The sequence below is a fragment of the Jaculus jaculus genome, chromosome 5 (assembly GCF_020740685.1).
Source record: "Jaculus jaculus isolate mJacJac1 chromosome 5, mJacJac1.mat.Y.cur, whole genome shotgun sequence".
Taxonomy (NCBI): domain Eukaryota; kingdom Metazoa; phylum Chordata; class Mammalia; order Rodentia; family Dipodidae; genus Jaculus; species Jaculus jaculus.
The window spans coordinates 78,916,886-78,987,802 of NC_059106.1; the positions used below are offsets into that span (position 1 = coordinate 78,916,886).

Sequence of the window (70,917 nt, forward strand, 5' to 3'; positions counted from 1 at the left end):
GCTGCAACCACAATGTAGAGAGACGCGTAACACCTCTATAACTGCTAGTGTGTGGCCAGACTTCACGTGTCCATACCCAAAATGTAGATAAAATGACATTTTAAGATAAAATCCAATTTCAGAAATAAAAATCAAAGTATGGTGGATTCCTAAGGTATTTTCTATTTCTTTCTTTGTGAGGGTACTTTATTTTCATTAAATCAGATAGCCCAGACTGGCTTCAAATTTGTAGCCAAGGTTAGCCTTGAACAACTCATCCCTTGCTTCCATCTCCCAAATGCTGGGGTTATAGTTCATGTGCCATTTTTGCCATTTTTGGATACCTATAGTATTATTTTTTTTTTGAAAAATTTTTTAAAATTTTTATTTATTTGAGAGTGACCGACAGAGAGAGAGAGAGAATGGGCACACCAGGGCCTCCAGCCACTGCAAACGAACTCCAGACGTGTGCACCCCCTCGTGCATCTGGTTAATGTGGGTCCTGGGAAATCAAGCCTCGAACCAGGGTCCTTAGGCTTCACAGGCCAGCACTTAACTGCTAAGCCATCTCTCCAGCCCCCTATACTATTCTTAACCTTAATAAGATTTCACTGGTGTCCAGCTGGAGAAATGGCTCAGTAGTTAAAGTGCTTGCTTGTAAAACCTGATGGCCCAGATTTGATTCCCCAGTATCCACAGAAAGCCAGATGCACAAAGTGGCCTGTGCATCTGGAGTTCATTTGCAGTGGCTGGAGGCCTTGGCACACCCATACTCACTCTATTTCTTTGTCTCTCTCAAATAAATTTAAAAGGATTTTTTAAATATTTTACAGGGGGCTGGAGAGATGGCTAAGCAGTTAAGGCACTTGCCAGTGAAGCCTAAAGATCTAGGTTCAATTCCCCAGGACCCACGTAAGCCAGATGCACAAGGGGCACAAGCATCTGGAGTTTCTTTGCAGTGGTTAGAGGACCTGGCTCTCCCATTCTGTATGTGTGTGTGTGTGTCTCTCTCTCTGTCAAATAAAATATTGAAAAAAATTTTCACAGGCTAGAGAAATGGCTTAGCAGTTAAGGCACTTGCCTGAGAAGCTTAAAGACCCATGTTTGACTTTCCAGATCCCACATAAGACAGACTCACAAAGGAGAGGCAAGTGCAAGGTCCCACATTCCCACTAGGTGGCGTCTCTGGTGTTTGATTTCAGTGGCTAAGGCCCTGGCATGCCAATTCTCTCTGTCTCTGTCTGTCTGTCTATCTTAAAGGGAAAAAAAAATATTTTACTAAAAGCAAAAAATTTCACTGGTCTCGAGTCATTTTACAGGGGCACATACACAATATGGTTTTTGGGGTTTTCAAGGTAGTGTCTCACTCTAATCCAGGCTGACCTGGAATTCACTCTGTAGTCTTAGGGTGGCCTCGAACTATTGGCAGTCCTCCTACCTCTGCCTCCCGAGTGCTGGGATTAAAGACATGTGCCACCACATCCGGCTCTCAAAAATTCTTTATAGGGCTGGGTGTGGTGGCACATGCCTTTAATCCCAGCTCTTGGGAGGCAGAGGTAGGAGGATCGCTGTTTGAGTTCAAGGCCACTCTGAGACTACAGAGTGAATTCCAGGTCAGCCTGGGCGAGAGTGAGAACCTACATCAAAAAAAAAAAAAATTCTTTATAGGGCTGGAGAGATGGCTCAGCAGTTAAGGTACTTGCCTCCAAAGCCCAAGGACCCAGGTTCTGTTCCCCAGTATCCACATAAAGCCAGATGTACAAAGTGCCACATGTATCTGGAGTTTGTTTGCAGTGGCTAGAGGCCCTGTCATACCCAATTCTCTCTCGCTCTATCTCTCAAACAAATATTTTAAAAAATTATTTATAAATAAATTTTTCTGATGAAAAAAGACTGAAGAAATAGCCTAGCAGCCAAAGGTGTGCTTGCTTAAAGCCTGGTGGCTCGGGTTCAGTTCCACAGGACCCTTGTAAAGCCAGATACACAAAGTGTGGTGCATGGGTCTAGAGTTCATTTGCAGTGACAAGAGGCCTTGACACACCCATTCTTTCTCCTTATTAATATAATTTTACTTTTTCATTTTTATTGACAATTCTATACAGGTATATAATTTATTTTTAATTGAGACATATTTAGTATGAGGACATCATGTGTTGGTACCATCTTTTCCTCCTCCCTGCCCCCATTCCACTGGGGGCTCTCCTTAGTGGAGTTGCTGGTATCCCCCATGGGGCTGTGGGTTATATGTTTTTTGGAACAGCAGTCAGTTATTGGGCAATGCCTCTGGGTATGACATCCCAGCCTGTGGCTCTTAAAATCTTTCCACACCCTCTTCCACAAAATTCCCTGACCTACAGTGGGTGTGTTTTAAGTCTACTTCAGTAATGAGCTCTTAGGAGCCCCTGGATTTCTGCTTTGATAAGTATTGAGTACCCTTCATATCTGTCTCATTCACCCTGGTACTGATGGTCAGGTTCACCAAGGAAGCAGCAATCTTGCTTGTCTCACCAGTTCCTCTATGGTTTCACTTGGGCTTTGGCTGAAATGCAAGGGATGGTTTACCTCTTCAGGCCTCGCTACCTTCTGAAAAAGGCAAATTTCCTTGTACACATCCTCCTACCTGCCTCTTGCTGTCTCTCAAATAAAACCAAAATAAATAAATAAATAAAATATTATAGGGCTGGAGAAGATGGCTCACCCGTTAAGGCATTTGCCTGCAAAGCCAAAGGTACCCAGTTTGATTCCCCAGGATCCACGTTAGCCAGATGCACAAAGGGATGCATCTGGAGTTCGTTTGCAGTGACTGGAGGCCCTGGTGCACCCATTCTCTCCCTTTCTCTCTCTCTCTCTCAAATAAATAAATAATATGTTTAAAAAAATAATAAAACATTTTAACTTTTTAAAAAACAGAAGAGCTGAGGCCTCACATAGGGCTGGTTAGGCAAGGCATGACCTTCTTCTAGACTCTGTTGTCTTCCCATCTTTAACTCCTTCTCCCTACCAATGAAATAGTGCAAGTCCTCCACTCAGTTGCATTGTCTAGACCCTTGTCCTAAGCAATAATGCCAGTGAGGTACTCGTGGGCATCCAAGACAAAGATGTGGATACTAGGATGTAGGCCTCTGCGCCAATGAGATGCCTTGTGTGTGGCTGGGGCTGGACCCTGTCAAAAATCGGATGGGGGGCTGGAGAGATGGCTTAGCGGTTAAGCGCTAGCTTGTGAAGCCTAAGGACCCCAGTTCAAGGCTCGGTTCCCCAGGTCCCACGTTAGCCAGATGCACAAGGGGGCGCATGCGTCTGGAGTTCACTTGCAGTGGCTGGAGGCCCTGGCGCGCCCATTCTCTCTCTGTCTGTCTGTCTGCCTCTTTCTCTCTCTGTCTGTTGCTCTCAAATAAATAAAAATGAACAAAAATATTTTAAAAAAATCAGATGGGAATCGACAGGCCATTTTGTTTAAATATTAGGGTTCAAGACTAAAGTTGGCGTGGAGTAGCTTTCCTGACCATGAAGATTGTGTCTGTAACATCCCCCCACCGCAAGAGTTTTCAATACCTGTAAGTAAATATTTTATTTGAGCAAGAGTAGGAAAGACAATGGGTGCACTAGGGCTCCAGCCACCGCAAACAACCTCCATATTCATGGGCCACCTTGTGCATCTGGCTTATATGCATACTGGGGAACTGAACCTGAGTCCTTAGGGGTCACAGGCAAGCATCTTAACTGCTGAGCCATCTCTCCAGCCCTTTTGCTATTTTGTTTCTTTGTCTTTGTTTAAGATAAAGTATCCTAAGTTAGCCTCAAACTCATAGTGTAGCCAAGGATGATCTTGAACTCCTGATTATCCCTTCTCTACTTCCCATGAGCTGGAATTACAGGGGTATGCCTGTACCACCCTTGTCCTCTCCCGGAGATGGCTGAGCTCCTTTCTCAACCCTGTCCCTCCCTCTCAGTGGCCTCCCTGGACAATGAGCACAGACTGACTAGGGAGGAAAGGGGAAGGCAGACCCTAGTACCTGCTGCGGATCCAGCGTTCATAGCCACTCCACACTGCAGGAAGAGGTGCCCCACAGCATGTCTGCGCTCCTCAGCTTGACTCACAATTCATATATAAAGAGCTTTAAAGTCCAGGGCCGTTTCCCCTGTTGACAAGTTGAACTCTGCAGAGAACTCTGCCAGTCTAAACCCACAGGGATCCTGAGGCTAGAAACTGCCCAATCCAGCTGCAGCACTTCCATGTTCATACATGGGTTTGTAAATGTATTTATCTCGTGCTTGCAAGGAAAGGCTTTTTTTGTAGTTAAGTATAAGAATTTTATTTCTTCTGAAAGCAATACACTATCGAACGTTCTTATATGTGGCCAACTAGAAAGGACTCTGATGCCTTCTCCAAGGGTTTTTTTTTTTTTTTTTTTAGTGCTGTATACACATGAGTCTAACTCTAGAGTTACAGACAAGCACTGTGTGAGGGCGCTCTTCAGTGAACATCCTAACTGCCATTCTCAGAGGACACCATTTATAGATTTCTAAGTATTTCTTTTTTATTAAGAACATACTTTGTATGGATACATCATGTGTTGGTATTATCTTTTCCCTCTTCCCTGCCCCCGTTCCACAGGAGGCCCTTCTCAGTGGGGTTGCTGGTATTCCCCGTGGGGCTGGGGGAGCAGCAGTCAGTTATTGGGTGGAGGTAGTTCCTCTGGGCATAATGTTCCAACTTGTGTCTCTTACAATCTTTCCACGCCCTCTTCCACAAAATTCCCTGAGCCTTGGTGATCGTGGAGTTTTTTTGGGTTTTTTTGTTTGTTTGTTTGTTTTTTTGGTGATCGTGTTTTAAGGGAAAGACTTTTTTAAGAAGTGGAACTGATGTCCTACTTACATAAGCTAGTAAGTTCTGAGAGGCTGCAGGAAGCTGGGTGACTGCATGGGCTAAAGAGATTGTAGCGGAGTGGGGGATGTGGCTCAATGGTATAGATCTTTCCTAGGATGCATGAAATTCTGGCTTTGATTCCTAGCAGCCCCCTCTCCAAAAAGAAGGTTGCCAATGAGCTGGAGAGATGGCTTAGCGGTTAAGGCGCTCACCTGCAAAGGACCCAGGCTCAACTCCCCAGGACCCATGTAAGCCACATGCACAAGGAGGCACACGCATTTGGAGTTCATTTGCAGTGGCTGGAGGCCTTGGTGCACCCATTCTCTCTCTGTCTAGCTCACTCTACCTGTTTCTGTATCTCTCAAATAAATATATTTTTTTTAATTTTTAAAAAAATTTTATTTGGGGGCTGGAGAGAATGGCTTAGCGGTTAAATGCTTGCCTGTGACGCCTAAGGACCCCGGTTTGAGGCTTGATTCCCCAGGACCCACGTTAGCCAGATACACAAGGGGCGCACACGTCTGGAGTTCGTTTGCAGTGGCTGGAAGCACTGGCGTGCCCATTCCCTCTCTATCTGTCTCTTTCTCTCCCTCTCTCTCTGTCACTTTCAAATAAATAAATAAAAATAAAAAAATATATATTTTAAAAAATTATTTATATGAGAGCGACAGAGAAAGGCAGATAAAGAAAGAGAGAGAGAATGGGTATGCCAGGGCCTCCACCCACTGCAAACAAACTCAAGATGCGTGCACCCCCTTGTGCATCTGGCTAACATGGGTCAGGGGAACGAGCCTCGAACCGGGGACCTTAGGCTTCACAGGCAAGTGCTTAACTGCTAAGCCATTCTCTCCAACCCTTTTTTTTTTAAAGGGGTTGCCAGTACAAGCAGGAAAGCCCAAATAACTCAGCTGAGAATCCTCATGTAGAATGGCTACCTAACAGCCTAGAGTCATGAGAGTGTTCCCAGAATCTTAAGGTTCTTACTGCTTGCTCTCAAAGACCCAGATAACAGAAACTGGTAGAAAGAAACAGATTTATTTCAAGCTGGCCTTGAAAAAGATGGAAGCTCTCCTTCTCACATCTCTATTTCAGGAGATCTCAGAACTCAAAGCTTTTTGTAATTTTATTTTTATTTATTTGCAAGCAGAGAGAGACAGAGAATGGACACACAAGGGTCCTCTAGGTGGTGCAAACAGACCCCAGATGCATGTACCACTTTGTGCACCTGGCTTTACATATGTACTGGGGAAATGAACTCAGGTTGTTAGGCTTTGCAGGCAAGTGCCTTAACCACTGAGTCATCTGTCCAGCCCAGAGCTCAGGCTTTTTAAGGAGAAAAAGTGGGTACAATGAGAGTAGACGTTCATCGGCTAAGCAGAGTCTTCGTCCTCCAAGTGTCTTCTTTCCTCTCCCCTGGAGGACTTGGAAGCAGTGGACTTGGACACCATCCCCCCCCTCCCCATTTCGCTTCAGCAAAAAAAGGAAAGAGGAGCAGGGGACAATTCCACATGAAATCAATAGAAACATGCCTCTGGCCCTGTCAGGATGCCTCTTGTGGCCAGCTGTCCCTGTGCATGTCCAGTGCAATAGTTACAAAAGCGGCAGCTCAGCTGTCCAAGTGCCACCAGAGCAACTCATGGCCAGTGGAGTCCGTGGCAGGAGGGGCATGCCAAGATTTGCTGTTGCTGCACGACTTGGAGCTGGCTGTAGAGATGCGCAGAACAGTGCCTGCCCGTGCTTCCTAGACCGTGTGCAGCTGCCCTCTGGGCTAGGACCTCGTCCCTGACCCTACACCATTGTCTCCTTTCTCAGGTTCCCTAGCCAACTTCTGCCTCCAACCCTAAGGCCAACAGAACTTCTCAAGTGTAGGCGGCCTTCACAATGCTGGAGTGTACATCTAAACCAGACTTGGCTTACAGGAGGAAGGGATTTCTTTTCTTTTCTTTTCTTTTCTTTTCTTTTTTTTTTTTTTTGATTTATGTTAAATTTATTTTTTAAAACTGGTCATACTTTTACATGTTTTAAAATTCCAAAAATATAAAAGATATAGTGAAAATTATTCCTTGTCTTTGTACATCCCTCCTTCTCCCCAAGGGCAACCAGTAAAACTGCTTGCTTTTTTACTCTTTCAGATATTATGTACACGTCTGTAAATAGGAAAATGTTTCCTTTTTACAAACATGAAAACACACGATAGTTTTACACTTTGCTGGTTTTCACTTAGGGTATCCTGGAGCTTTCAAATTAAATATGTAAGGAAGGACAGGAAGGGATTTATTTCAAACTTGCAGATCCAGGAGAAGTTCCATCCATGGAGGAAGAAGTTGGCTCCCTTTCATCAGAGAAACCAGCAAGCACAAAAACCTGCAGCAAGCAGGAGCCCAGGCAGAGCTCAAGGCTCTCTGCATACCTTAGGGCTGGACCCCAGGACCTGCCCCCAGTGACACCTCCTCCATCAGGCAGCTGGAGACTTAAGTGAGTAGCTTAACCTCAATCAAAAATACTGGAGGGCCAGGCATGGTGGCACATGCCTTTAATCCCACCACTCGGAAGGCAGAAGCAGGAAGATCGCCATGAGAGACCTCCCTGAGACTACATAGTGAATTCCAGGTTAACCTGGACCAGAGATAGACCCTACCTTGATCCCCCCCACCCCCCAAAAAAAATAAAGTACCGGAGGCTATGAGGGACATTCACCACAGTGGGCAACTGTATATGCTTACAGTTTTTGGCAGGTTCAAGGTTGTTAGGGAGTGTCCTTGTTTGGTAGCCCCTGCCCTGACTGGCCCAGAAGCCATTGTTGACCCTTATGAGATCACACAGGCAGTTGCAGAGGCCCCACCCACTTTCTAGGACTCACTCTCTCTACTGCATGTCCCATGTGCCCTGGAAGCTGCTGGCCAGGGATTGGGGCTGGGGGAGCTCTGGGCTGGCACCTCCCATGCCCCCCCCCAGCCCAGAAGCCAGCAGGACATGAAGGTCAAAGGCCTTTTCTTTACACCTCTTCCTGTTGACCCTGAATTCCCACACTGTGGCTCTCAGGTCCTGACCACCTCCAGGACCTAACTTGGAAAAATGCAAGCTGGTGGTGCCTGCCGCCCAAGCTGGAGAATGGGAGTGTGGGGGTGAGTGGAGGGTGAGTAGTGCGGGCACCCATGGCACAGTTGGGGGTAAGCTCCTGGACCCGGGGTGGAATGCAAGGGTCTGTCTAGCTCTACCCTTCCTTCTGAGCCACCTCCAGCTATGTGTGTGCACACGCATGTACAAAGGCTGTTTACTGAGGACTATAGCCATGGTCACTGTACCCCAAAGCCTAAGAAATTCTGACTCAGTCCTGACTAGTTTCAAAGGTCCCACGAGCCTCACAGTGGGCTTAAAGCAGGCAGCAAGAGAAGCAGCCTTTGGGCCACAGGCCATCTCATAGGGTCCTGGGCGAAGACCTCATCTCCAAGGTCCTAAAAGTCAGTAACAAACCCTACTGGCCAAAAACCCCAAGGGCTGCTGGGAGGTTCCTAACCATGAATCGGGGAGTGAGACAAGGCCATCAAGAAGATACAAAGGAACCCAGGTGTGGTGGCACATGCCTTTAATCCCAGCACTCAGGAGGCAGATGTAGGAGGATCATCATAATGAATTTGAGGCCAGCCTGAAACGACCACATAGTGAATTCCAGGTCAGAGCAAGACCCTACCTCAAAAAAAAAAAAAAAAAAAGAAGCTGGGCATGGTGGTGCACACCTTTAATCCCCAGCACTTGGGAGGCAGAGGTAGGAGGATCACTGTGAGTTCAAAGCCACCCTGAGACTAAATAGTAAATTCCAGGTCAGCCTGGGCTAGAGTGAGACCCTACCTAAAAAAAAGAAAGAAAGAGAAGAAAGGAAAAAAGAGGTGAGTACTGCAGAGATGGCTTAGCAGTTAAGGCACTTAACTTTGCCTTTAAAGTCTAAGGACCCACGTTAGATTCTCCAGGTCCCACATAAGCAAAGCCAGATGCACACGGTGGCACAAACGTCTGTAGTGTCTAGAGGCCCTGGGGTGCCCCATTCTCTCTCTGCCTTTCTCTCCCTCTCGCTAAACTTAAAAAAAAAAAAAAAAAGATATAGAGGGGACCTCAGAGATGGTAAATTCTGGTCCCTCTTGGGCAAATCTCTTGTCTGCCCACAGGTCCTGTGGACTGTCTCAGACCCATTCAGTTCTTTGGTGTCCTAGCCCCCAGGTGAGTGGCCACCCCCTTCCTGCTGCCCCTCTGCCCTCCTCTTTCTGTGGCCTTGCCCAGCCTCTGCCAGTTTTCGAGCCTTCAAGAGCCTTGGCATCCGTGAACCCCATTGAGAGGCCCTGGAGGAGGAACGAGAAGTGAGGAATTCCAGAAGACTTTACCAAGGAAGACCGCCATGACCCACAGAAAAACATCAGAGCCGACACAGATACGGGAGTCCCCTGTAGAGTCCCAGGTCAAGCAGCCCCTACCAGAACAGCCTCCAAAAGAGTCCCTGCCTGAGGACTCTGGCCTCAAGGCAGTTTCTGGCATGCACACACTCTATGTGGGCCACCTGAACCCCCAGTTCTCAGTGCCCGTACTTGCCTGCCTGCTGCGTGATACCCTGGAGCAGCTGGAGCTGCCAGTGGCACGGGAACACATTGAGGTGGTGAGGCGGCCCCGGAACACATATGCATTGGTGCAGGTGGCCACCTCCAAGGCCAGCCTGGCCTCCCTCCCCTGGCGCCTACAGATGGCCCTGGAGGAGCAGCTGATCCTCAAAGAGCTCACCGCTCGTGGCAAGGAGTTGGTGATGAGCGAGGGCTGGGACCCCTTAAACCACAGGGAGGTAAGTGGGACTTGCCCAAGCACCAACCCCATACTAGGACCACAAGTGTGAATGTCATGGGGAATTGGGGACAAACCCATACACTCAGGAGGTGTGACTCAGGTGACTATCCTGTTTCACCCAGGGAGATACTGCCCTAAGGCCTCTTTTCTCAATCCACCCCTGGGTCTGCGAGGGTATGCCCAGTCCTGATTCTCCTTGGTCCATCCCATTTGTCCACTTGACAAACACCAGCACCTATGCTGGGCCAGGAACAAGGCTGAGAAGGGCAGTTTAGATGCTACCGGTCACAAAGTCAAAGTGGCTACAGGCCCTCACTGCAACTGGAGGCAAATACGTTAGGAGACCTAAAATCCAGGCTGGGACTTAGGGAGCTTGAGGAAGGAGGTGCAGGAGGGACAACCAGCAAAGGCGAAGGGACTGGGGTGAGGGGTGCTACGCTTGAAGGACAAGCCTGTTCTCTAGCCCTTTATTTTTTTATTATTATTTATTTATTATATTTATTTTTTTATTATTTTATTTTATTATTTTATCTATTTTTATTTATTAATTTAAGACAGATTGAGAATGTGTGTGCCAGGGCCTCCAGCCACTGCAAATGAACTCCAGACACATGTGCCACCATGAGCATCTGGCTTACACGGGACCTGGAGAATCAAATCAGGTCCTTAGGCATCTTAGGCAAGCACTTCAACCTTAAGCCATCTCTCCAGCCCTTTATACTTTTTATCTTGAATGTTTTTATTTATTTGAGAGGGAGAGGAAGAGGCAGGGAGAATGGGTGTGACACCTTTTGACACAGGTATGCCTGCTTTCACGTTTCTATGGAAGTTCAGTAGTGTTTTCTGAAACTAGATTCATCTACTCTGGGGAGTGATGGGCTGGCAAGGTCACACCCTTCACCTCCAGGCACCAGCTCAGCTAGTGCCCAGCCCTGAAGGGACAAAGCCACAGGAAACAGGAAGTGACCACTGAGCTGGCATTTAGGACTGCTGAGAACTGTTAGAAGAGTTTCGACCCCAGTCCCAAAGGAGCCATCGCTTCCTTCCTTGCCCCAACACCCCACATCAGGTGCCTACAAAAAGCCTAGCTCAGCAGTTGCCCACACTGGCTGCAGGACATGGACAAGACTAGTCCCTTAGCTTGGGCGGGCAAGGGCGTGCATCAGGGATGCCTGTAAGAGCTACATCACAAGAGAGGGGATGATGGGGTCTAGCATTCGGTTTTAAGATAGAGGTTCCTGCTTTCAACCTGGGCTTACACACCCTGCTCATGACTCCCAGCAGGCCAGTGGCCCAAGCCCAAGCCACAGCCCTGGTCCCAGCCCTGGTCGTAACCCAGGCTTCAGCCTCCCACTACCAGCCCAGCCTGCAATCTCCTCGCCTAGTTGGTACCATGCTGGGCAGCGGCAAATCACCCAGAACCGGCCGAGTGGTGCACGCTCTGACAGCGCCATTGCACACCAGGAGATCCTGGGCCAGGAGCAGCTCTTCCAGGGTGCCTTCCTGGGCAGTGAGACACGAAACATGGAGTTCAAGCGGGGCAGTGGTGAGTACCTGAACCTGGCCTTCAAGCACCATGTGCGGCGCTACGTGTGCGCCTTCCTCAACAGTGAGGGTGGCAGCCTGCTCGTGGGTGTGGAGGACAGCGGCCTGGTGCAGGGCATTCGCTGTGGTCATCGTGAAGAGGACCGCGCCCGCCTGCTGGTGGACTCTATTCTGCAGGGCTTCAAGCCCCAGGTCTTTCCTGACGCCTACACCCTCACCTTCATCCCTGTCATCAGCACCTCCACCACCAGTGTGCCCCTCAAGGTGAGTTGCCAGCCAGGTAGCCACCCAGCAGGATAGTGGCTGTGTGACTGCTGAGTGAGCAGAGAGCTGGGGTGGGAGCAAGTGGAACAGGATTTGGGGAAGGGAGCCCACTAGGCTGCCTAAAGGAGCCAGGGTGAAGTATAGGGTGATGTGGGCAAGCCTACAACAGCCACCGTCAGATGTGGCATCCCCTGACTTGCCACTGCTCCTGCCAAGGTACTCCGCCTGACTGTGCATTCCAAAGTCCAGGGCGAGCCACAGCTCTATGAGACAGACCAGGGAGAAGTGTTCCTGAGACGTGATGGGAGCATCCAAGGCCCACTGTCTGTCGGCGCCATCCAGGACTGGTGCAGGCAGGTGAGGAGGCTAAGGTCTGAGGGATGTTGGGCCAGTCCTTCCTGGGCTCCTTTGGTCCCTCACCAAGCAGTCCCAGGCAAGCCAGGATCCTGCACAGGAGGGCTAGACGGAAGGACCCTCACCTCCACCCACAGGACACTGCTTGGTGGCTGGGGTCTCCCTAGAGAAATCTCTGTATATCTTTCCATTGACCTGATAGCCCCAGCCCACCCTGCTTGGGTAGTTTAGACATTCTGTTGTTGAATAACCGGGAGACAAGGAGATTGGAATACAGATATGCTACAAATGGGGGAGACCATGGTATCAAGGGACAGGTGGGTGCTAAACTGAGTCCCAGGAGGAGCCTTTCTACGAGGAATTACCAAGTGCTGAAAGAGTAGTGGAAAACGGGAGCTGACAGAAGGATGTGCCCAAGTAGCAATCCTGCCCTGCCCCTGGGAGGCTGCGCCATCCTCATGTGTGGTGTGCCAGTAGCTTCAAGACCCCGGGGCTCTTGGCCAGAGGCAGCAGCATAGCCAACCACCCTCAATCTGTGGTTCACCTGAGGGTAGATAGCCAGGGACAATGTCAGCTCGGCCATCTACTGCCATGCTGTCCCCTCAGAAGTGGACAACAGAGCTGGGCAAGCTGGAGGAGAAGGTGAAGGTGCTGACGGGCGAGAAGGAGCAGCTCCAGCTGCAGCTGCGGCAGCACCGGTCCAGGCTGTGCGGCTGCTGCGTCCTGTGACGATGTGTCCTGTGACGATGTGCTCCATGCGCCGCGGAGGCCCTCTGGACGCCTCTGCACACACACAGGCCGCATGCACATGGATGTAGCTCTGGCCTCCTCTCCTTCAGCACTGCAGATGCTGGGCCCATGTGGTAGCGTAGCTCATCAACTGTTCTCAGCCCAGCCCCAAGGAACCTTACTTCAGAAGGAATTTTAGCTGAGCTAGTATAAAGGACTCTCCCTCCTTAAATGTTCCTTTTGCCTGAGCTGGGTACTGTAGTCAACTTGACAGGCCAGAAAGGAATCTGTCATCTTGGGAAGGCCACTTGCAGCCAGCAAAGCCTACATGTTAACCGGGTATGGGACAAACAAACTGCCCTGCAGCCCTACCACTAACTTGCTAGAACTTGCCATTGTCAGTGTTCCTTAATAGAGTACACTCATTACAACCAGGAGTGCCTGATTATCTCTAGGACCCTTGGTCAGCCAGCCAGATACTGCAGATCACAAGTCCCATACCCAACCCACCTCGGCCTGAGAGGCAGAGCTTGTCCTGGGCTACCACACAGACTGTGGCTCCTCAGTACCAAGTCCAGCTCTGTCTGAAAGACCAGGTGCATGAGGCAAAAGTACTCACCTCAGCCTCAGTCCCTTTACCCATGTGACCGTGGGCTATCCCTGCCAGCCGTAGCCAAGCAGCTCTGAGAGTCCCTGGAGGAGTTTCTAACCATTCTCACGCTTCTCTACTGACTGACCTTACAGCCCAAGCAGATCCTGTTCTCCTGCCTTCCATGCCGGGCTGTTTCACCATGAAATCCCCTGTGCTCACCTCCTGCTGCCCCTTGAACCAGCCATGCCAACTGTACTGGCTGCTCCCCTGTCCTGTTACCCTTTTCCCTCAGAAAGCGAAGAGAACTTTGCTTCTCTCCACCTTCAAGTGGAACCCAGACTGTCCTTGAACTTGAGGCAATCTTCCTGCCTCAGTCTCCCAAGTACTGGGATTACAGGTAGTAGTTCCTCCATCCCCCACCCTGACCACCACAGTACTGTCACCAGTTGTTTCCTCACCAAAACACAGGGTTCAGTCTAATGAGTGTTTGCTGGACCTTAAACAAGATGCTTCATTGCTTAAAAAGATGTCAGTCATCAGCGTTCACTTCTGCAGTAGAGGCCCTTGACCACATCCATAGAGTGGGTATTAAAGGAAAAACTTTGAAAACCAGCACCTACTTCCAGCCCATTCGCTAGCCAAGGGACACTTCCTAGACCACCTACAACTGCTCCAAGACTCGATCTTCCTGTGCATTAAGGAGGATCCAACCCCTGCCACCACTCACCAAGCTTACAGCAGACAAACGTGACTGCGCATGCTCAAATCTTGACAAGTCATCCACCCACTGTGCTGTCCCCAACAACACAGAATGTACTACTAAGGTGTGGTTTAGGGGACGAGCATGTCACTAGCTAGCACATGTAAAATCATGGGATGTATCCCCAGCACAATAAAAAATAAAATGAAGCCAAGTGTGGTGGCACAAGCCTTTATTCCCCAGCACTCGGGAGGCAGAGGGAGGATAGCCATGACTTGAAGGCCACCTTGAGACTACATAGTGAATTCCAGGTCAGACTGGACCAGAGTGAGACCCTACCTTAGAAAACAAAACAAAAAAGCCAGCCGTGGTGGCTCACGCCTTTAATCCCAGCACTCAGGAGGTAGAGGTAGGAGGATTGCCAAGAGTTCGAGGCCATCCTAAGACTCCATAGTGAATTCCAGGTCAGCCTGGGCTAGAGTGAGACCCTACCTCAAAAAGCCAAAAAAAAAAAAAAAAAAAAAGAAAGAAAGCAAAACAAAAAATAAAATAAAGTGAAGCCAGAAGGTAGTGTTTGAGTACCATCCATTGGCAAGCACGCCGGATGCTGGTCCAGACATCTAGATCCTCAGAAGTGTTTTACTGGAAGGAGCAGGGGAGCACAGCTAGCTGCTCTTGCTCAGTTGACACTGCTGCCTTCTGGTGCCGTCTATAGCCAGCATGGCAAGCTTTGGGGAGCAAGTGAGGGCCTCTCTGTCAAAAGGTTATGCAGGTGACCAGCATAGCGCAACTGTCCAATGTTGAGGCCATCTTCCCCAAGGGCAGAAACACGAGAAGACTTCCATACAACCCCCACGCCTAGCCATATCCTTACTGTTGTGGGGCTCTGTTGTCCCCAAGTATGCATATCCCTTTAGGAGCACTCCTTCAGAATGGGGCATGAAAGAAAAGCCTAGAAGCACACTCAATCAGCCACAAGTAAGGTGTGAAAACTGGAAGTGAAGATGTTCTGCTTTGAGAAACAGGCCGTCAAAAGGAGGCTTGAGCCGGGCATGGTCGTGCACACATTTAATCCCAGCAACTTGGAGGCAGAGGTAGGGTGATCACCATGAGGCTTCCCTAAAGTGAATTCCAGGTCAGCCTGGGCTTAGAGTGAAACTCTGTTGCGGGGGGTGGGGGGGAGAGCTTGCTCATGGTCAGGAGGCAGAGGACATGCTTCTGAGTCTCAAGGGAGATGGTGGACCAGGGAGTCAAAAAGAGTCTCTAAGATTTATCATGGTTTACTGTCTAGAATTATGGAAGCTGTTGTCAATACCAATAAGAACAATAAAGGGTCTCTTTGGTAGGAGCTGCTAAAACAACTTGTAACACATTTTCCTCCCAAACTTCCATATCTGGCTAACAAATGAAGGCTGTGACCAGCAGAACTTGTGGCCAAAGCCCAGGTAGTTGCCAATGTCAACAATGCCCCACAATTTTCTTTAGAGGGAACCCTGCTTCCAGTGACCTTGCACTGTCAGATCTGAGCTGCAGAGGCTGGGGAGGGCAGACAGCAGTCATGCCTGCCAGCTGAAAACTCCTGTGACCAGCTGTCCAGCTCCATCTGTGAGGTGTGGCCGCACAGCAGGCAGAGAAAAGCAGCCTGTGTAAGTGGTCTATAGCGCCGCCTGTTGCCCATGTTAAGAAGCACACACAGCACTGAGTAACTTTCAATCTCCTGGCATGTGACAACTGAGATGTGAACCCTAGTTGGAAAATCCTGGTTTCTACTAACAAGAAAAGCTCAAGGCTGGGATCATAGTAAAACGCTTTGCAAACATAATGACCAGACTTCCATTCCCAGAACCCATATAAAAAGCCCAGGTATAGCTGGGTGTGGTGGCACACACCTTTAATCCTAGCACAGGGAGTCAGAGATAGGAGGATCAGCATGAGTTCAAAGCTACCCTGAGAATACATAGTGAATTCCAGGTCAGCCTGGGCTGGCGTGAGACTCTATCTCAATTAAAAAAACAAAACAAACAAACAAAAAAAAACAAAAAACCAGGTGTGATGTGTGATGGCACAAGCTTGGAATCCTAGTACTGGGAAGACAGAGACAAGCAGATCCTGGGTCTCGATGGCAGGCCAGTCTAGCAGAAATGCTGAGTTCCAGGACAGTGAGAGACACCATCTCAGAAACGCTGATGACACCAGAGAAATGACCCAGGGTTACCCTATGGCCTCACACCCAGACATATAATCTTGTTTCTTATTTCTAAACAAAGCATCAGGTGGCTCACTGGTCACTGTGCTCCTGGAAAAGCCCTGGCACCACAGGTCAGTGACCACACATAGGTGCCCCCAGCCAGTAACATAAAGAGAAGCAGGAATTAAGCACACCTCTGGTTCTCCATTATTTATTTAAGAGTAATACTACATCCAGCCAGAATAGGGCAAGCACACAGCCATGCCTATTACTGTGCCATATTAAGAAAATAACTTTTCATATTGCATTTCAACTGTAGTAACACCATTCTGGAACAAAGAGCACCCTCAAGGCAGAGCCAAGTGCACACCAGAGGGTTTTAGAGACAACTTCCCCAAAGATCCCTTGTTTTTAAGTGACCCCTTGATGCAAGGAGTGTCCCCAGGCCCAGGAACAGGAAGCATAGCCAGAGGCACAGGGTCTTTGAGCCAGACTTCAGAGACAGCCTGTCATTTCATGTGGCATCAAACTGGACATCCCCTTGGATGAGGACCTGCCCCAGCTGGCACCGAGAATCCCCTACATTGAGCAGCACTGAAATTTTGGGTGGAATCACACTGCTCTATATGGCAATGCCCCCAGGCACCAGCACTAGCTGCGTAAGTCCACATGGCACTGGGCACTGTAAGGCCCCAGAAAACCCAAGGAAAATCACCAGGCAACGCACTCAAATCCACTGGCGATGCGATGCGAGGTAGTTTGAGAAACAAGGTGTTGATGGCCCGCTTACCTCTGGCTATCAGCAGTTCCCAGTCAGTCCGGCTTCCTATCTCAGAAACTCAAACCACAGAGTAGAGTGTCAAGTGTCATGGCAACAGTCAACGTGTCAAAGAAGCCAGTATAAATGATGGGACATGCAAGTGACAAAGTTTTCCAAATACCTTTCCCCATAATAAAATAATCTCAATAAAAACATAATTTAAAGGAAGTGTCAAAAGCTGAGTGTAAAATCAAAGCTGTAAACTCTTATCAAAGTTGAAAGCTTTCTTGAAGAATCATCCCTGTTTAAGAGAAAGAAAGAGAGGAAGAGAATATTAATGGAGAAAGTCAACTGCCACAGGGAATGATGCCATTTCCATAGAAGAACAGGAGGACGATGTAACTGGAAGTTACACTTGCAATTCCCAAGGAGCCATCCATTTAAGGCCTCAGAGACCACTGTGTCTCAACCAGATGCAAGCACTCTGTCCACAGAACCAGCAGCTCATGCTCTGGCTGCTGACAGGTAGGTCTCATCATGGCTGGCACAATCCTCCATGTTTTGTTTTGTTTTGTTTTGTTTTTTTCCCTCTACATCAATTCCTTACACTGGCCAACATCTTACAGCAAACTCCCTGGGTAGGTTACCAAGTGTACCTGTGTCATACCCTCCTCCCTGGCAAAGCAAACCCCCCTTTCTGGTGCCGACTTCTCCTGCACACCCACATCTAAGGTCCTCACACAGCAGGGGATCAGTCACCAAGGCAGAAAGGTGACCAGTCAGATGATCGCAGAATCAAACCAGCACAGGTCAACACGGACGTCCCTAGAGATGCGTGCTGGGTATATGGGATCTAGGGAAAGCTGTCCATCTGAGTCTTGGGACACCATCTCATCTGACTCATAGTCCCAGCTCTCCTTATAGATCCTCATTTTCTGACACCCTCTCCAGCACAATCTGCATTTTTGCCAGCACAGTCTACTCAGTAAATGACTTTCACAGCTCTCGGACTGCCTGTGGTTTGCGTAATTAGAAATTTGCATACCCTGCCACAAAAAAGACACATTCAAATCTGCTCTAGGATGATTTGAATTTGGCAGGACTTCTGGAAGCAGCAGCCATCGACAGCAAGCTACACTCAAGCATGTGAGTCTGAAGCACTTCCTGATGAGAGCTAGAGCTGTGAAATGGCATGCCGTACTGCCATGCCTGCCCACCTCCCTCAGGGGCTCCAAGCTCGTATCTCTAAACAGGGCCTAAAAATCAGCTCCCCAACTGCTCAGATCGGCACCTGCACATAGTCCACCACAGTGCTCAGAGCAGGGCAGGTGACTAGGAAGAGGGTGGCCCACTGACCTGACTAGTTCAATTCTCCAGTAGAAAAAATCTTTAGCACTAATGTTTCATGATATTCCTACAATTCCAATGTAATCACCAACTTCCTTTCTTTCCTTCCTCCTTTCCTTTACTCCCCCTACCCCCCCAAGGTAGGGTCTCACTCTAGCCCAGGCTGACCTGGAATTCACTAAGGAGTCTCTCAGGGTAGCCTTTAATTCATGGCGATCCTCCTACCTCTGCTTCCCCAGTGCAGAGATTAAAGGCATGCACCACGCCCAGCAGCTCTTCCTTTTTCTTTTTTTTTAAATCTTTTATTTATCTTTAAGGAGAAAGAGTGAGTGGGCATGCCAGGGCCTTTAGCCACTGCAAACAAACTCTAGATGTGTGCACCATTTTGTGCATCTAGCTTTTTATGAGTACTGGGAATTGAACCTAGGTCATTAGGATTTGCAGGCAAGTGCCTTAATTACTGACCATCTCTCCAGCCCACCAATTTCTTTTTCTTTTTCTTTTTTTTTTTTTGTTTTGTTTTCTGAGGTAGAGTCTCACTCTAGCTCAGGCTGACCTGGAATTCATTGTGTAGTCTCAGGGTGGCCTTGAACTCATGGTGGTCCTCCTACCTCTGCTGGGATTAAAGGTGTGCGCCACCACACCCGGCAATTTTCTTTTAATTAAAGATTGCAAATACTACTTACTAGGGATCAGTCATGATTTATTGATGGAAACTTCAGCTCTGTGATTTCAGAGTCGGGGGAGCTGCTCCCACTTCTGTCACTGTAAGTGTCCCTGTAGAATTCAGAAGGTTAATATTTATCTCCTGCCTACCAAAAACCCACTTTACTTCCTATTTTTATAGCCACCATTACAGGGACATGTGCCCACACAAACAAGAAATCTATACTATAGAAATCTAATAGTATAAGAAATCTATACTATATATATACATACTATATTTAGCAGAGGCCATAGAGAATTTCTCTCCTCTGGGTACAAGAGTTACCACCCCACATACTTCATCTTCGCATGCTAAGTAGATAAAGGGTGCAATAGAGAGTAAGTCCACTCGACTGTGGAAACTCAACCCCCTTAACATGGACCAGGGCATCATCTGCCCTCTGAGCATCATCACCAGACCCAGACACTACAAGGAGGAAACCTGAACAATATACGAGAGCAGTCCAAGAAAACCTTAGTTAAGAGTGGAACCTCCCCAGCAATGTGAGGAGAGCACGGACACCCAGTCCTGGCTCTGTGGACGTGCCTCACTGACCCCTGCTTCCAGGACAGAAGCCCAGAAATTGGTATCAGAAGCAGTGTTCACCTGGGAGAAAGCCGGCAGCCTTTCTGGAGGTAATGCGGGAGCCGCCCCACAGAGGCCAGGAGTAGGCCAAAGTAGGGTGGAGAGGGCTTGATAGGCCTGGACAGGAACTCGGGGTGGTACTGGACCCCAACAAAGAAAGGGTGATCTGAAACAGAAATTCAAAGGCCAGTAATGTGCACTGTGCGCCAAGTGTATTAGAGGAAAAGAAAGTCTTACATATACCCTGCAAGTATTGGAGAGTAATGCCATTATTTGCAACCAGGTAAAGAAAACCCAGGGGCTGGAGAGATGGCTTAGCGGTTAAGCGCTTGCCTGTGAAGCCTAAGGACCCTGGTTCGAGGCTCGGTTCCCCAGGTCCCACGTTAGCCAGATGCACAAGGGGGCGCACACATCTGGAGTTCGTTTGCAGAGGCTGGAAGCCCTGGCGCGCCCATTCTCTCTCTCTCCCTCTACCTGTCTTTCTCTCTGTGTCTGTCTCTCTCAAATAAATAAATTAAAAAAAAAAAAAAAACCCAGGCATGAGCCGGGCGTGGTGGCACACGCCTTTAATCCCAGCACTTGGGAGGCAGAGGTAGGAGGATCGCCATGAGTTCAAGGCCACCCTGAGACTCCATAGTGAATTCCAGGTCAGCCTAGACCAGAGTGATACTCTACTTCAAAAAAAAAAAAAAGAAAAGAAAAGAAAACCCAGGCATGAGCTAGCTGAGCCCCTTTCCCCAGTACTGTGGTCCCTTCCCACAGAGGGATCTGCTCCAGCCTCGTCCTGTCTCCTATGGTCTACATAGGTTGAGGCCAAAGTTCATGCAAGAGATGAAAAGAGGTGCAGCCCCCCCCTACATAGTGCTGCTTCCCACTTCCACCAACACCTTCTTCCTTCCCTCCCTTTCTTTTTATAATTATTTTTTATTTACTTGAGAGAGAGAGAGAAAACAAAAAGAGGGAGGAAAAGAGAAACAGACAGTGTATATGAGGAAGCCAGGGCTTCCTGCCACTGCAAATAAACTCCAAACACATGTGTCACTTTGTGCATCTGGCTTTATGTAGATACTGGGGAACTGAACCTGGGTTGTCAGGCTTTGCAAGCAAGTTCCTTTAACCACTTGAACCATCTCTCCAGCCCCTCTTTCTAAGTCAGGCTCTAGATATGGTCTAGAACTCATGATCACCCTGCCTCAACCTCCTGAGTACTGAAATTAAAGGTATGCGTCACCACACCTAGGTAACATGTATTCCTTACATTTTACTGACGTTTTACCATTTTTTAAAAAGTGGGGGTGCTGGAGAGATAGCTTAGCAGTTAAGGCACTTGCTGGTGAAGTCTAGACTCTCTGGGTACTGCAGAGCACAAGGTTGCACATGTGCACAAGGTGGTGCATGCATCCAGAGTTCAACTGCAGTGGCTGGAGGCACTGGTGCACTAATTCATTCTCTCTCTCTCTCTCTCTCACACACACACACACACACACACACGTTAAAAGAGAGAGAGTATGCCACTGCCCAGTACTCACCTTCCAACTCCACAATTTCCATCCTTTGACCTTCAACGTCTTGGCCAACAAACTTCAAACCTTGCTCCTCCAAGCACTTTTTCAAGACTGGATTCACCTGGTGAAGCAGGAAGACTCACTGTGCTGGCCTCTCTATCACTGCGTGTGCAGAGTAACAGAAAGGAACAGGCTCCCATCCTCACCTCGAATCGGTGGCGGTGTCTCTCTTCCAAGTAGTCTATGTCACCGTAGAGTTTCCCTGCAAAATCCCAGGTTGGATCTAACACTTGTGATTTCACAAAGAGCCTATTCATAGCTGCACTGCATTCCCAATTCACTTTGTATCATCTACGTAACCATCGCCTGCCACCACTGCCTGCTCTTGATACAATACAATCTGCATAAACTAAGCAGAACAGGCCTGCCACCTCCCTCAGCATGTGGCAGCTCCACCAAAGTGTCAAGCACTGTGCTGCTGGGAGCCAGCCTACCAAAAGCCAGCTCATGAGAGCAGCAGGAGAAAAGGAGGTAGTTCAGGGTGAAAGACACCTCTGAGGACATGCAGTCAAGCCACAGTTTAGGAAAGGTCAGTTAGTGCTTGGTGGCTATGATGAACAGGCGCTGTGTATGCAAATAGGGTACTTACTGACTCAGGCCTAGGAGACTGGAGGACTTGAAGACTGGCATTCAGATGACTCTCAAACTAGTTTGCCATGGAACCCCCCAACCAGCACCTTTGCCAATGGTTAGAAAGACAATGTTCCCAGTGGGAAGAGTAATTTGTTGTTATTATTATCCACTTAGAATAATGTTATTATTCACCTGCATGTGTGTGCATGCATTCCTATGTGAGTGTGCATCCACTTGTGCCACAGAACACATGTGGAGGCCAGAGGACGACTTCCGTGTTGGTCCTTGCCTGTCTACCTCACTTGAGTCAGAGTACCTTACTCTGGATCCTCATTCTGCTGGGCTTCTATGGGCTTCCAGGAAATCCTCTTGTCTCTGCTTTCCATCTTGCCATCAGTGACAGACAGCATGCTGGGATAACAGAAGCCTGCCATGGCTTCTGGCTTTTAACCTGGGGTCTCCAGCTAGAGCAGCAAGTACTTATCCACTGGACATCTCTCTAATCCCAGAGAAATTGTATGAATGATCTTCCTCCCCCAATTTTCCTAAGTCTTTAGCATCCGTCATTATTTGTTAGGATAAAAACTATTTAGACTGAATCGTATGAAATTGCCTTTTCTTTTTTATTTGGGGGGGGGGGGAGTTCAAGGTAGGGTCTCACTGTAGTCCAGGCTGACCTAGAATTCACTTTGTATCCTCAGGATGACCAAACTCACAGCAGCCTCCTACCTCTGCCTCCCGAGTACTAGGATTAAAGGTGGGCACCACCACGCCCAGTTTGAAATTGCCATTTTTGTTGAGCAAAACCCACCAAATCTCACATAGTTTAACTTACATATTACAACGAACTTAACTGTCTTGCTGAGGCACTTGCACCCCAGGACTCAGATGTGCTGCCAGTGACCTAAGGCCCGCACTGCTCCTCTGGCCAGCACAATGTACACTAACAAGAATTAGTAAGAGGAAAGAACCGCAAAACCAAGGACTGCTGGCCGGGCTCTTTGGAGCTGTAGCACCACCCTAACACATGCGCCCTGGACGGACAGGCCAAAGGCCGGCCTGAGGCAGCTTACTCATGACTGAGTTCTTGGTCTGGAACAGGGTTCTCCTCTTGCCCAGCCTCATGGTTCCGCCCATCTGTCCAGGGTTGTGTTCTGGCATGTCTACGACCTGGAGATATTCAGAAAACAAACGTGGACTTCCAAACTGTGCTTCCTGTAGACACCAGACCTCCTTTGCTTTCCAATGTGAAGCACTTCCTGCAAGATGCTGTCGCAAGAAACCACCTCCCAGCCATCATTATACTCCCGGGCAGGGATCCAACCCTTCACCCTGCCCTCAGGGTGCTGTCCCTGCTCTAGCCTACTGGCCTGTTAAGACAAAAATGGGAGAACGACTGGTACCATAGCAGAGACACAAAACTGTGTAATGAAATGCAGGTTCCCTGGGCCTGACACAAAGGGTATAGTGTCAGCACTCAGTTGAAAGGGGATGCTGCAGCTGACCTCCCTGCCCAGCACTCCTGAGCACTTGGTGATCTCAAGATCTTCCATATGTCCGCTCCCTCCACTCTGCTCTATTCCACAAGTTCAACTTCATGTCAGCAAACGTATTGATGCTAAGTGGATGAACTCAATAGCTTTGTCCCCTTCTATGTTCTCATACTGTTGTCTTAGTTGTCCTTGGTGACAAGAATAGGTCCCTAGTACACAGTAGCTACTTAGCATTTATAGAATACTGGGAGAAAAAAAAAAGCCTAGACATATGGACTGGGGACTCAGAGATGAAGAAAAGCACTGTCTCTCCTCTGAGTGTGTGTCAGTAGTGACAGGCTGTTCAGGCAATGTCTCAGGTGTGCCAGTCTGGGAAAGCGCTCCTCCCTACCACCCTTCCCTGGCAGCTTTTTCATCAGGTCCCGCCTACCTTTCTGAACTGTCACTGGGGTAATGTTAAGAGGTAAATACAAACTGGCGAGAAAAGCAGCTGGCATGGAGGAAGTTCCTGTGCTCACACTTCCTATGGGGACCATTTGTAAAGGGCTGTGGGAGCTGGGGGACAAGAGGTCTAAGAGTACAGGACCTAGAGTCCAAGGCCTCAGTGTTCTGTGGAAACAACCACGTGGTCTCACTGCCATTCTACCATCATTTGTGTCACAGACACCCTTTACCTCGTTAAGCCCCAGCAGGTTCAAACACTCCACTCACCACAGGATGACTGGTCTTAGGATCAAACTCTGTAGAATTGGCATCTGAAAAATTAGTTATGAAAATAGTTATAAACAAAACTGGTTACTTAAGCCCTCAATCATGACCAACTCTTAACTGAAAGTCAAATGTTTAGAAAACCAGGGACAGCATTCTTAAGACAGTATTGAACATACAAACACAAGTGACTCAACTCTTTAATATGGTAGGAAATTAAACTATACAAAACAGACCACAAGGCCGGGCGTGGTGGCGCACGCCTTTAATCCCAGCACTCGGGAGGCAGAGGTAGGAGGATCGCCGTGAGTTCGAGGCCACCCTGAGACTACATAGTGAATTCCAGGTCAGCCTGAGCCAGAGTGAGACCCTGCCTCGAAAAATCGAAAAACCAAAAAACAGACCACAAAACCAGCACTTATTTTAGATAATGTGTCCTAATGGCAGTTCCTACACTGTTTTAACTTTTTCACATCTCAGATTCTCTCTCCAAAGCAAACAAGAACTAGACCATCTAACTTTCTTTTATTTTCATTTCTCCTCAACATTCAATATGTTGCCTACTTAAGTGTCTCAGCCAATCACTACATTAACTATGCTTCATTCTAGCCTGTTTTTGTGTGTGTGCACGCGTGCGTGCACAGTAGCAAACACGTGATGCATGTGAAGCTCAGAAGACAACTTCAGGTGTCAGTCCTACCATCTGCTTTGGCAGGGTCTCTTGTCCACCACTGCACACACCAGGGTAGCTACGAGCTTCTGAAATTTTCTTTCCTATCTCCACTTCTCAGTCTGCCATAGGAGGGCTGAGATTACACATGCTCACTCGTGCATGCAACTTTACGTGGGTTCTGGAGATCCAAACTCAGGGCATCAGGCTTGCACATTAAGTGTTGTTCCCCAATGGGACTCTCCCCACCTCCCCCTTTGATTTCTATTTTGAGAAAGGCCTTGCTATGTTATGTTGTCCAGGCTGTCGTGGAACTGGTCCTGTACCCCAGGCAGGCCTCTAACTTGTGATCCTCTTGCTTCAACCTAAGTCTATGGGATGAGATTAACTGATTTTAACATAAACAATCTTTCTATCCTTTACCAAGCTTACTAACAATAAGCAAAGACAAAAGGATAAAGGATAAGCTCCTGGCACTGCTTGTTGGCTTTCTGTGTGAATGTGAGATAGTGCTTCCCTCCCAGGCCCAAACCAGACCTGGTCTGTCTCTCTCTGTCAAGGGTAGGCACTTTCCCAGGTCACCTGCCCATCCAAGGAGCCCTAGTAGGTAGGCAGTCCTTGCCAGAACTAAGAAGCAAGCTGCCTAATCCACTGGGCCACGGTCCCAGGGCTGCTGAAGAAGCAATGGCACTGCACGAGCCAGGCTGTTTTCACTACCTGCTTCCTTTTACAGCCAACCTAGGACTTGCCTAGTACTTGAATTACAGCTGGAACACTCTTCTACTGTCACTCCATTAACCACTCCCATTATCTAAGCCATAGGGACCCCTCCCACAGACGCCAGGCTTGCCCATGTGACTTGCTTTAGGCAGTGATACACTGGCAAGTCTGTCAAGTGTTTGCCCAGTGAGTCTGCCATTTTGGAAGTAAGCTGGCCACCATGTGCAAAGATGTTTGAGCTGAATTAATAAATGATGCACCACCAAGTAGAAGACATCAACTTGATGTCCTCACTAGGCTAAGGGCACTGCTGAACCAGGCAGGAGTGAATGAGCCTAGATACACAATGTGGAGCAGCAACTCAACTAACCTGGCTGAGTCTCCCACAGTAACCTGAAAAGTGACGAATCATTGTGTTGGAAGCCTGTGAGCTGTGGACTAGAATGCCACAGTAGTCCAGAGTAGGCATATATTTGAACATTTCCCACCCAAGAACTATTCGCATATGTTATTTCACCTTATTTACAGCTATGTGAAGTGGGAAGCATTTTGACATCTATTTTATGGAGGGAAAAAAAGCCAGTTGTGGTGCCTGCCACCAGTAGGATCTTGCTGAAGGGGCAGAGGCTGGAGGATCACAGGAGCTCAAGGCCAGCCTGAGCTACACATTTATGCTGGGCGTGGTGGCACACACCTTTAATCCCAGCACTCAGGAGGCAGACGTAGGAGGATCACCATGAGTTCGAGGCCACCCTGAGACTACAGAGTGAATTCCAGGTCAGCCTGAGTTGCAGTGAGACCCTGCCTCCAAAAACCAAAAACAACAGAAGCCCAGAAAGACCAAGTAACATGCCTGAAATCACCCACAGAAAATAGCAAGGCCAGAACCTGAGTCTAAGACTGACAGTCCCAGAGCCCATGTTTTAAGGCACTATCTGGGTGGTAACCACAGTGATCAAAGTGAAAAATCAGAAAACAGGAAATGTCTTGGATGAAGGAATATGTGACACTCCCGTGCACCAGCCGCATGCTTTATTGCACACTGAGAGGTACTAAGAAAGCAGGCATCTTGCTCACAGCTCCCAACCACCAGCACCCAATGGCTGTCACACCCTCCAAGGAACAACTAGGCAAGAATCTGTTTCCAAACACACTTACCTTGCCATCCCAGAACATTTCTTGAAAATTCAACCACTGCCAGCTGCATTCCTAAACACACGCCTTCCAGGGAGAGAGAAAAGCATGTGAAGTTTCACTGAGAAGGCAGCTCCCACACTTCCCCTCAGCCTGCCAAGGTCCATGTCCTGAGGGCAATCATACCCTGCTGACTTCCTACAGCAAGCAAGCAGCCCTACTCCCATGCTTTACCCTATACTGACTTAAAAACTAAGTCTAAGTGTGGAGATTTGATTCAGGTGTCCCCCATAAACTTAGGTCTTCTGAATGCTAGATTCCCAGATGATAGAGATTTGGAAATTAATGCCTCCTGGAGGCACTGTTCTGGGGGGCAGGTTTATGAGTGTTATACCCAGTGTCCCCTTGCCAGAACTTGGCACACCCTCCTGTTTCTGTTGTCCACCTGATGTTGGTCAGAGGGTGATGTCTACCCTCTGATCATGTCATCCCCTGCCATCGCGGAGCTTCCCCTAGTCTATAAGCCAAAATAAATCCTTTTTTCCCCAAAAAAACTGCTCTTGGTTGGGTTAGGGTTTTTGTCAGCAATGTGAACCTGACTGCAACACTAAAGATTCCAGGTGTTGAAAAGTTACCCAATGAGAGAGACAAGATTCCAGTTTTTTAATTCTCTCTTATTAAGTTCTCATTTACAAGCTAAAATCTACAGCTTCAGAAGACATTCGAAGTCACTTTGGCCAGTTAGTGGCTGGTATGCCAAGTAAGTAGGATATAAACCCAATCTAACATGCATTGCAAACAGACTGTCTTAGCCAACAGTTCATTCTCTCAAAATTCCATGTCTTCCTCGTCAAAAGAGAGACTGATGGGGGAGGGGTATGATGGAGAATGGAGTTTCAAAGGGTAAGTGGGTGGGGGAGGGTATTACCATGGGTATTTTTTATAATCATGGAAGTTGTTAATAAAAAATATATATTAAAAAATTCCATGTCATCTAAATGTAGCCCATAAACTTTCCATATACACAGTCTGAATTTCTTCCCAATTGAACCAAAAATGCTTCCACTTACGCTCTTCTCTAAAAACTCTGCATGTTTTGGGCTGGAGGGATTGCTTAGCAGTTAAGGCATTTGACTACAAAGGCAAAGGGCCCAGGTTCAATTCACCAGGACCCACGTTATCCAGATGCACAAGGGGGCACATGTATCTGGAGTTTGTTTGCAGTGGCTGGAGGCCCTGGCATGCCCATTCTCTCTGTCTCTCTGTCTCTCTCTCTTCCTCTGTCAAATAAATAAATAAAATACTTTTAAAAAATGCATGTCTTAGCCAGGCGTGGTGGCGCACGCCTTTAATCCCAGCACTCGGGAGGCAGAGGTAGGAGGATCTCCGAGAGTTCAAGGCCACCCTGAGACTACATAGTGAATTCCAGGTCAGCCTGCGCCAGAGTGAGACCCTACCTCAAAAAACCATAAAAAAAAAAAAAAAATGCATGTCTTGTTTCACTGTCATCCTACCTTAGTTACACCCTGGGCACCTTTTCTACTTAAGAGTGAAGGGACACAGCATAGCTCCTCACCCAAGAAAGGTTTTTTCTGTTTCCGAGCCCAGGCAATTGCTTGAATTTTTCCTTCTGTTCCTCGAACACCAAATCCTCCTGGAACCAGCACTCCACTGCACAAGACAACAAACCATAGGTAAATGAGTCCCTTTTCCACTTACCCAGCTGTCAGAACACTAAAGCAGACACTGCCATGACACTGCTGCCACGTACTGGACACATGCAGCTAGCCAGGGGTGGTTATTTAAAAACTGCTGGTGCTCTGTGCATGTGAACACTGCAAACACAGAAGGTCCAAACAGAACCTACGGCACAGTGTGTTGCTACTGATACTGCTACTGCACTTGCCCAAAGCACTTTGTTCCTAACTTTTCTTGAGACAAGGCCTGGCTTCAAGCTCACCTCTTGCCTCAGACTCAAGTGCTGAGACTATAGGCATGACACTAGGCTTAGCTCTGGTTCCTAACTTTTTTTTCTTTTTTTTTTTTTTTTTTTGGTTTTTGAGGTAGGTCTCACTCTAGCCCAGGCTGACCTGGAATTCACTATGGAGTCTCAGGATGGCCTCGAACTCACGGCGATCCTCCTACCTCTGCCTCCCAAGTGCTGGGATTAAAGGCGTGCGCCACCACACCTGGCTTGGTTCCTAACTTTTAAGTTATATTAATACAAAGTTTATTTTCCCTCCTGATTTTAGTACTCTACTAATCTGAGAAGGACCTTTCCACCTCAGCAGCAGACCACAATGACCGAGCATTTCGGCAGCAGTTGTGGAGCCTGTAACATCAGGCACTCCAGTGCAGCAAACTGCTCACTCATTCTTCACTATTATAACTAGTAGCTGCTAAGAGGAGGGTGCAGCTCAGTGCTAGAGCACTAGCCTAACCTGCACACGGCACTGGGTTTGACCCTCAGAACCACAAAAATACTAACAATGACTAACAAAATCAACTCATGCAACTCCACTGACCCTTTAGGCTTGTGTGGCAAGTGTTTCATCTACTGAGCTATCTTCCCCAGCCCCAGAAAAAGTCTTTACATAGGCCTCATAATTAGATGTACATAGCTAATGTTATGAATAACATAACAGATTTTCTTCAGATGAAATTGCACTGGTAAGCTGGGGCATTAAACATTTTTTGGTGTGTGTCATATGCATGACTGTTGTGCTGTTGTTCGTATGTGTGTGTGGAGGCCAGGTCAATGTTGGATATCCTGTCAGTCTCTGCCCTATGACAGTCTCTCAATGAATCTACAGCTCACATTTAGTGAGCTAGCTTGTCCTAGAGAGCGAACTGTCTCCACCCTGAGTACAGACCCACAAATATATCCAGCATGTACATGGATGCTTGAAATCCAAACTCAGGTTCTGTGCTTGCAGTGTGCTCAGCTGAGCCATCACCACAGCCCCCAGAAAGCTGTTTCTGTACATCTTAAACCATACACTAGGCAGTCTAGTAATGAAGACACTGTAGCAAGCAGATTATCTGTTTTGGCACAAGAACAGGCCCATGTTCACGCATGCAAACACTACCACAAGAGAACACCACTTACTGAGCACTACAGAGCTTCTGCCATGCTTCGTGGTAGCGGACAGGCTCCTCTTGCAGGGTGCTGGGCTCCAGGTCTGTGGAGTCTATATACTAGGGCACCAGGAGGGCAGAAGAAGCAATTGGTGATTCCAACCACAAATATAACTTTTTTTTTGGGGGGGGGGTTGAGGTAGGGTCTCACTCTAGTCCAGGCTAATCTGGAATTCACTCTGTATTTTCAGACTGGCCTCAAATTCACGGCGATCCCCCTACCTCTGCTGGGATTAAAGGTGTGTACCACAACACCCGGCCAAAAATACAACTTTAAAAAAAAATTTTTTTTTTTTTAGTTGAAAACGACAGAAAGAGGCAGACAGAGAAAGAACTGGTGTACCAGGGCCTTTAGCCGCTGTAGACAAACTACAGATGCATGTACCACCTGATGCATCAGGTTTACGTGGTCCTGGGAAATAAAAACTTGGTCCTTTGACTTTGCAGGCAAGCACCGTAACTGCTAAGTTATCTGTCTAGCCCCAACACATTTACAACTTTTAAGTAACATTATCAATGCTCCATCTCCCTTCATTTTGGTTCTAAGGTAACAACATATTTAAACTTGTTAATAATTTAAATCTTTATGGAATATTTTTAAAGTAGGGAGTCCCCTTCAAATCATTTAACTTCCAAATGTAGCTCCACTGATTCCATGAGTGGTCTTCTTAGGACCTTGCACACCTAAGCCACTAGGAGTCTCGTGTTCTCTGTTCAAATGACTCTCCCCAGGCCATTTCCACCCAGGTTTTTAGTTTTGAGGTTTATTTTTTCCTTTCTTAATCTGTATCAAAGTATAATTGACATACAATAAACTATAAGTATTTTCAGCATATTTGCCCAACATTCCTAATGAGGGTATAACATGCCCCAAATTGACACCAAGTAACATTACCCCAAAGCACGCCACCTTTCACTATCTGCACAGTTCCTTCTTTGCCTTCTACTCCAGATAACCCCAGCCAGAGCCAATTCTGTCTCTTCTAGGATTTCATGACATTGGAGTTCACATCATTAGTTTTGTCTGTTGTAGAGCTTCATTTTGGGTTGCTTACAGACTTGGACTGTTGTGAATAATGTGTCCATTTGCATAAAAATCTTTGGTGAATATATTCATTTCTCTTGAGTAAATGTGAAGCTGCATGGTCAGTAGATCTACCTTCATATGAAACTACCAGACTATTTTTGTTGTTTTAAAATATTTTACTTATTAATTTGAGAGAGAGAGAGAGAAGGAGGCAGAAAGAGAAAGACAGAATGGGGACACACTGCAAATGAACTCCAGAGGCATGTGCCACCTTGTGCATCGGGCTCACGTGGGTACTGGGGAGTTACCTGGGTTCTTTGGCTTTGCAGGCAAGTGTCTTAACTGCTAAGCCATCTCTCCAGCCCCAGCCTTAAACCCATTCCTCCTGCCTCCACCTCCCGGTGTTGGGATTACATGTGCGTACCACTTCACACAGCTTTTGGGAAAGGTTTCCAGGCAGTGCCGTTTATCTACGCACTATGCCTCTGCCTACCAGGCCCTCCCGCTCAGATCCAAGCACCAAGTATACCAACCTCTACACTCACCATCACTTCCCTCCCTTTCTGGAAAATAGCCTAGTGGTTTCTCAAAGCCAGGCGTAGAAGAAACAAACCTTTCTAATCCCAACGAAAGAAATCCAGGGGCTGGAGAGATAGCTTAGCAGTTAAGGTGCTTGCCTGCAAAGCCAAAGGAAACTGATTTGATTCTCCAATACCTACAAAAAGTCATAGGCACAGGTGGCACCTGCACCTGGAGTTCATTTGCAGCAGCTGGAGGCCCTGGCGTGCCCATTCTCTCTCTCTCAAATAAATAAGTTTAAAAAAGAAAAAGAAAAAAATCCAGACGTCCAAAACCGTAAGATGATACGCAGGCAGCAACTGCAAGCACACAGCTGCTTCCACTCACCCTTTGGTTGTACTGCACCACCCCTCCTTACCTTGATTTCCAGTTTGTGGTTGATGGCTAATGCAGAATGTTCTAGAGCTTTTATGACAGAGGCATATGAGTCTGAGAATTTGGTGTACTTCCCCACAAGGGCAATTGAGCAGGTCTCAAGTAAGCGATCATATCTAGAAAAGAAAGGTCAAGAAAATTACCTGGGGTGTGAGTATCATCATGAGCCCAAAAGTACTTTTGCAAGGAAAGGAAATTTGCCTAGGAAAAATTACAATGAAAATGAATAGCACAGAGCAGTAAAGACCAGTTTTCAGATCAGTAAGGCAGGCTTTAAAAAGAAAGTAGGATTTCAGAAACTATTCCATAGGAACTTTTTCAAAAATCTCACACAAATTTGCTATAATTTTTTGTTCCCATCCTAAAGAGTCAAACAAAACAAAAGGCCTGAACAGACAATATGTGAAAAAGGGATATTCAGCTGGTCATGGTGGCGCACGCCTATATCCCAGCACTCAGGAGGCAGAGGTAGGAGGATTGCCATGAGTTCAAGGCCACCCTGAGACTCCTTAGTGAATTTCAGGTCAGCCTGGGCTAGAGTGAGACCCTACCTCAAAAAACCAAAACAAAAACAAAAAAAGAAAAAGAAAAAGGGATATTCAAAATTGAAAAACCCATCTTACTAAAAAATTTTTTGCCAGGCATGGTGGCACACGTCTTTAATCCCAGTACTTGGGAGGCAGAGGTAGGAGGACTGCCATGAGTTCAAGGCCACCCAGAGAAAACATAGTGCATTTCAGATCAGCCTGGGCTACAGTGAGACCCTACTTCAAAAACCCAAAAACACTGACGGGCATTGTGGCCTTTAATCCCAGCACCTGGGAAGCAGAAGTAGGAGAATCAACATGAGTTCAAGGCCAGCTTGATACTACATAGTGAATTCCAGGTCAGCTGGGCTAGAGTGAGACTCTACCTCGAAAAGGAAAAAACAGGCATGGTGATGCATGCCTTTAATCCCAGCACTTGGGAAGCAGACATAGGAGGATCACCATGAGTTCAAGGCCACCCTGAGTGAATTCCAGGTCAGCCTGGGATACAGCAAGACCTTACCTCGAAAAAGCAAAAAAAAACCCCAAAAAACAAAGTACTTTTTTTTCAATGTAAAGCATACTAGTAACAGACCATAATGTTTCATGTTTGATGAAAAAAGGACCATAAAACTACATGGCATTTTAGTAGCTACCTGTAATGGACATATAAGATGTCCACATGGAAACTGTCAAAATGAAAACTGTTCCCACAGAGCCATGAACTCGTGCTCCCCGTGCATGTGCTCACACTGCTGACTTGATCAACTAGAAACACTAGGTGCTCTCTGCGATGAGGCACAAGTAAGGATCTTACAAATGAAAATTCACAAGGCGGCAACAGTGCCTCCCTGCTGAGCCCTTTCCAGTATGGAGTGCATGGCTTGTTCCCAGCATAGCAATTACATGGGAATACACGCCACCACTGACTGCCTGTTTGTAGAGACCAAGGTGGCAGAGTGCTATGATCTGAACTCGATGCCTAGAGGCCTGGGAACTGGCCAGGCCCTGCCAGGACCTTCTCCTCTATGCTGTGAGAGGATGACTCCTATCTTAGCCTTCTGAGCACCTTTTACTACAAAGGCCTCTCTAACACAAGTTGAAGACAGAAATGCTGGCATGTTACAACATGATTGAATTCCTTGAGCCAGTAGAAAAGAGAAATAAGGTGAGTGAGAATGCCCAGGTACTTATGAGGAGGCAAACCTGTCTGCCATCTCTTTCCACTTCATCAGCATTTTTCGTGATTGCCTCTCAATAGGAAGGTCCAGTCTCCGAAGAAAATAGTCTACAACACCTTGCTCTTCTAACAACAGGGGGACCCGGTAGATGGATGAGACATCATGGACACAGATCACCTGTTTTGTTTTTTTTTAAAGAAGCAAGTGATTTAACAGTTAGCAAGTAACTGGTAAGTATACATAAAGCCTCCTACTAGCTAGGTAACCTTAAAAAATGTCTCGGGCTAGAGAGATGGCTTAGTAGTTAAGGCATTTGCCTGCAAAGCCTAAGGACCCAGGTTCAATTCTCCAGGTCCCATGTAAGCCAGATGCACATGGTGGTGCATGCGTCTGGAGTTTGTTTGCAGTGGCTAGAGACCTGGGTGTGCCCATTCTCACTCACTCTCTATCTCTCCCCCCCCATCTCTAATAATAAATAAATAAAAATTAAAAACCACAAATATGTATTTTAAAAAAGGGGCAATTTTAAGAAAAAGATACATTTTCAAAACTGATTCAAAAGGAATAGAATATTTGAGACTAAGCTGTTATTAATAACGTACATGTAAGGGCTGGAGAAATGGCTTAGTGGGTAAAGCACTTGCTACCTAAGTTTGGATCCCTAGAATCATAAAGCCAAATTATATATAATCCCAGCACACCTACTATGGAAACAGGAGAATTACTGAAAGCTTGCAGGCCGGCCAGCCAGTCATACACAGCAGCAAATAAAAGACCCTGCCTCAAGCAAGGTGGAAAAGTGAGAAGAGGGACCTAGTTATCCTCTGACCTTCATGTGCAAACTGTGGCACATACCATGACATCCAAGTAAGACACACACAAAGACTTTAAAAAAGGGCTGAGCTGTGAAGCCTAAGGACCCCAGTTTGAGGCTCGATTCCCCAGGACACGTTAGCCAGATGCACAAGGGGGCGCACGCGTCTGGAGTTCATTTGCAGTGGCTGGAAGCCCTGGCGCACCCATTCTCTGTCCCTGTCTGTCTGTCTGTCTCTCTCTCTCTCTCTCTGTCGCTCTCAAATAAATAAATTAAAAAGGGGCTGAGGATGGGCCGCAGAAATGGCTTAGAGGTTACGGCATTTGCCTATGAAGCCAAAGGACCCAAGTAAACCAGATGTACAAGGTGGCCCTTAAATCTGGAATTTGTTTACAGTGGCCGAGGCCCAGGCATGCCCAATCTCTCTCTGTATCTGCCTATTTCTCTTTCTGTCTCTGAAATAAAGTTAATAAAATATTTTTTTTTCTGTCTCTCTCTACAATAAAATAAATAAACTTTAAAAGGCAGGGCATGGTGGCACGCGCCTTTAATCCCAGCATGTGGGAGTCAGAGGTAGGACTGCATGAGTTCAAGGCCACCCTTGAACTATTACTGAGTAGTACTACTGACTAATAGTACTATTGACTACTGAGTGAAACCCAGGTCAGCCTGTTCTGAAGCAAGACCCTGCCTTGAAAAACAAAAACAAAAAAAAAAAACTTTTTTGAAAGGCCTGAAGAGATGTCTTAGCAGTTAAGGTGCTTGCCTGCAAAGCCTAAGGACCCAGGCTCAACTCTCCAGGTCGCACATAGGCACTAGGTGGCACACACACAACTGGAGCTTGATTATAGTGGCTGAGGGCCCTGGTGTACCAGTTCTCTCTCTCTTTCACTTTCTCACATTAAAAGAAAAGCCCTGCCCCGCCCCCCCCAAAAAAGCAGAAAACAACAAAAGCCAGTCTGTTGGGAAATATTTTTTTTAATTTTTTACTTTTTAATTTTTTAGAGCAACACACACACACACACAATCGGTACACCAGTGCCTCAGCCAGTGCAATCAAACTCCTGACGCTTTCGCCACCTAGTGGGCATGTGCGACCTTGTGCTTGCCTCATCCTTGTGCATTTGGCTTTTGTGCATGTGGGATCTGGTTAGTCACACATGGGTCATTAGGCTTTGCAGGCAAGCACCTGAACTGCTAAGCCATCTCTCCGGCCCAATAAATTTTAAAAATAAAAAGTGCTGAGAATATGGCTCACTGAAACAAAAAACTGCTCACCACCAGCATGTGTGAGACATACAGACAGCCCAGAGAAGGAAGTAATTAGCCCTGAGAGTTAAGGAGGTTGTGAGTAAAGCTCAGACAGTACTATGTCCTAATTAAACCCTGAAAAGGAGACTGACAGGCCAACAGGGAGAAGGACCATGTTCTTGACAGAAATGAGCAAGTACAAAAGTAGAGCAACAGCCAGGCTGGTTGGTAGTACACACCTATACTCCCCCGTACCAGGAAGGATCGTGGCTGCAAGCCTGGACCTTTCAAGCTAGCCTGGGCTACATAACAAAACCCTCTCTCAAAAAATTAAGGGGTGGCCAGGCGTGATGGGTGCACACCTTTAATCCCAGCACTTGGGAGGCAGAGGTAGGATTGCCTTGAGTTCAAGGCCACCCTGAGACTCCCTAGTGAATTCCAGGTCAGCCTGGGCTAGAGTGAGACCCTACCTCAAAAAAACAAAAAACAAAAAAAAAATTAAGGTTTGGAGCTGGATATGGTGGCACACGCCTTTAATCTCAGCACTCGGGAGGCAGAGATAAGAAGATCACGGTGAGTTTGAGGCCACCCTGAGAATACAGAGTGAATTCCAGGTCAGCCTGGGCTAGAGTGAGACCCTACCTCAGAAAACCAAAAAAAAAAAAAAGAACTAAGGATTGGGAACAGCTCAGTGATAGAGTAACTTGCCTAGAATGTGCAAGGCCCTGGGTTTCCCAGAAAGAAAAGTGAGACAATGCCGGGCGTGGTGGCGCACGCCTTTAATCCCAGCACTAGGGAGGCAGAGGAAGGAGGATTGCCGTAAATTCGAGGCCACCCTGAGACTACATAGTGAATTCCAGGTCAGCCTGGGCTAGAGTGAGACCCTACCTCAAAAAAAAAAAAAAAATTAATTAATTAATTAATTAATTAAAAAAAAAGTGAGACAATGAGGAGCAGAAAGCCACTCTGCCTGGAGCATAAAGAATAAGTAGGGAGTGGAGAAGAATTAAAGATGTATTTCAGGGCTGGAGAGATGGCTTAGCGGTTAAGCGCTTGCCTGTAGGGCCTAAGGACCCCGGTTCAAGGCTCGGTTCCCCAGGTCCCATGTTAGCCAGATGCACAAGGGGGCGCACGCGTCTGGAGTTCGTTTGCAGAGGCTGGAAGCCCTGGTGCACCCATTCCCTCTCTCTCCCTCTATCTGTCTTTCTCTCTGTGTCTGTCGCTCTCAAATAAATAAATAAACAAAATTAAAAAAAAATAAATAAAGATGTATTTCAGCAATTAAGGGGCAGTCAGTCTCTACTTATGAAATAACAACAGGGGGCTGGAGAGATGGCTCAGTTGTTAAGGCACTTGCCTGCAAATCCTAATGCCCTGAGTTTGATTCCCTAGTACCCACATAAAGCCAGATGCACAAAGGCACATGCATCTGGAATTTGCTTGCATTGGCTAGATGCCCTGGCACACCATTATGTGTGTGTGTCTCTCTCTCTTTCTCTACTTGCAAATAAATAAAGCTTAAAAAAGAAAAAGAAAAAAGAAATTAACAGGCTGGGGGGATGGCTTAGCAGTTAAGGCGTTTGCCTACAAAGACAAAGGACTCAGGTTCGATTCCCCAGTATCCAGGTTAGCCAGACGCACAAAGGGGAGCATGCATGTGGAGTTCGTTTGCAGTGGCTAGAGGCCCTGGCATGCCCATTCTCTCTCTCCCTTTCCTCCCTCTGCCAAATAAATAAAAATAAAGAAAGGAAGGAAGGGAGAGGGGGGGGAAGGGAGGGAAAAAAACAACAGGCCTTGTGAAATAGTCATGGTAGAGGGCTTCAGGCAATTAAAAGCAAGCAACCATTTCCATAGAGGTAGAATCTCTTACTTGTTCAGGTTCCACATGACAGAACATTGATATTTTCTCTTTCACAGATGTGTCAAGAGGATTTGAGCACCTGCATACCACCTAAGAGTAAAGAAAACAAAAATATGAAGGTAGAGGGAATGGTTACAAAGCTGGGCTTTTCCCCAGCTGGACTGAAGACAGATACATCAGAAAGATGAACAAAATGCCTGCTTTCAGCACAATACACATTATCTATGAAAACTTCACCACCTGTTTTCAAAACCAAAATTCCTAAATCCTAAGTGCAGGATGAAAGGATGGCAGGAATAGACAGGATGAACTACAAAGGCAGTTTTTTCTCCTCCATAAATGTTCTTGGTATGGGGGGGGGGGGGAAATAAGTCACAGAAGTGCAAGACCTCCACATACCAGTAAGAACATCTTGTTCATTGCAGCCCCATTCAAAGCATTCAACTAGAGCTGGAGAGATGGCTTACCGGTTAAGGAGCTTGCCTATAAAGCCCAAGGACCCAGGTTTGATTCCCTAGGACCCACATAAGCCAGATGCACAAGGTGGCACATGCATCTGGAGTTCATTTGCAGTGGCTGGAGGTCCTGGATTCTCTCTCTCTCTCTTAAATAAATAAGTATTCAAAATAAAGAAACAAAAAGCAGCATTCAACTATTTCCTCCACCATCAATTACCATGAAAACTGGCTGACAAGACAAAGATCCTCCTGTCATGGAGAGTGATTTAGTTAGGTATGGGGAAGGACACTGAAATCAGGAAATCTTACCAGGTCAGGGGAGAGCCCGAGCCCTCTAAGCTCCCGAACACTGTTCTGGGTAGGCTTTGTCTTCTGTTCCCCTGTTGAACTTGGCTGTTTAACAAAAGGGGGTTAAAAAAAAAAAGGTTGTTTTTTTTTTTTTGACAAAGAAATTCCAAGCTTAACTTGTCCATAAGCCTCAACATTGAATATCTGATCATTTGTATAATTCAGCTTTTATTTTTATTGGAGTTACACATGCATATAAGTTAGAGTCTAATAGTTCTATGGCCTCATCTCTCTAAACCCTACAATGGCTTTATTTACTAATCTATGGTGGAGGGGTTCTCATCCATAATAACAAGGGTTACTACTGACCTCTATCCCCAGCCCATGTGACCTTTAATCCATTCTTCTGTTATGCTTTATTGCTACTTCCTGACACTTAGTTTGAGGCATGTCCGGCTGCTCCGGCTTTCTTCTCATTGCCCATGCCACACTATGCTGCTCAGGAACACATACTTCGGAGTATTTAATGACCAGACATCCTGGAAAACCATGTGCTGTACTTTCCCTTCTCTATTAAATTATTTTTAATCTTCTCCCACAATTAAGATTTGCTGAGTTTTGAATTCTAAATTGGAAATAACCTTCAGTAGAATTTTTAATTTTATATGTCCCGTGTGTGTACACACATTAGCATGTCAGGGTCTCTTGCTGAGCACATCAGTCTTTCTGTGGGTGCTGGGAAAAGGAACCTGGGTCCCAGAGGCTTTGCAAACAAGCTCCTTTAACCTTCAAGCACTCTCCAGCCCCAACTTAAATTTTTATAATTTTTTTTCATCTATTTATTTGAGAAGAGAGAAAGAGAGAGACAGAAGGGAGAATGGGTATGACAGGGCTTCTAAGCCACACCACACAAACTCCAGGCACATGTGCCACTTTGTGCATCTGCCTTACTTAGATACTGGGGAACAGAACCTGGGTTCTTAGGCTTCACAGGCAAGTGCATTAACCACTAAGCCATTCTCCAGCCCCAACCTTCGATTTTTTTTCCTTTGAGGTAGAGTCTTGCTCTAGCCCAGGCTGACCTGGAATTCACTATGTATTCTCACAGTGGCCTCAAACTCACGGAGATCCTCCTACCTCTGCCTCCTGAGTCCTGGGATTAAAGGTGTGTGACACCACGCCCAGCCAACCTTGGAATTTTTAATGCAGTGGTGTCACTATCTTTAATTTTGTCATACTGACTTGATTTTCCTCCTTACAGCCTTTGAAGATTTCTCCATTATTTCAAATTTTCACAAAGATTAGCCTTGGTGTGCGTCATTTTTTCATCCAATATGCTAGTAACTCAATGGGCTCTTTTAATCTAGAAGCTTCATTATTTAGACAAGAGGTAGGAAACATACTATAAAGGTACCATCTAATACATAATTTAGGCTTGAGCCAGGCATAGTGTTTCACAACTATATTCCAAACACCAAGGAGGCTTAGGTAGGAGGGCTTCCATCAGTTCAAGGCCAGCCTGAACTACATAGTGAGACCCTATCTCAAAAACCCAAAAATAAGCCGGTGTGGTGGTGCACGCCTTTAATCCCAGCATTTGAGAGGCAGAGGTAGAAGGATCACCATGAGTTCGAGGCCACTCTGAGACTACAGTGAATTCCAGGTCAGCCTGGGCTAGAGTGAGACCTTACCTCAAAAAAACAAAGGGGGGGGGGCGCTAGAGAGATTGCTTAGCAGTTAAGGCATTTGCCTGCGAAGCCTAAGGACCCAAGTTCGATCCAGAGACACATGGTGGCATATGCATCTTGAGTTCATTTGCAGTGGCTAGAGGCCTTAGTGCGCCCACTCTCTCCCTCTCTGTCTCTAATAAATAAGTAAAATCTTTTTTAGAAAGGGGGGGGGCTGGAGACATGGCTTAGTGGTTTAAGTGCTTGTCTGAAAAGTCAAAGGACCTCAGTTCAATTCCCCAATACCCACATAACCCAGATGCACCAAAAGGTGCATGCATCTGGAATTCATTTGTAGTGGCTGGAAGCCCTGGCATGCCCATTTATATTCTCTCTCTCTCTCCCTCTTTCCATCTCTCAAATAAATAAATAAAAATAAAATACTCTTTTTAAAACAGTGGGAGTCTGGGGAAATGGCTTAGTGGATAAGCACTCTGTGTAAGTGTGAGGACCAGGGTTCAGACTTCAGAAATGTGGGCTAGGCAGAGCAGCCGCCTGTGATCCCAGTACTTGGAAGGTGGAGACAGGTAGATTGTGGGGACGAGCTAGCTGGACTAGCTAAATTACGAGCTTTGAGCACAAGTGAGAGATACTGCCTCTGTAAAAGAGCGCAGTTGAAAAAAAAAAAAAGAGCGCACTTGAGTAAGACAGCATCTGATATCAACCTCTGGTCTCCACATACACCCATGCACTCAAGTGCACCCTCATGCATACAAACACATATACACACCTGTGCACACCACACGTATACCTACATAAGAAATTTAAAAAAATTTTTAACCCTTTAATTTTGTCATAAAAATGAAAGTACACATGTTCAATCCACTGTCTTCAAGTGACCTCATGTATTTTTCAAATAAACTCACAGAGACATTCTTTATTTCCTAAACAGGAAATGTTGGGGGTGTTTCCCATCCCCAACATCAAACTGCAATTACGTGCTGGAGAGATGTCTTAGTGGTTAAGGTGCTTGCCTCTGCAAAAGCAAAGGACCCAAGTTCAAGTCCCCAGGACTCCTGTAAACCAGATGCACAAGGTGGCACATGCCTGCAGAGGTGGTGTTTTTTGTTTTTGAGGTGGCTGGAGGCCCTGGAGCACCCATATTCATTCGTTCGTGCTCTCCCTCTCTCTCCCCTCCTCCCTTCCTCCCTCTCTCTCAAGTAAATAAAAATTAAAAAACAAATTTTTTTTTTTAAAGCTGCAATGCCTTACCTGAGGAACTAAACTGACGTGGATATTACAAAAGTTCTCCCTCTTGACCTTGAACTGGAACTGGCGGAAGGCCTCGATAAAGGGCATGCTTTCAATATCACCTACTGTTCCGCCAAGCTGGAAAGACAGCACCATATCAGAAGTTCAGCATTCAACCTTTTTCTGGTCGTTTCTTGCTGTAATATCTGCTCTGTCACCTCAATTCAGTGGCCAATTCCCATGTGATGCCAATTCCCCAGCCATGCAGAAAGCCAGTCAACACACTTCTTTGTGCTGACAGCTGTTACTTTCAGACAGGCTGATGACTCCAAGGTTATATAGATGTTGCCTCAACATTTCAAGAAAAAGGTCAGGCAAGAATGGTACCAGGAACTAAACTGTGCATCTCCTGTACCTTCTGTACACACACAAGTCACAAAGAGAAAGAAATAACAAAAACTTCAATCTACCTCCATAGTTAGCCATAAATAAGTTTTCTATTAAAAAGCAATAGCTATAACAAAACTTTTGAGATCCAGCACCGGATCAGCAGAAAGGAGTACAGTAACCAAAGAAAGCTCACTCAAGGATGGAATATAGTTGTGAGTTCTAGCAGAAGTCAGCCAACATCAAGAGATGGATGAAAATGTGGCCTGCCACACTGTGTGGCTGGCATGAAGTGGACTCAAACATGGAGTAAAGATGCATCACTTGGAGAGTACTACTTTCCTCTGCATGCCATTCCACTTGATTTAACTGTGCCCCCACCTGCCATGCTGCACATGGACAGAAATGGAAGGTCAGGCACTGAAGATAAGATAAGCTCAGCAGTTAAGGTGCCTGCCTGTAAAGCCTAGCACTCCTGGTTCGATTTCCCAGTAGCTAGGTAAAGCCAGATGCCCAGTGGCAGGAATCATACAAACCTCGATGACACACACTTGAGGTTCCAGGCCATCTTCATCTACAGGGATTAAAGCCTGTCTCATCACCCACTCCTGGATTGCATCTGTGATGTGAGGGACAACTGGGAAAGAGAAAAGAAACCTGTGACTTACACTTACCTGTCCATCAGCACTGACAATGCCAATGCATCTATTGTTAAAACAAACTGCTGCACCCATTGCCTGAACAAAATAGCAGTGCGACAATAGAAATACTTTAGAGGGCCTTTAAATGGTTACTACAAATATTTGAGCTCACATATCCTTTGGCCTCCAAAGGTTGTTTCAGGGAAAACTAAAAACAATGTGACTGCAAAGCCTAAGTTCAATTCTCCAGGTCCCATAGAAGCCAGATGCACATGGTGGTGCATGTATCTGGAGTTCATTTGCAGTGGCTAGAAGCCCTGGGTATGCCCATCCTCACACACACTCTCTTCCACCCCCCCCCCAGTAAATAAATAAAAAATTAAATAAAAAAAAAAGCCAGGTGTGGTGGCGCACACCTTTAATCCCAGCAATCAAGAAGCAAAGGTAGGAGGATCATCGTGAGTTCGAGGCCACATAGTGAATCAAGGACTACATAGTGAATTCCAGGTCAGCCTGGACTAAAGGAAGAGCTACCTCTGGGAGAGGAGGGGGACAATGTGGCTGAGAGTAGTGCCCTGAACCACCTCAGGACATGTGCCCCATGCAGTCTACCTTCTAGCCACACACAAGCACAAGGACCATGTGGCACTCCTACTGTTCTCAGCTGAGGCTGAAGTGGACACATTACACCTGAACTCTCTCCAGGAGCAACAGACCACCAGAACCCAGCGCCACCTGTTTCCAACTTACTGACAGTCCAGTATGGCAGAATAGTTAGGAGCATGGCATCTGGGGTCTGCATTCAAATCTTAGCTCACCACAAATTAGCTGTGGCTTACAAAGCCAATTACATCCCTACTTTAAAGCCTGGTTTCCCCATCTGTTAAATAATAGCTCCAACATCATAAAAGTGAAATTTTATGAGAGCCAGAGCTCAAAACGTGCCAACTACTGCTGTACTTTTTTTTTAAATCATAGTTGTTTCTAAGTAGCTAAGATGACTGAGTTACTGAGTAATCTAGGGTTATAATGTAGTACCTACAGTGGAATATTAATTATTTGTCTCATACACAGAGACCAAAGTGATCATTAATTTTTGGTTTTTCAAGGGTCTCACTCTAGCCCAGGCTAACCTGGAATTCACTATATAGTTTCGGGGTGGCCTTGAATTCATGGTGATCCTCTTACCTCTGCCCCCCACCCAAGTGCTAGGATTAAAGGCATTTGCCATCATGCCTAGCTCAAAGGGATCTTTTAGACATCCATGTCAGAATTAATCAGTTCAGTTTGAACTGTCAGGACCTCTTCCTGTTCTCAGTTAAATCCTAACAGAAGGGCTCACTTGGTGACCTCATAGCTCAGGGCCACCGTATCTCAGCCACACTGGCCTCCTCTGTTCCTTGGCCAGAGTCTTCAGTGGTCCTAGGCCTGTGAGCTTGTGACCCTGCCTTCACTCGACCTGTGAGCAGCTCCTCAGCTCAAAGGCCATCTCCTGGATTCCAAGTAGCTTTCCCCATCATGCTTCTGGCCACCACTTACTTCCTTCACAGCTCTTCTGAGACACCTTGTTTTACTTGTTTATTTTATGTCTCTCCCAGCTAACTACCATGAGGACAGTGACCTTGCTGATCTCAGTCATCACATGTTCTCAGCACCAGCCTGACTGTAGTGAGTATTCAATAAATATTTGATGAACGATGAACAGATGAATGAGCACACCAGAGGCCTAGAACAACAAACTGTACAAACCAACCAATACACTTTTGAATTTCTAATGGATCCTTTCTTGTGTCAGGAACTTGGGGAAGCACCAGATTTATCCAGCTCTTTAGACCTCCCCACAGCCCATGAGGCAGATGCTATAACTGTCTCCATTTTACAGAAAAGAAAACCACACCTCAGGAGGATATGCCATCTATCTGCCTGTGTCCCTAAGGCCAATAAGTAACAGAGCTAAGACCCCAATATGACCTGACTGGACCTGAGCCATCCTGAGCCATCTGTCAGTATGACCCCTGGCTCTCAGTGCAGTCACTCAGGGCAGTCAAGTCAGAAGCCAAAAGTAAATTTGTTCTCACAAATCCAAGAAAAATACTCTTCAGCAATCCTCAAAACTGGGGCTGTTTTCTTTATAAGACCAGTGGTTTTCCAACACTACCTTTTAAAGCAGAACACTTCTTTAAACCAAAGCAGCCAACACAGCTAAGCAGAACTGGTAAGTTTGGTAGGGCCCAGGAGCCTACTTCAGACTCCCACTGGCCCACATGACAGATGAAAAGCCTAAAAGCCAATGCAAACAATGGAAGCAACTTTTCCCACCACCACCTGTGCATGCCACCTGGCTTCACGTCTTTCACCTCACCTCACCGTCAGCACAGTGGCAGTTCTCTGCACTCAAGCCTGGTGGCAGTGCGGACTGACAGCTTTCATGCTACTTGCAGGACAGTAGGGCTTCTTCAAATTACTTTTGAAAGTTTCAGTTGAAAGGGTGTTGTGGTAATAATACCTTAGCAAAATGCTGAAAATACTTGAAAGAATAAATACATATACCCAAATGAAATTAAAGTGGTTTTGAGATTGTAAACCCTAAAGGTAAATCCAGTATTACCTTGGACAGTTTTCCCCAAGTAATCTCCTTTGCGCTCCTTGTTAATGACGTACTGGTATATTTTCCCTGTGGTCAGATTATTGTCCTTGGTAAGGCGAATATCAAGGAATCGTTCATAGTTTCCCAGGTCAAGGTCAACTTCTCCACCATCATCTAGCACAAAGACTTCACCTGCGGTCAATAGTGTACATATTAAGGGACATGAAAAGCCTATTTGCCATGGTGCAAAAATGAATTCTTAAATTATCAACACTCAGGTAGAACATAGTCTACATTAACCTGACATGAAACAGAAAAATCCATTTCTAGAAACAAAATATGACATAAAGGAAAAATTACCAATTATTCTCCAAAAGCCAGAACTCACTCTTTACCAGAAAGAGATATGAAACAGAATGAAGGAAACACTAGCCCCAAAGGCTATAGATGAAGGGACTTTACAATAACATGGTGGCTAGAAAAAATATCCCTATGGCTCCCTAAGGCCAAAAAGCCTTCAGCAGTCTTCTACCTGAGCAGAGTAAGGTTTAAATTACAATAGAACAGAATTCTAGAGGTACTGGAGAGGCTTAGCAGTCAAGGCACTTCCCTACAAAGCCTAAGGACCCAGGATCGATTCTCCATAACCCATGTAATACAGATTCACAGATGGCACATGTGTCTGGAGTTCATTTGCAGTGGCTAGAGACCCTGGCGTGCCCATTCTCTCTCATATTAAGTAAATACAGTATTTAAGTCAGGTGTGGTGGTAACAGAGGTAGGAGGATCACTATGAGTTTAAAAGGCCATCCTGAGACTCCATACTGAATTCCAGGTCAGCCTGGGCTAGACTGAGACTCTACCTCAAAAACCCAGGAACAAACAAACAAACCAAAAAAAAAAAAAAAAAAGCCAGGAAAGAAAGAAAAAAGAAAAAACAGGGCTGGAGAGATAGCTTGCCAACAAAGCCAAAAGACCCAGATTCCATTCCCCAGTACCCATGTAAAAGACAGATACAGGCTGGAGAGATGGCTTAGAGATTAAGGCACTTGCCTGCAAAGCCAAAGGACCTGGGTATGATTCCTCAGGACCCATGTAGACCAGATGCACAAGGTGGCGCATGCATCTGGAGCTCATTTGCAGCAGTTGGAGGCCCTGGCACACCTATACTCTATCTCCCTCCCTTTCTCTTTCTGCTTCTTTCACTCAGTCTCAAATAAATATAATACTAAAAAAAAAAAGCCAGACATGGTGGTGCACACCTTTAATCCCAGCACTTGGGAGGCAGAGGTAGGAGGATCACCATGACTTCAAGTCCACCCTGAGACTACATAGTGAGTTCCAGGTCAGCCTGAGCTAGAGTGAAACCCTACCTCAAAAAAAAAAAAAAAAAGATACTTATTTGTATTTATCCAAACTCCAGCAGTAAAACATAATCCCTAGCTTACTGATCCTCGATCCTGCATCTGTCATCTATTGCCTGAATCCCTACAAAGTTGTTCCCTAGCCTCTGTTTAGACAACTCTTGTGGTCCTTGTTGTACCTGGTCCAATAAAAGACAAATTTCTGGCTGGAGAGATGGCTTAGCGATTAGGCACTTGCCTGTGAAGCCTAAGGATCCCAGTTTGAGGCTCGATTCCCCAGGTCCCACGTTAACCAGATGCACAAGGGGACACATGCATCTGGAGTTTGTTTGCAGTGGCTGGAGGCCCTGGTGCACCCATTCTCCCTCCCTCCCTCCCTCCCTCCCTCTCTCTCTCTCTCTCTGCCTCTTTCTGTGTCTGTTGCTCTCAAATAAATAAATAAAAATAAATGAAAAAAAATTTTAATTTAAAAAAAAGATAAATTTCCATTAAGATGCCACCTCCCTCTAAATCAGTTCTATTATAGAAGCTCATGGATTTTAATCACTAAATTGTTACTAAGATATTTGCTTTCTCTTGTCCAAGTGAAACAGAACATCATTCTGCTATGCTAAGGACCCTTTAAGAAGGCAGGAAAAAGGCAAGCATAGTGGTACATGCCTTTAATCCCAGCACTCAGGAGGCAGAAGTGGGAGTATAGCCAGGAGTTCAAGGCCACCCTGAGACTACATAGTGAATTCCAGGTCAGCCTGGACTAGAGCGAGACTCTACCTCAAAAAAGAAAAAGAAAAAAAGAAGGAGGCAGGAAATAGAAGTTATACAAAATGTACACCTGGTACCCAGAAGCTGACAGGGTCTTCAGCATACACAGTAACTATTTAAGAGAGAGAAAAATACAGTTTGCTTACCATGCTCATATGGAGAGAAGGTTCCTGCATCAATGTTAATGTAGGGATCAATTTTAATTGAAGTTACATGTAAGCCACAGGACTTCAGTATTGTACCCACACTGCTGGCAATGACTCCTTTTCCAATTCCTGATATTACACCACCGGTAACTAGTATGTACTTCATTTTTCTTTTTGAGCTGAAAGAAAAATAACAAAAAATATATATCTCAATAAGCCAAACCATTGGTTCAGATATTGGATCTGCCAGTTATGCTATGAACTCTCTTGAGCCTGTCCCATGACTTCAAAAGGTTGTCAGGCTTAAATAGGATCATAACAGACATTTCTTGGATCACTGAGTACCACCAATCAAATAGGAGTAGGAAAACAAATGCTACAGAGTAATGCTAATTTTGTTTAAAGTTTTGATAATGACCTTGAGAATCAATCAGCTCAAATATTCACTGAGATACTTACTAGTCAGGTGCCTCATCATTTTCCCTGCTTTGGGCTGAATGAGTGCTCTAATTCTCCAAGGAAGAAATAATGTCTTTGGCTAAACTATAGCATATTATGGAACAAACAGAGCTCCTCTAAATTCTAGAAGAATAACCAAAAGGAAAGAACTACTAAATATTCAAAAGAAGTTACAGCTAAGCCTAAAATTCTTTTGATTATATGCACTTCTCTCCTGTAATTTGCTCTCCCAGGTATGCTATGAATAGACTGTACATACAGCAGGAAAGGGACCTCAAGCAATAACCCAGTGTGAAGCACACAGTGGGCAGAAGTCAACAAGGGAAGACCAGATTAAATTAAAAGAAATGGAGTTGAATGAAAGGAAACAGCTTGGGCAAGAATGAGAATTCAAAAGGCAGGTGAAAACAGTGGTCAAACAAACTGTGAGGAGACAATGTCTCACTCACCAAGAGTACTATTTTATCACCAGTGCCCAGCTTGTGACCACTAATTGGTCAGCAAACCCAAATGTGACCCCAAAACAGAAACACAGTCACCAGAGAATAATATTCCACCTGGTATGCAGAAGACATTGCTCAAGGAATGTTTCATGGGAAGTCAGATAATAACAAAAGCAAGCCACAAAAGCAACAAGGAAAGGGGAGTTCTGCCTGAAGCATTTCCCAGCCCCAGAGGAATGAACACACTTGGCAAGCAAACAACAATGCCTGACATGCCTTCCCCTCAAACAGCAAGGAATGCTATTCTGCTCTTTCCAGCCTCTGCTCCAAGAGCTACAAAAGCATGATCCTTACTAAGGTATTTGCTTCCTCTTGTCCAAGTGAAAAATCATTCTGCTATGCTAAGGACCCTTGAAGAAGGCAGGAAGTGGGAGTTATATGAAATGTAGACCTGGTACCCAGAAGCTGACATGATCTTCGGCATACACAGTTAACTATTTAAGAAAGAGAAAAATACAGTTTGCTTACCATGCTCATACAGAGAGTATGCTTATGGTTTCCCAAAAAAAAAGGATTTTATGGCTGGGAGTGATGACACATGCCTGTGATCCCAGCAGTCACTAGTAAGCAAAGGACTGAAGGTCACCCCAAGTTCAAGGATAGCCTGGTCAACATAATGAGATTCTGTCTCAAAGGGGGGGGGGGCGTAGGTGTGGTGGCACATGCCTTTAATCTCAGGATCGCCATGAGTTAGAGGCCAACCTGAGACTACATAGTTAACCCCAGGTCAGCCTGGACTAGAGACCCTACCTCGAAAAACAAAAACAAAAAAATAAAAAAAAAGGGGGGGGAGGAAAGGGAATGTATGGACTAATAAATCAAAGAAAATGATGGTCTGAACAGTTACTTAACTCAAAATCTTTGGCCATATTCAGTATTATGGCCTGTGAACCCCTAAGAGGTCAGAGTATATAATACAGACTTCTCCAAATTTACTTGACACTATTATTGGGGAGAAATACTACTCTATGACCTCATAACTGAAAGGTTCCTTACTGACCTATATCAAACATCCCTTGCCAGGACTACAACTTGGTCTCAACTGAGTATATTTGTATGTTCCTACATATTTCTCAGCTACCTTGAGTGGGTTTAGAATGAAGATTCACCTCACTTGCTTGCATTGACTTTTGCCCCAGTTTTGCTCTAAGAGGGTAGGCTTCTCTTCAGGGAAATTCTGGCAATCTCCCACGGTGCTGACAATAATTATTTCAACAGCCACAAAGATCCAGTGGGAGGTCTATTCCCTAACATTTACAGAGTACCATTCCATGGGAGAGCCACTCACATGCTACAGGCACCACAAAAAATTAGATTTTTGGCCCATACCTCATGATGCTGGCTGTCCTGTTAAAACAGCACACTTGGGCTGGAGAAGATGGCTTAGTGGTTAAGGTATTTGCCTGCAAAGCCAAAGGAGCCTGGTTCGATTCCCCAGGACCCTCATAAGCCAGATGCACATGGGGGCGTATGTATCTGGAGTTCTTCTGCAGCGGCTGGAGGCCCTGGCATACCCATTGTTTCTCTCTCTACCTCTTTCTCTCTCTCATAAATTAATTTTTAAAAAAAGTACACTTGCAAATGAAGAGTAAACAGTGATAGGAGGCAGAGGACAATGCACAAAGGCTCTAGCATAAAGGCTCTGAGGAAAAGCTTTCAACGCGGGCAGGAGAGGATCCATCTGTCCTTATTCGGAAGACCTGACTATCAATGGGCCCTAATGGAGCAACTGCCTAAACGACCTAAAACTCTGCAAAGGGTACAGCCTTAACAGGCAGGCGAAAGGGGCATCATGTGCTAACTTGAATGCCCAACATGGTTTTTCAGGTAGGGTCTCACTCTAGCCCAGGCTGACCTGGAATTCACTACGTAGTCTCAGGGTGGCCTTGAACTCCTGGTGATCCTCCTACCTCCGCCTTCCAAGTGCTGAGATTAAAGACGTGCACCACCACTAGCTTCCCAACTTTTTTGTCTGTAGGTGATGAGTTTTTCAACACAGAAGCAACTTGCACTAAGATGTAACAGAAATTTACCAAAGATAGAAAATAAGAAGGCTGGGTGTCGGGGGAGGAGAGTAAGTAAAGTTATGAGATCAAGTCCCAGGTGCCCCGGTCCGAGAGCCGAGAATCAGATGGCAGGCCGCCAGTCACACAGGTCCACTGAGGATCGAAACAAGTGTGGACGTGGGAGCGCTACTCAGGCGTAGTGAACTCAACAACGCCGGCATCTGCATCCGGCCTCTAAGACACCCGTGGGGACACGGAGGACCAGCCCAGGTCGGAAGGCCCAGGGAGCCCACAAGCCCCTTCCTCCCACGGGGGAAGAGCCCGAGGAACCCCAGGCCGCCGCTGCGGGCTCCGTGGGACCGAGAAGCCTCCTCCGAGGTGGGCCGAGCCCGAACCCCGAGGCCGAGGATCAGGACCGCGGAACCAAGCGGCAGCAGCACGGTTTCCCCGGATGGCTGAGCTCATGGGGAGGGGGTCTCCTCTTACAGCGCTCTCCGCCTCACGGCCAGATCGGGACGACCGGCCGGCCGCTGGGGGCCCGAGACCTCCGCGGCTGTCCCACCGCGGTCAACCCTTCCACTCCGCAGGCGGGACCACGCGGCCTTGCGCGCGGGAGCCGGCTCCTCGCGGACCCGGGCCACCCGCCACACTCCCTCCAGACACGCAGCCCATTGGGCCGGGCGCCGGGCGCCTTCACCCCTGATTGGTGAGGAGAGACGCCTATCACCGAGGCGGCGGGGCCGGCGGCTCTGGGCACGGCCGGCGCCGTGAACTCCGGTATCGGAGAACGGTTCCTCCGGGATTCCTCGAAGTCAGCCTACCTGAGGTAGGCTTCAAGACTCTCGCGTCAGCCTCACAGCTAGGCCGGCGGGGTCGCGGCGGAGCCCTGGCAGCCAGTGCTCTAGCGGGCCGCATGCGCCAGCAGTCTTTATAGGAGGCGGGCTCTAGGCGGTGCGCACGCAGAGGGCGGGGCGGGGCCAGAGCGCGCAGGCGCAGATCGCTTTCAGGGCTGGCTGCGGGCGCTGCTCTACCCCGAGGCTCGGGCCTAGCGGGTGGTCCACGTTGCCTCAGCCGAAGTGGGTGTGCGGTGCTTGAGATTCCCGCCCAACACATCCATCCCAGCCCTTTGCTTCCTCCTGCCATGTTGTTGTCAGCTTCCCGCGGGGCTGCCAGCCAGACCATCTCATGGTCGCACAGCGCTGAGCTCTTCTGATGGTGCCGCGCCAGCCGGTGGAGTGCCCGCGGAGTCACTCACGTGTTCCCCGAAGGCACCCGATACAGAAGAACAAGGGTCGCAAGGCTGATGTTGATCCCTTAGCACCCACTCTGCCTCGAGTGGGCTACACCACAAAGGACCCTATCCTCCGATCAAGGGGAAGAAGTGTGCAAGTGATACGCTCCTTAGGCTTCGTGGAGATTTTCACAAGACCGCTGCTGGGGCCAGAGACCAAGTCTGGGGTTGGGCGGGGAAGGGATGGCTGGCCACGTCTGGAGGAGATGGGAGATTAGGGAAGCCATTACAGAAATGACCGAGCTGGGTGCGAGCTGGGTGTGGTTGTGCACGCCTTTAATCCCAGCACTCGGAATGCAGAGGTAGGAGGATCAACTATGAGTTTGAGGCCAGCTTGAAAACTACCACCCCACAAAAAAAAGTAAAACGAAAAGACTGAAGCAGAAGCGATGCAGAATGGAACCCCTGTATCATTCAGGCAGCGTGAGGCCCGGCTGGGTGGAGAGAGAGCAGGCTAAGGGAGGTTGGCAGGAGCAGACCATGCAAAGAATTACAAACCAGGGTTTTCTTTCTCCTAGGACAGTGGAAAGCAGTAGAAACTTTTTATTTTTTTTTGGTAGGGTCTCGCTCTAGCCCAGGCTGACCTAGAATTCACTATGTAGTCTCAGGGTGGCCTTGAACTCACAGTGATCCTACTACCTCTGCCTCCGAAGTGCTGGGGTTAATAAAGGAGTGTGCCACCATGCCTGGCCCACTAGGAACTTTTGAAGCGCATGCAGATTTCTAATTTTTCCCCCCAAACACTACACAAATATATCCTTGGGAAGTCAGTCTCACCAAAAGCCCAGTATGCCTGTTTTCTTCCCTAGAAGTAATTCACTACAAATTCTTACCTGTCTTTATTGCAAGAGTTAGAGGAAAGTGTGGCACGATCACACTGCTTTCCTGGAAAATGACACCAGCAAGTAGATTCCAAGAAACTAGTTAGGGTAGCCAGGAGAGGTGGCCCTGCCATCCTACCCAAACTGTTCAGCCCTAAGTCTAATGAAAATACTATAAGAGGCACAAAAAAATGAGGGGCTGGAGAGGTGGCTTAGTGGTGAAGGCACTTGTCTGCAAAGCTAAAGGACCCAGGTTCAATTCCCCAGGACCCACATAAGCCAGCTGCACAAGGTGGCCCATAGGTCTAGAGTTCATTTGCAGCAGCTGAAGCCCCTGGTGTGCCCATTCTCTCTCACTCAAATAAATAAAAATAAATAACTGAGCCTTTAATCCCAGCACTCGGGAGGCAAAGTTAGGAGGATTTCCATGAGTTCGAGGCTACTCTAATACTATATGGTTAATTCCACCATGCCTGGCCTTGTTTTAACTTTTCATCATTCTCTGGCCCCTTCTGGGCCCGCATGTTACCACTGGCATCTCTCAGTCCAGAAGGCTTAGCAGGAGATGAGGCCTGGGATGTCACCATCAGAAGGCCATACCTAAAGAGACCATGAGCTGGTCTGTCTGGCAGCCCTTAGGGAAGGTGGTGAAAACATTCAAAGGTTATGGCAAAGGCTGCAAAGGTTGGTGAAGGCACTTGCCTTCAAAGCCTAATGACCTTGGTTCAATTCCCCTGTATCTACATAAAGCCAGATGCTCAAAGAGGCACACACATTTGGATTTCCTGTGGTTGGAGACCTGGCATGCCCATTCTCTGTCTCTCTTCTCTCTATCTCTGCTTGCAAATAGATAAAGGCTATGGCAAGAAGAGGCTAATCCCCCTCTTTTGTTGTATGTGTGTGGTATATGATGTATGTGGTATATGCACATATGTGTGGGCACACATGCAAAGGTCAGAAGGATATCAGGTATTCTCATCTCTATTGCTCTCCCACATTATTTCCTCAGAGTCTCTTACTAAACTTGGACTTTTTTGGCTAGACTGGCTGACCAGGAGCCAGGAAAGTTACAGGTATGTAACTATGTGGCTATGCCTGGCTTACTTTCATGGGTGCTGGGGATCCAAATCAGAGCACCATGCTTATACAGTAAGCACTCTTGCCCATACCTCGTCCCTAGCCCTCCATTTTTCTCTGTCACTTTCCAGCACATATGAAAAATACTGGTACTTGCTATCTCCAGTGCCTTCCCCCTCTTGAACCTGTTCAGTTCAGGTCATGACTTGTGTTCAATCATTCATTGTAAAACTTCTCTTTTCAAAAATTGACCTCAGTTAAGCACTTCTCTATGAAGCCTAAGGACCCCAGTTCGAGACTCGATTCCCTAGGACCCACATAAGCCAGATGCACAAAGGGACGTGTGCATCTGGGGTTCGTTTGCAGTGGCTTGAGGCTCTGGTGTACCCATTCTCTACCTATCTGCCTTTCTTTGTCTGTCGCTCTCAAATAAATAAATAAAAATAAACAAAAAATCTCAGGGGTGGGCTGGAGAGATGGCTTAGCGGTTAAGCGCTTGCCTTTGAAGCCTATGGACCTCGGTTCGAGGCTAGGTTCCCCAGGTCCCACGTTAGCCAGATGCACAAGGGGGCGCACGCATCTGGAGTTCGTTTGCAGAGGCTGGAAGCCCTGGCACGCCCATTCTCTCTCTCTCTCTCTATCTGTCTTTCTCCCTGTGTCTGTCGCTCTCAAATAAATAAATAAAGAATGAACAAAAAAAATATTAAAAAAAAAAATCTCAGGGGTAAGCTACTACTGTTGTTTAGCTAAGTGGATATGCTGTGCCCATCAAATTGCCCTCTAAATTTTTTTTTTGAGGAATATCTCACTTTAGCCCAGGCTGACCCAGAATTCACTGTGTACTCTCAGGCTGGCCTCAAACTCACAACAATCCTTCCACCTCTGCCTCTGAGTGCTGGGATTAAAGGCATGCAACACCACGCCCAGCCCTGCCCTCTAAATATTTATGTTTACACCCATAGATCCGTGATGCTTTCACCTTTGGTCAGAGAAGCTTCTTTATGTAGCTGGAGGTGATCATTGGGGAGACCCAAAAATTATTAAAGTGCTGAGGATGTGGCTGCAAGTGCTCTGCACTACATCAGACACCTCTATCACTCCCTCCAAGACTCTGGAATAGTGCAGAAAGGGAAAAGAAAGAATGTAAGAGCCAGCTGTCATTATCTGCACAAGATTTGCATAGTATTGGGCCCACTAGCATATTTTTATGGATAATGGAGGAAAGCAAAAAATAAAAAAAAAGTGGGGTGGAGGCTAGAGAAATGGCTTAGTGATTAAGGTACTTACCTGCAAAGTCAAAGGATCTAGGTTCAATTCCCCAGGACCCACCTAAGCCAGATGCACAAGATGCATCTGGAGTTCGTTTACAGTGGCTAGAGGCCTTGGAACACCCATTCATATTCTTCTCTCTCTCTCTCTCTACCTCCCCCTCCCTCTCCCTCTCCCTCTCCTCCCTCCCTCCCTCCCCCTCCCTCCCTCCCTCCTTCCCCCCCCCTCAGTTAAGTAAAGAAAAATAAAATATGGGCCAGGCATGGTGGCGCACGTCTTTAATCCCAGCACTTGGGAGGCAGAGGTAGGAGGAGCACTGTGAGTTCAAGGCCACCCTGAGAGACTACAGAGTGAATTCCAGGTCAGCCTGAGCTAGAGTTAGACCCTACAATGAAAACAGTTAAAGATGCCAGGCATGGTGGCACACAGCTTTAAGCACAGCATTTGGGAGGCAGAGGTAGGAGGATCGCCATGAGTTCAAGGCCACCCTGAGACTACAGAATGAATTCCAGGTCAACCCAGGCTAGAGTGAAACCCTACCTCAAAAAGACAAAAAAAAAAAAAAAAAAGGAAAACAGGAAAAAAGTTAAAGAAGTTGACCTCCATGTTCTCAAACCTTTTTTTCTGTACAGCAATGTAGATTCTAATCTGATGTCTGCTTCCATGTCCCAGAGGAAGACAAAGGTGGGTCCATATGTATATGTGTGTCTGACTGTGCACACGTGTGTCTGATTGCGTATTTGGCCTGCTTGTCTACACAACCTTGGGCTCACTCTCCCTGTGAGCTTCTGTTTACAGCCACACTAGAACCTGCACCCAAACTGACATTGTCCCTGACACCTTCTGTCCCTGCTGGTCATTATCTCCTTAGAATGTGTTCTTCATGTAGATTCTAGGGAGCCATGTTCAAGTTTTCCCCCATTCCATGGGCCTCTCCTGGATCTCCCTTCCTGGATCCTTTTCTTGACCAATCAACATTGGTCCACCCCAGGGCTCATTCCTAAAAGCTCCATCTGAGATCATCTTCAATCTCACTCTCACTCGTATTTATTTATTTATGTTGGTTTTTCAAGATAGGGTCCCACCTAGCCCAGGCTGGCCTGGAATGCACTATGCAGTGTCTGAGTGGCCTTGAATTCAAGGCAATCCTCCTACCTCTGCCTAGGATTAAAGGTGTGTGCCACCACGACTGGTTTACAAGGCAAGATAGCTTTAAAGGGCCAGTAATAATCAATACTTAGGGCTATAAATGACCTAACTACCTCAGTAGCACAAAAAATAAAGACAGATCATGCATAAATTACTTAAGTGTGGCTTGTTTGCAAGAAACTTGAATTTGAGGCCACCCTGAGACTACATAGTGAATTCTAGGTTAGCCTGAGCTAGAATGAGATCCTACCTGGAAAAGCTAAAAAGAAAAAAAGTAAGACAATTCATTACTATATATACAGTTTTACTGTTTATTAAAGATTAAGCAAAATGAGCCAGGAATGGTGGCGCACGCCTTTAATCCCAGCACTCGGGAGGCAGAGGTAGGAGGACTGCCATGAGTTCAAGGCCACCCTGAGACTACAGAGTTAATTACTGGTCAACCTGGACCAGAGTGAGACCCTATCTCAAAAAAAAAAAAAAAAAAAAAGATTAAGCAAAATGGCTGGGCGTGGTGGCACATGCCTTTAATCCCAGCACGCAGGAGGCAGAGGGAGGAGGATCACTATGAGTTTGAGGCCACCCTGAGACTACATAATGAATTCTAGGTCACCCATTCTCTCTCTCTCTCTCTCTCTCTCTCTCTCTCTCTCTCTCTCCCTCCCTCCCTCCCTCCCTCTCTCTCTCTCTCTCTGCCTCTTTCCCTCTCTAAAATAAATAAATAAAAATAATTTTTTTTTTTTAAAAAGAACTAAGTCTTAAACTGACTGGTTTCTGGATGCCAGTGTGATGTATGAAAATAGTGACCTTGTCCATGTCACATCATACCCATAATCCCAGCACTCAGTGGAGGCAGATTTGTCATCCTCAATTACATAGAGAGTTCAGGGCCAGCCTGGGCAGCCGCTGCAAATGAATGTCACACACATGTACCACCTTCTGCATCTGGCTTATGTGGGTCCTGGGGAATTGAACCTGGATCCTTTGGCTTTGCAGGCAAACACCTTAAGCACTAAGCAATCTCTCCAATATAAATATCACAAGAAAGAATGAAAGAAAGAGAGAGAGAGAGAGAAAAGCCAGGCATGGTGGCACACACCTTTAATCTCTGCACTCGGGAGGCAGAGGTAGGAGGATTGCCATGAGTTCGAGGTCAACCTGAGACTATGTAGTGAATTCCCAGTCAGCCTGGGCTAGAGCAAGACCCTACCTCAAAAAACCAAAACAATAAAAATAATAAAATAAAAAGAAGAAATAAAACAATGAGGTGGGGTGTGTAGGTTTGATTCAGGTATCCCCCATAAATTTAGGTGTTCTGAATGCTAGGTCCCCAGCTGATGGCAATTTGGAAATTAAAGCCTCGTGGAGACAGTGTATTGTTGGGGGTGGGCTAATGGGCTTTCTTTCCAGCTTCCCCTTGACAGTGTTTGGCACACTGTCCTGTTGCTGTTGTCCATCTGATGTTGTCCAGGGGCTGATGTCAACCCTCTGCTCATGCCATCATTTTCCCCTGTCATGATGGAGCCCCCCCTCAAGTCTGTAAACCAAAATAAACCCTTTCTCCCAAAAGCTGCTCTTGGCCAGGTGATTTCTTTTTGATTTAATTTTTAAAATTATTTTTATTTACTTATTTATTTGAAACAGAGAGAAGAGAGAGAGGGAGAATGGGCACACCAGGGCCTCTAGCCACTGTGAACAAACTCCAGATTCATGGCCACCATGTGCATCTGGTTTATGTGGGACCTGAAGAATCGAACCTAGGTCCTTAGACTTTGCAGACATGCACTTTAACCGCTAAGTCAACTCTCCAGCCCAGTCAGGTGATTTCCGCCAGCAATGCAAACCTGACTGCAACATGGGGGAAAAAGAGAGGAAGGGGAAAAGAAGAAAGGAAGGGAGAGAAGAAAAGAAAGAAAGAGAGAGAAAGGAAGGAAGCAAGCAAGAAAGAAAGAAAGAGAAAAAGGAAGGAAGGCAGAAACAGATTTAACTCTTGGCTGAATATTTGGTACTATGAGATATAGAGTGTCTTTAATGTTTTCTCAGAGTTGATCAATATTTTAGTTTTAGGGCTGGGGAGATGTTTTGGTGGTTAAGGCACTTGCCAGCAAAGACAAAGGACCCAGGTTTGACCCCCCAGGACCCATGTAAGCCAGACACACAAGATGATGCATGCATCTGGAGTTAATTTGCAGTGGTTGAAGGCCCCATTCTCTCTCTCTCTCTTTCCCTCTCTCAAATAAATAAATAAAAATAAAAGCTGGGCATAGCGGTACATACCTTTAATCCCAGAATTTGGGAGGCAGAGATAAGAGGATTGCTGTGAGTTCAAGGCTATTCTGAGACTACATAGTGAATTTCAGGTCAGCCTGAGCCAAAGTGAGACCCTACCTTGAAAAACAAAAAACAAATAAACATAATAAATAAATAAAATAGCTTTTGTTTGCTGTAATTAAACCATAAGAGCAGAAAACTTTATGTGTATAGTAGCACTTATATGTATAATAGCATTCAGTAGACTAGAACTGGGCCAGTGTGTCTCAGGCAGCTCTGACTGGCACTGAGTGGTGGTGACAGCCTGCACAGTGCAAAGTGCACGTGCGCGTTCAGATCCAAGGCTGCAGTGAAGCTGGATGATGCATCACAGTGAGCCCTGTCAGACACACGGCCCACTCATGCGCATTTGACTTTTTAATAACTGTGTGTGGATGTATGTTTATATGTGTGTGGGTGTGAGGATGTGGAAGCCAGAAGCCAACATTGTTGCCTTCCTGTATCACTCTGGACTTTATTGTAATCTTGATTTGTTTTGTTTGTAGAGGTTGAGTCTCACCATAGCCCAGGCTAACCACAAACTCACAGTAATCCTCCAACCTCTGCCTCCCACGTTTTTGTTTATTTGTTTTGTTTGTTTGTTTGTTAGATATAGGGTCTTGCTCTAACCCAGGCTGACATGGAATTCACTATGTGGTCTCAGGCTGACCTTAAACTCACAGGGATCCTCGTTCCTCTGCCTCCTAAATGCTGGGATTACAGGTGTGCGCCATCATGCCCAGCTCACTTTATGTTTTGATGAGTCAGTGTCTCACTGAACCTGGAGCTCACCAATTCAGCCACACTAGCTAGCCTCTCCAGTGCTGGGGTTACTGGCACTACTGTACCTGGCCTTTGCCTGGGGTCTGGGGATCCGAACTCAGGTCCTCATGCGCTTTATGTGCTGAGCCATCTCCCCAGCCCTTGAGTTCATTTTGGCTGTTGTACATTCAGACATGTTTTACATGATCCCCATCTTTGATTACATAACCTTTCATGAGGTCGCAATCTTGGTCTAAGAAGCTGAGCCCCAGGATGTTGCTCAGTCACCCACTGAAACAAGACTCCCCTCAGGCTATGTTCCCAGGTGAGCCAACTATGACAGCACCCTCCCAGATGTCCTTTAGTGTGTTAGATGGCTGCCCTGAGGTGATTCTCACAGTGTGCTGACATTGCCTATTTACTAGTCTGTCTCCTCCACCCAAGATTGGGATCTCTTTGAGCTTACTAAACCTTTCTTTGCCTCCACTTCCTTATCAAGTAGTCGTGTTCAACTTTTAATAAACAGCATCTAACATTTGTAATTCCCATCACTACCCTATATTAAAAAAAATGCCACTTTACTATCTTAGTAATGATGGCAAGATGGAGTAAATGCAGATGGCCTCCTGAGGCACAGTAAAGATTCACTTTGAATCACCCTCTTTCCATGCCACCCTCTCATTCTACCCATCATAGAATCTTAGTTTCCTTCCCAAGGCTTCCTTTCACAGCAATATGTTCTCACCCTCGCCTGACATTCCCATAGATCACCTGGCTGAGAAACAGGGTAGAAGAAAGATGGCAACTACTAACAAATTTGTTGTGATTTTTTCATAGATTGAGACTATTCTAAAATCAGAGTTTAGAGCCGGGCGTGGTGGCACATGCTTTTAAACCCAGCACTTGGGAGGCAGAGGTAGGAGGATCACCGCGAGTTCAAGGCCACCCTGAAAATACAGAGTGAATTCCAGGTCAGCTTGGGCTATAGTGAAACCCTATCTCAAAAAAGCCAAAAATAAAGCTGGGTGTGGTGGCGCAGGCCTTTAATCCCAGCACTTGGGAGGCAGAGGTAGGAGGATTGCCTTGAGTTTGAGGCCACCCTGAGACTCCATAGTGAATTCCAGGTCAGCCTGGGCTACAGTGAGACCCTACCTTAAAAAAAAAAAAAAAAGCCAAAAAATAAAAAATAAAAACACCCTAAAATCAGAGTTTATTTTTTATTTATTTATTTTTTTTAGTAAATATACAAATGGTACAAAATTAAAGAGTAAAAAGGGGGTGGGAGGGCTGGAGAGATGGCTTAGCGGTTAAGCACTTGCCTTTGAAGCCGAAGGACCCCGGTTCAAGGCTCGGTTCCCCAGATCCCACGTTAGCCAGATGCACAAGGGGGCGCACGCGTCTGGAGTTCGTTTGCAGTGGCTGGAAGCCCTGGCGCGCCCATTCTCTCTCTCTCCCTCTATCTGTCTCTCTGTGTCTGTCACTGTCAAATAAATAAATAAATAATGGATAAAAAAATATTTTAAAAAAAAGGGGGTGGGAGAGACAGCTTAGCAGTTAAGGCATTTGTGAAGCCAAAGGACCCAGGTTCAATTCCCCAGGACCCATGTAAACTAGATGCACTAGGTGGCACATATGTCTGGAGTTTGTTTTCAGAGGCTGAAGGCCCTGGCGTACCCATTCTTTCTCTGTATCTGCCTCTTTCTATCTGTCTCTCAAGTAAATAAAATAAAATAAAAAGGAAGGGCTAAAGAGATGGTTTAGCCTGCAAAACCTAAGGAACTAGGTTTGATTCCCCAGTACACACATCAACCCACATGACAAAGTGGAGCATGCAGTCTGTTTGTGGAGCATGGAGTCTGTTTGCAGCAGCTAGAGGCCCTGATGTGCCCATTCTCCCTCCCTCCGGCCTCTCTCTTTCTCTCTCCTTGCAAATAAATATTTAAAAAGTAGGGCCAGAGAGATGGCTTAACAGCTAAGTGCTTGCCTGTGAAGCCTAAGGACTCCGGTTCGAGGCTCAATTCCCCAGTACCCACGTTAGCCAGATATACATGGTGGCGCAATGGAGTTCATTTGCAGTAGCTGGAGGCCCTGGTACACTCATTCTCTCCTTCTTTCTCTGTCTCTCTCAAATAAATAAATAAATAAAGCCTGGTGTCACAGTTCCAGGAACAGGAAAAGGATGAAAGATTTAAAATATAATAATATAAAAGTAAAAAGGCAAGCATAAGCAATGCCTCTTCTTACATCCATTCCCCAAATTCCACTTTTCTTCCAATAGGCAATCACTCTAAGCAGTTTCCCTCATGTGAGCTAACTTATTTGTTTAATGTTTTTATTTACTTATGAGAGAGAGAATGGGTGCACCAGGGCTTCTTGCTACTGCAAGTGAACTCCAGATGCATGCATCACTTCATGCAACTAGCTTGATATGGGAACAGAGGAATCATACTCAGGTCAGCAAGCTTTGCAAGCAATCACCTTTAACCTTTAACCACTGAGCCATATCCCTACCTCCCTAACTTTTTTTCTGTTTGCTTTTTTAAAATATATATTATTTATTTATTTATTTATTTACTTACTTATTTATTTGAGGGAGAGAGAGAAAGAGACAGAGAGAGAGCCCCCTTGTGCATCTGGCTTATGTGGGTCCTGGAGAATTGAACCAGGACCCTTTGGCTTTACAGGCAAATGCCTTAAATGCTAAGCCATCTCTCTAGCCCTGTTTTTTTGTTTTTTGAGGTAGGGTTTCACTCTAGCCCAAGCTGAATAATTCATTATGCCTAATTTTCTTCTTTCTTTCAAATATTTTGTTTATTTTTTTATTTGAAAGGGAGAGAAAGAGAGGAAGAGGCAGATAGAAAGAGAATGGACATACCAGGGCCTCCAGTCACTTCAAATAAACCCCAGATGTATGTGCTCCCTTGCACATCTGGCTTATGTGGGTCCTGGAGAATCAAACCTGGGTCCTTACACTTTCCAAGCAAGTGCTTTAACCACTAGGCCATCCCTCCAGCCCAGCCTCCCCCGACCCCACCAACTTTCTTTAACAATGTTAGTGATTTTTTTTTTTTTTTTGGTTTTTCAACCTAGGGTCTCACTCTATCCCAGGCTGACCTGGAATTTACTATGTAGTGTCAGAGTGGCCTTGGCTTGTGAATTTTTTTTTTTAGGTGTATTTCTTTTGTTTAAGAAAGGATTTACCAGGTGTGGTGGCGCACGCCTTTAATCCTAGCACTTGGGAATCAGAGGTAGGAGGATTGCCATGAGTTCGAGGCCACTCTGAGACTACATAGTGAATCCCAGGTCAGCCTGGACCAGAGTGAGACCCTACCTCAAACCACCTCCCCCCCAAAAAAGGGAAAGGATTTAAAGTTCTTTCTTCTCTCTCTCTCTCTTTGTGTATGTGAAAATATGAGACAGAAAAATGAGGCAACAGAAAAATAAGAGTGGGTAAAAGATCCTGCAGAGCTGAACAGTCAAACCTGTGAGTTCATTAAAGACCAAACTGCAGAATTAGAGGCCCTCCAACTGTTTGACAGAATAAGTGATGGCGAGTTGCTATACAGCTACTGTGGATCTGTGATGGGGGTTCTGGGCCAGAGCCCACCGATGTTGAGGTGTTCAAAGTTGTTAAAAGAGAGAGAGAGAGAGGGAGAGGAGATGAATATATTGCTGCGCCTAGAACACTTCCTGCCTCACAGAAGAGTGTGGCCGAGAGCAAGGACTGGGGAACCTATGGGACAGTTCTGTAGGCTTCCTGACAAGGAAGGGAGCCATACCTTCATGAGCGCTGAAATCTACCGCATCTTGTCACACTGTGTGACAAGATGGTGGAAGAATAAATGAGGACACCGGTGGCAGGGTAGCAGTGGTTGTAAAACTGGTGAAGAACTCATCTGGATGGTCCTGAAGGCCTGAGGCACCCCAGTATCCACAGAGCCTGTGTCTTGCCTTGTGGGAGATTTTTCTGTGGCCCCAGCAACTTAGTAGACTCCCTTATCACATCTTTCTCATTTCTTTTCTCTTGGATAATATTAACCACCAGAATTTAAAATTCACCAAATAAACTTTTTCTCTTTGTCTCCCCCTCCAAAAGAAGAAGGAAAGAAAAAAAGAGAAAATAAGGAGAAGAACTTATTTTCTTCAGTGACACTCTGTTTCCTTCAGGATAAAATAAAACCACACTATAGTGGATGAAGATCTGTGCAACCTACCTCAGCTTACCTATTTCATCACAGCTCCCAGCCCATGCTGGAGCCACACAGCCCTTCCCTCATCTGATCTTTTCCCGGGCCTTTGTGGGCATAACCTCCCTCCCTTTAGTAGTACTGGCATCTCATCTTAGCTTGGTCTTCAGTTCTCAACGTGATTTTCTGGAGGGCCTCCCTTCCCCGCCATTAGTGTTAGCAATGTCTCTCCTTTCTGTTTCCCTGAACACTTATGCGGTTATCCTTTTGGACTTCGTTTCCTTCTCCAAATCTCCATAGGCTCTGAGAGGTCAGGTACCTGTTCGTTTTATGCGCCTTTGTTTGCTCCTTGTCTGCCTAGCACAACCACACCGCAGGCTTTTAGTAAAGAGTTGCTCCACTAAGGAGGCCAGAAATGGAATTAGATCACAAATCCTACCTAGAGGCAAGTTTCAAGCTTAACTTTTAGCATTCTGGCAGCCAGAGTAAGGACAACCAGTGTGACTAAGTAGAAAACTATATATAATAATTGCTCAGGGGAAACAGCTCATCTTCAAGCCTTCATTGATCCTTAGGTCCCCTTACCAACATCCTAAGTCCCTTTTATTTTTCCTGGGAGCATTTGCCAAAATTATAATAATCAAAGCTGGGCATGTTGGCACACACCTTTAACCCCAGCACTCGAGAGGCAGAGGTAGGAGGATCATTGTGAGTTCAAGACCACCCTGAGAGTACAGAGTGAATTCTAGGTCAGCTTGAGCTAGAGTGAGAAAAAAAAGGGGGGGTGCTGGAGAGATGGCATGGCAGTTAAGGCACTTGCCTGCAAAGCCAAAGGATCCAGGTTCAATTCCGCAGGACCCACATAAACCAGATGTACAAGGGGGCATTCTCTCTCCCATTCTCTCTCTCTACCTGCCTATTTCTCTATTTCTCTCTCTCGCTGAGGGTCCCAGGCCTGTTCCTCATAATGATCAGAGTTGAAGATGGCCACGCTACCAAGTGCAGGTCAAGTAAAGTGTTTCTACTTACTTATATTTAGAGACAGGGAGAGGGAGAATGGGCATGCATCTAGCCAATGCAAACAACTCCAGATGCATGCGCCACCATGTGCAATGGGATCTGGAGAATTGACCTGGGGTCCTTAGGCTTTGCAGACATATGACTTAACCACTAAGCCATCTGTCCAGTCAAGTAAAGTATTTTAAAAGAAATCCATAAGGATGCTGCACCAGGGAGAGGCTGAAGACCTGGCTTGTTCAGGGACGATTGGCAAGCATCTGCTGCTGTTCCTCTATAAAGCTTTGTCCTGGATACTAAGTAAAATTTGAGGTTCAGGGCCAGGGAGATGGATTAGTGGATACAGCACTCACTACTCAAGCCTGATTATCTGAGTTCAATCCTCAAACCCCATGTAAAATGCTAGAAAGCATGGTGGGCTTCTCTAATCCCAGATGATGAAATGGGAAGCAGAGACAGAATAACTTACTGGAAACTTGCAGCAAGTACAACAAAGAACAGAGTGAGATCCAGAGACAGAAAAACGACTCGGAAACATTGTCCTCTGACTTTGCACTTGCGTTCCCACACAGACACACACCCATTAACAAAAATTAACTAATTACTTAATTGAGGGCTAGTAAATTCAACGCTAACACTGAGAGCTACATGGTAGGAAACTATTCTGAATATTAAATTAATCCCAGAGACCTTCGACAAGCAGTTAGGTATGGGATGAGTGTCATATCTGCCTCAGATTAACTGGTGCTCTTCACAGAGAATAATCTATGGCAACATCTTGTCTCATGTAGGGTCTATAATCACATACACTGCTAGTATCTATGACCAGACAGTATAATCATACACTCATACTTCCACAAGCTCAGGAGAAAATGCAGAGAAAGAAAAAGTTATTTTATTAAATTGTTCTTGGGTTGGGGCTGTTATTCTGTTGGTCGAGTGCTTGCCTAGCTGATGTGAAGCCTGGGGTTCAATTTCCGGCACCATATCACCTGGCTGCAGTGGTTCACACCTGTAATCCTAGCACTCAGTAGGTAGAGACTGGAAGGTCAGAAGTTCAGGGTCCTCCTCAGCTACATAGCAAGTTGGAGGCCAGTCTATATTTAATGAGACCCTCATAAAAACAAAAAAGTGCCAGATGTGGTGGTGCACGCCTTTAATCCCAGCACTTGGGAGGCAGAGGTAGGACGACTGCTGTGAGTTCAAGGCCACCCTGAAACTACATAGTGAATTCCAGGTCAGCCTGGACTAGAGTGAGACCCTACCTCGGAAAACAAAAACAAACAAACTTCTCTAGGCAAATAATGATTTTTTGTTTGTTTGTTTCATAGCTAACATCACCACATATCTCAGATCTAGGGGAACAGTAATGATTTCTTGGAGTCATTTTTTAAACTACTTATTTATTTATTTATTTATGAGAGAGAGAAAAAGAGGAAGATGGCCGGGCGTGGTGGCGCACGCCTTTAATCCCAGCATTCGGGAGGCAGAGGTAGGAGGATCGCCGTGAGTTCAAGGCCACCCTGAGACTACAGAGTTTATTCCAGGTCAGCCTGGACCAGAGTGAGACCCTACCTCGAAAAACCAAAAAAAAAAAAAAAAAAGAGGAAGATAGAGGAAAAAGAAAAAGAGAATGGACCCAACAGGACCTCCAGCCACTGCAAATAAACACTCCAGACACACATGCCATCTTGTGCATCTGGCTTGCTTGGGTACTGGGGAACTGAATCTGGGTCCTTAGGCTTTATAGGCAAATGCCTTAGCTACTAAGCCATATCACCGGCTTTGGAGTCACTATTTTTAGTAAAAGTATTATGTGGGCTGGAGAGGTGGCTTAGCAGTTAAGGCACTTGCCTGAGAAGCCTAAGAACCCAGGTTCAATGCCCCAGGGCTCACATAAGCCAGATGCACAAGGTGGCATATGTATTTGGAGTTCATTTACAGTAGCTAAAGGCCCTGACATACCCATTCTCTCTCTCTCTTTACCTGCCTCTCTCTCTCTCTCAAATAAATAAAAATAATTTTTTTTTAAAGTATTGTGTTACGTGAATAGCTATGATTATCCGGGTGACGAGGAAGGATTGTCTTTTTGTCTCACAGAGGCTCTGCCAGACACAGGCTCTTGGTGTGGAGGAGGCGGATCTTGCGAGAGCCTCGAGGCAGGCTAACCAGAGCCGTCCCTCTGCAATGGCTTTTCACATGTATAGCTATGAGACTTAGTAAAAAAAAAAAAAAAAAAAATGGACAAATAAGCAAATAAATACTTTTCAGGCCATATATTCTGACAGGATCATAAGACATAACAAAGAGGACTCATTTCTGGCATCCCTGCCTGTGAGACCTCTCAGGCTACTGTTACAGGAAATAATTGAGTCAGTGACCAAAATCAGTTAAAAATCCACTTCAGAGAGAGGGAGAGAGCCTTTATGCACGCATGGACCTGCATGGACCCCGGCTAGCTAACACCAGAAAGACAGAGACCCTGAACTCAAGTTGTGTTGTGTTGTACTCACATGCTTTTTACAATCCTTTGAATTCTCCTGCGACTGGAGAGGGGAGAGATTTACATCCACGAGTATAGGGTTCTGTCAAATAAGATTAAGTACAGGCAGCTGTCTCCTGAGATAAGGTAGTTATATCTTGTCCAAAGGGGCCAGGCGCAGAGTCACAGAATCCTTGTTAGCTACCATCAGGAATCTCCCCCGCTGCAGTGTCAGAGCAGGGAAGTGCAACATCTTTCACTTTACTGAAAGTCCTAGGTACATTTACATTTCTTCTAGATACATTGATTATGCTCCACCTAAGCGAACATATGCTAGAATCATTAGATATATGACATTCCTTCAGTATTGCTTAGGTAAGTCTTTACACCATCACCTCTCACCTTGTCTGCCTGTAGTGGGTGCAATAGATACCCTCCCCCCACATGCAGAACCGTTCTCTCTCTCTCTCTCTTTCTCTCTGTTTTTTTTTTTTTTTGTTGTTGTTGTTTGTTGTTTTGGTTTTTTGAGGTAGGGTCTCACTCTGGTCCAGGCTGACCTGGAATTAACTCTGTAGTCTCAGGGTGGCCTTGAACTCATGGCGATCCTCCTACCTCTGCCTCCCAAGTGCTGGGATTAAAGGCGTGTGCCACCACGCCCGGCTCTGTTTTGTTTTTGAGGTAGGGTTTCACTCTAGCCCAGGCTGATTGGAACTCATTCTGTACTCTCAGGATGGCCTCGAACTCACAGCGATCACTCCTCATGGTGATGCCTCCCAAGTGCTGGGATTAAGGGTGTGTGCCACCATGCCCAACTAACCTTTCTCTTTTTCTTTCTCTTTAAACTTTTTTTTTGTATTGACAAATGTCTATAATTATAGACAAAAAACCATGATAATTCCCTCCCTCCCACTTTCTCCTTTACAAATCCATGCCCCATCCTACCTCCTCCCCCTCTCTTTTATTTTGATGTCATCATCTTTTCCTCCTATTATGAGGGTCTTGTGTAAGTAGTGTCAGGCCTTGCAAGCTCATAGCTATCCAGGCCATTTTGTGTCTAGAAGAGTGCATAGTAAGGGGTCCTACCCTTCCTTTGGCTCTTACATTCTTTCCACCACCTCTTCTGCAATGGACCCTGAGCCTTGAAGGGTGTGATAGAGATGTCTCAGTGCTGAACATTCCTCTGTCATTTCTTCTCAGCACTTATTTTTAAAAACTATTTTATTTATTTATTTTTTTATTTATTTGAGAGAGAGAGAGAGAAATAGGTAGACAGAGAGAGAGAAAGAAAAGAAAATGGGTGTGCCAGGGCCTCCAGCCATTGCAAATGAACTCCAGATGTGTGCACCCCTTGTGCATCTGGCTTACATGGGTCCTGGGGAATAGAACCTGGGTCCTTTGGCATTGCAGGCAAGTGCCTTGACCACTCAGCAATCTCTCCAGCCCAGCACTTATTATTATTATTATTATTTTAATAAAGTAGGATCTTTGGAAGTTGGGCATGGTGGTGCACATTTTTAATCCCAGCACTTGGGAGGCAGAGGTAGGAGGATCGCCATGAGTTTGAGGCCACCCTGAGACCACATAGTGAATTCCAGGTCAGCCTGAGCTAGAGTGAAACCTTACCTCAGAAAACCAAAAAATTTAAGTAAAAAGTAGAACCTTTGTAGGGATACATCATGTGTTGGTGCCATTGTTTTCCTCCTCCCTGCCCCCATTCCACTGAGAGACCTCCTTAATGGGGCTTCTGGTATTCACTATGGGATTGTGGGTTACGAGTTGTGAGAGCAGCAGTCAGTCATTGTGGAAAGGACAATATCTCTGGATATTTGCTCCTACCTGGGGCTTTTACAATCTTTCTGCCCACTCTTCCTTAAAATTTCCTGAGCTGTAGTGGGTGTGTTTAAGACTACTTTAATGCTGTGCTCTCAGCAGCAGCAGAACCTTTCTGTCCCAGCATGTAAAACATAAGAGATGATCTGAATTTGCTATTTGTAGACTGAAAGAAAGAATTGTCACCCTTCAGCTCCAATAGCTGTACAAAAAGATAGTTGGGCTGAAGAAATTAACTCAGCAGTTAAGGCACTCGCCTGCAAAACCTAAAGACTCAGGTTCAGTTCTTCAGTACCCATAAAGCCAGATACACAAGTGCACAGGTGGTTCATGAGTCGGGTTCGTTTGCTGTGGCTACAGGCCCTGATGCACCCATTCTCTTCTCTCTGCCTTTTTTCTCTCTCATATTCTCTCTCAAATAAATAAAACATTTTAAATACTTTATTTTGATTTACTTATTTGAGAGAGAGAGAGAGAATGGACACTCCAGGGCTTCCAGCCACTGCAAACAAATTCCAGACACATGCACCACCTTCTGCATTTGGCTTTGGGAATTGAACCTGGGTCCTTTGGTTTTGAAGCAAGTGCCCTGACTGCTGAGCCATGTCTCCAGCCACAAATAAAGCATTTTTTTTTTTTAATGAGAGGATTGGGCTGGAGAGATGGCTTAGTGGTTAAGGTGTTTGCCTGGGAAGCCTAAGGACCCAAGTTAGATTCATTCCCTAGATCTCATGTAAGCCAAATGCACGTGGTGGAGCATGCATCTGGAGTTCATTTGCAGTGGCTAGAGGTCCCGGAGCGCCCATTCATTCTCTCTTTCCCTAGTACATAATTTTTTTTTAAATAATTAAAAAAAAATAGAATGGGAGCTGGGCATGGCGGCGCATGCCATTAATCCCAGCATTCAGGAGGCAGAGGTAGGAGGATTGCTGTGAGTTCTGAGGCCACCCTGAGACTACATAGTGAATTCCAGGTCAGTCTGGGCTAAAATAAGGCCCTACCTTGAAAAATAAACAAAAAAAAAAGAAAGAAAGAAAGAGTTAAAGCACCTTTGACAAGCACTCTAGACCATCCAAACATAGACATGCAATCTACACGAAACTGTACTTGTTATGCAACAGAGCTTCAAGAGAAGTTCCCATTACTGACCTTAAGTAGCAGCCCTCAACCAAATGGGCCCTTCCCCTACCAGTATGGCAGTTCTAGAAACAGCATCCTGTCCACAGTTCCCAGCACAGAGCTGGGCATGAGAGCTGGCCTTCAATAAATATTTGATGAACTGAATTAAAACTGAAATTGCCTCGTGACTTCTAACTTCTTCCTGGTCTGGCTTTTTTCCACCTATCTGACTAAGACAAATGAGTGTCCTCGAAAGCAGACCACCAATTATTGTATTTCAGTTGGTGGGACAATACTATGAAAATCATCTACACATAAGCCTAGTTCAATAATCTGAGGGTCTCAAGTGCTTCCAGACAAGTTTCCCAAAGGTGGTTTGTGGCCTGGGGATTGCTAGGGGGTCAGTAGGTCAGTATTCTCTGGGTACCCACTATGCACCCAGCATTCTCCCAGCTGCCACAGAGTCGAATGACCTAACCTCATGACGCAAAGTAGATGGACAATCAGGAGATTTTTCATCCACCAAGCACTCAGTGGAGCTATTATATGTATATAAAACTCGATAGTTGTAATTTCAAATTCTGGGCCAGGCTCCAGACATCTGTATCTGTGATCTATCTAAGAGATATATTTCTGTCTCCAAGAGCAACAGCTCCCACTCCTGTCATTAGTACAATGCTCACTTGAAAGACACATTTTTAATTTGGGGGAAAAGAGGCCCTCTAACAACCCCCAAGATTACATAATGAGCACTTGAATTCCTATTGTACACGAGAGTTTTAAATGATTCAACCTTTTAAAATAACTGCATTCAAAATATATTTACCCAATCTGAGCTCAAAGGAGCATAGGAAAACTTCCATCTGTGGGCTTAAATAACTTTGAGGACTGAAGAGAATCTGGAGGAAGAAATTTAGGGCTGCATTGTTTTTGTTATATTTTTTGCTGATGTTTCACAGTTTTTTAAAAAAATTACATTGCAAAATTTGCAGTTTAAAAACTTATTTGGGGCTGGAGAGATTGCTTAGTGGTTAAGCGCTTGCTTGCAAAGCCTAAGGAACCTGGTTCGAGGCTCGATTCCCCAGGACCCACGTTAGCCAGATGCACAAGGGGGTGCATGCGTCTGGAGTTCGTTTGCAGTGGCTGGAGGCCCTGGCACACCCATTCTCTCTCTGTGTCTTTCTGTTGCTCTCAAATAAATAAACAAAAAAAAAAAATTAAAAACTTATTTGGCCCAGGCGTGGTGGCGTACCCCTTTAATCCCGGCACTCAGGAGGCAGAGGTAGGAAGGCTGCTGAGAGTTTGAGGCCAGCCTGAGACCACATAGTGAATTCCAGGTCAGCCTGAGCTAGAGTGAAACCCTATCTTAAAAAAAAAAAAACAAAAAAAAAACCAAAAAACAAAAACCTGTTGTGTGGGTGTGGGTGGCACGCGCGCGCAGGTTTGTGTGGGTGGGTGCACATGTGTGCTCATACATTTGGATCATTAGACACAGCAGAGAGGACAGCCTCAAGTATTGTTCCTCAGGAATGCCATCCACGCTTTTGTTAGAGACAGGGTCTCTCATTGGCCTGCAGCTTGCCCAGTAGGCCAGGCTGGCTGGCCAGCAAGCCACAGAGGTCCTCCTGTCTTCACCGCACTGATTGCAGCACATACCGCCATGCCAGGCACTTGACCTGGGATCAGACTCAAATTCTTATGTTTACAAAGTACTTTACTGAACTGAGGTATCTCCTCAGCTCCTCCTTTTTTTTTTCTATATTTTTGAGATTTAACCTACACAAAAAACTGTGAAAATTATAAGTGCACAACTGGATGAGTTTTGTGTATCTGTTTCACCCCAAGAAACAACACTGCCAGCACCCTAGATTCTTTTCCATCACCACTCTACCATAACCACAGCGTCATGGGTTTATTTTCTCTTGGCACTTGTGTGTGTGTGTGTGTGTGTGTGTACACACACCTCGGTGTTGATGCTCTCCTCCTTGACTTCCACCTTATTTGAGACATTCTTGTTTTTTGTCA

General features: G+C 46.1%; 2 protein-coding genes across 4 annotated transcripts; one reads left to right on the forward strand and one right to left on the reverse strand.

Moving 5' to 3' along the window:
- The first annotated feature begins 9,236 nt into the window (after positions 1-9,236).
- Positions 9,237-12,565, forward strand: Slfnl1 (schlafen like 1). Of its 2 annotated transcripts, none has more exons than XM_004670491.2 (4): positions 9,237-9,671; positions 10,955-11,482; positions 11,699-11,839; positions 12,443-12,565. In XM_004670491.2, exons 1-4 carry the CDS (start codon positions 9,237-9,239, stop codon positions 12,563-12,565), a joined length of 1,227 nt encoding a protein of 408 aa, XP_004670548.2. The 2 variants fall into 2 exon arrangements, with proteins under 2 accessions (XP_004670548.2, XP_045004591.1); XM_045148656.1 differs by having other exon boundaries at positions 11,138-11,482.
- A 3,675-nt stretch (positions 12,566-16,240) lies between these two features.
- Positions 16,241-50,532, reverse strand: Ctps1 (CTP synthase 1). 2 transcript variants are annotated; one of them, XM_045150834.1, is made up of 19 exons: positions 50,400-50,532; positions 46,611-46,789; positions 44,360-44,530; positions 41,647-41,747; positions 40,745-40,861; positions 37,827-37,910; positions 37,069-37,149; positions 33,159-33,310; positions 31,409-31,541; positions 29,416-29,504; positions 27,883-27,977; positions 26,331-26,393; positions 23,786-23,829; positions 22,655-22,751; positions 21,155-21,210; positions 20,973-21,069; positions 19,465-19,609; positions 18,839-18,929; positions 16,241-17,106 (listed from the first exon to the last, which is right to left on the reverse strand). In XM_045150834.1, the coding sequence occupies exons 2-18, from the start codon at positions 46,774-46,776 to the stop codon at positions 18,845-18,847; spliced, it is 1,776 nt and encodes a 591-aa protein (XP_045006769.1). In that variant the 5' UTR covers positions 46,777-46,789; positions 50,400-50,532; the 3' UTR covers positions 16,241-17,106; positions 18,839-18,844. The 2 variants fall into 2 exon arrangements, with proteins under 2 accessions (XP_045006769.1, XP_045006770.1); XM_045150835.1 differs by lacking the exon at positions 50,400-50,532 and adding an exon at positions 50,065-50,174.
- Positions 50,533-70,917: the final 20,385 nt, after the last annotated feature.

Bases quoted from the DNA above. Each gene is read 5' to 3' on its own strand.
- Slfnl1 (XM_004670491.2), top strand. From the start codon at position 9,237: ATGACCCACAGAAAAACATCAGAGCCGACACAGATACGGGAGTCCCCT. The intron at 9,672-10,954 runs GTAAGTGGGACT...CATGACTCCCAG, and splicing joins ACCCCTTAAACCACAGGGAG to CAGGCCAGTGGCCCAAGCCC. The intron at 11,840-12,442 runs GTGAGGAGGCTA...CTGTCCCCTCAG, and splicing joins TCCAGGACTGGTGCAGGCAG to AAGTGGACAACAGAGCTGGG.
- Ctps1 (XM_045150834.1), bottom strand. From the start codon at position 46,776: ATGAAGTACATACTAGTTACCGGTGGTGTAATATCAGGAATTGGAAAA. The intron at 31,542-33,158 runs GTTTGCCTCCTC...TTTCTTTTCTAG, and splicing joins TGGAAAGAGATGGCAGACAG to ATATGATCGCTTACTTGAGA. The intron at 23,830-26,330 runs GTAAGTGTGTTT...CTAATTTTTCAG, and splicing joins AAATGTTCTGGGATGGCAAG to ATGCCAATTCTACAGAGTTT.